Genomic DNA, 65,044 nt, shown 5'->3' with positions numbered 1-65,044 from the left:
CAACATTTTAAAAATATGAAAGGTAGCCCCAAAATTCAGGACAAATTAAACTGCTTTCCTGAAGTTATTTCTTTTTCCTTTGCATTACTTGTGTTGTTTTTATTAACACAGGACTTTTACTCTCTGAGACAATAAAGTAATGCAGGAAGACCAAGGCTGCAGGACAAGGGAAGTCACTGCACCAGGTCTCCATTTCAGGGCCTCTTCCTGAAACAAACTACGCCAATGGAATGTGTGACACAGCGTGAAGTATGTGCTCACTGTATCCAGTTGCCAGAAGTGGTATCTGTTGTAGAGAGCAGAGGACAACGTCTGAAAACTGGAGCTGCTGCTTCTGTAGCACATCTTTTTTGTTCTACATCTGTAAAACCAACCAGTCAAAGTCTGTCAGGAAAGAAAATCTACAAAAAATAAAGGAAAAGAAAGAAGACAGTCAAAAGAAAAAATAAAAAGACAAAGAGCTCAGTGGATGAAAGGTAAGTGTCAGGAAGTTATCAATATTAGAGAGTATATTAAATAGATTTAGGAAATCAACTATCATTTTAAAATGTTTGATAATGAAAGATGAAACAAAAGTACACAATGAAATTTGTCTGGGGAAAGGAAATCAAACAAGATTGTGGAAACTAGAGAAAAAAATAGTTACATGCAAAATGAATGAGAAAGAAGAATCAGACAACAGTTGCTTCAAAATGACAGTGAGCTATAAATATTTTCTAAAAAGCTGTGTCAACATACAAAGGTATGCACAAGAGTCTGAAATAACTAATTACAAATAGAGCTAAAGTGTAAGTCTCTAATATCCTTATCCTTGCATTGACTTTCCAGAGCTAAATAACAAAGTAAAGAAGAATTGTTCTTGGTAGGAACAATCCAAGCCTTAAGGAATCCTACAAAACATTATACTGTCACAACTTAATTAAAATTAGTTTTCATTACAGAACATAAAAAAATATTTTAAACAGTATCAGCTTAAGCTCCAGCAAAAATCTTACAAATTTAAACTCTATTAGATTAAAAAAATGACATGTCTAAAAATAAATGTTAAACTTTAATATTTGTTTTGTATATTTTCCGTAGCATTTAGAGTACTTTAAAATGTTTATTCAATAACAGAACATAGAGTTCAAACTGATTGAAATCAAAGTACCTTAAATGCAATGATATATAAATGGTTTCCATTATTTAGAGATGAGCAAAAAATATGAGCAGTGCAACTGATGCATTATTTGTCAGCTTTATGCCAACAGGATTGTGTTCAGGGAATGTAATTTGCACCATTCTACTTTTAAGCTATTGCCACTGTTAGGAAGGCCAGTATGTCTAAAGGACAACTATTTTCTATATAAATAAAAATTAAATATGACAAATAATACACCTACTCAGTATTTGTGACATGATCTTTATTTGAAACAGTTTTCATTATAAATTGCTGTGTATATCCAATTTTCTGTTCATTATACTAACAGTTAAGTCTAAATACTTAACCTTAATGACCCCTGGTAACAAATTTCAAATTTATCTAAAAAATGGCAGTCTTAAGTACTTCTCTATTAGATATCTGAATGTTATAACCTTCACCAGAAGCACAGAATGAAGATTCACTGGAGTCTTCCACATAGTTCAGTCTTTATCTGCATGATCATGAAAAAATAACAAAGCAGCAGGACAAAATACTGAAAAAGTAAATTATACTTCAATCTGCAGATGCAATAGAACAATACTAAGCTTGCACAAAATAATGAATTTGGGGACACTTTAGCCTAGGCCATTGTTTTATGAGGGTGAAAGGATGTTCACTGTGCTTCAGTTAAGAAGCATGTTTCGTTATTTCAATTTCATTCAGTTAAGAAGTGGGAAATTATGGTTTTGAACTTGGCAAGCTTATACAGAGCTTTGATGCGCCTGTCACATAATACTTTAGCTTTTTTTGAGACTATTAACTTAGATTCAAATGAAAACAAATTTTGCCCAAATGATGCACATCTCAAATTTAAAATAATGTGATAATAAATATCTTTCACACCGAGATGCAGAAGTTACATGCTGCATCAGAAAACACACACCTTGCTTCTTTTTTGACAATGGATGGACAGGAACTAGAAAAGATTTGGAGAACTATACATGCTTGAGTAGAATTTTCTGCTAGATCAGAATGCTGCTGCTTCTTTTCAGCTCTGAAAGAAGATGGCAGAATGGCCTTCCTAATTGTATGTCCATGTTCACTGCAAATGGAAAAAATAGTTCAAGCATGGTAATTTACAGAGGAAAAAAAGCTATCTGAAAAATTCTCTTAAAAGTGAATGAGCAAAACATGGCCATAACTTCTGTCCTGACTGAATACTCATCAAGTTCACCTTGTCTGACAGGTAATGCCTACATGCTGCTCAGGCACAAGAATATCTAGGATGTGATGGAAAGAGAAGGAAACCTTCCTACATACAACAGGCAGGAAATCATACACACTTATTACATCTAACTAAAAATTCCTAATAGAAACAAACTTATAATATTCAAAGCCAGCAAAAATTATTTATTTACTGATGCAATGATGCAAGGCATATTTCAATGTGAAAATTGAATTTATGTGTTTATTCTCCCTTTTATTTCTCATTTAAGGAGCCATCAGTTACATCACTAGTAGAGTGGCAATTTGTAGCACTATTTGAATTACTCAGTCCAATTGACAGGAGACTTATTTTCTTCTGAGCCCCGGCCTAACACAAACTCTCCCCCTTATTTTGCCAATTATCTTCACCTCAGTTGTTGCCATCTACAACCATTGTGTGCTCCAAGGTATTAATTAATCCTGCCCCCCAACAGAGTAATACTCCTGGCCTCCTACCAGCTACACTTTTATGTCCTTCAATTCTCAGGACTCTTAGAAATCCTGTTCCACCACTACTCAAACTTTGGCTAAAGCTCAAATCTTTGTGCCTATCGGCTGCATTTCACAAAGCACTCAATGCTTACAACAATCTAGATTAAATTATCCTTGTAAATGTCTACAAGTTACCTAGATTAGTTTTATTATAACACCCACTCAACTTCAGGTTTTCATATCCACTAGCCTGAAATCCTTAAATACTACACCTTTTTCCTGATTGTTTGGTGAACATGAACTTACTGTTCCTGCAGTCATCCCTTTTCTGATACTAACCTCAGGCTTTTCTCATTTCTTTCCACAACAAAAACAGATTAGCCAAATTGCTACAAGTCCTGACACCTGTGTAACTCTTTATTTTCCCAAACACCAGGCAAGCCTACTTTCTCCACTGACTCTCCAAATCCCACATCATTCCTCCTTACCAAATCAAACATGAGACAATGCCTCAGAAACATCACTTGAGACCGGGGCTCAAAAGGACCCAACAATCTTCATCACCTTGGGCTTCAAGTCTGCACTGGGCCCCAGGCTTCCCTGAGTTTCCACTTATGTCTTGTTCCTTCCACAATACTCCTTCCTTTCCCAAATTCATAGAATCATAGAATACCCCTAGTTGAAAGGGTTACACAAGGATTACCAAAGTCAAACTTCTGGCCCCCCACACCAAGAATCACACCATGGGATTGAGTGTTGTCCAAACACTTATGTCAGACTTAGTGCCCTAACCACTTCTCTATGCAGCCTGTGCCTACAATTCTCAACAATCCTCAGGGTGAAGAATCTTTTCCTAATATCCAACGAAAGCCTCCACAACATCTCCATGCCGTTCCCGCAGGCCCTTTGCTGGTCACCGGAGAGAATCCCCTCCACTTCTCATGGAAGCTGCTGCCTACTGTGAGGTCTCCCCACGCTCTCTTCTCCAGGCAAAGCAAGCCCAATGACCTCAGCTGTTTTTCTTGCAGCATCCCCTCCAGACCTTTTTACCATCTCTACAGCCCCCCTATAGACGTTTTCTGACATTTCTAATGATTTCTCTGAGCTTTCCTCGTGATCTCTTACTTCCTGTAAGAAGTAGTTTTTCAAACTATCTTTCGGACCTTCGACAACAAACCCGAGTGCCCTTCTCTCGGGGCGTGGGGGGAACCTTCCGCCCCCCCTTGCGAGAGGCCCTACAGGACGATCCCGCAGAGCCGCCGCGTCCCCTGAGGAAGATGAGAACGCAAAGCGGAGTTCTTCCCGACGGGCACCGGGGGCACCTTGCGCATGTCTTTAAACCCGGGCCTTCGGCACGGCTGTTTGACCCCCGCCGCCCACCCGCGGTGCCACCACCGCACGACAACACGGTGCTACTGTCCGTTCTCGCAGCCCACGGGAGACCAGAGGGCCGGGGAAGCACACGGGGCTGCCGGCAGCGCTGCCCGGCCGGCGAGGAGGGGACGCGGGGCTGCCGGCAGCGCTGCCCGGCCGGCGAGGAGGGCACACGGGGGATGAGAGGGGGGGAGGCAGCGCGCGGGCCCCCAGCGACCCCAGGGCGACTGGTGACGAGCGCCGCGAGCGCCGGCCGCCCATTGGCTGTGGCGCGGAGGCGAGCGGCCAATCAGGGCCGGGCTCGGAGCGGCGCAGCTCTCGCCCTCGCCTCGCCCCGCCCGGCGGCCCCGCGCGCGGGGGGCGGGGTCACGTGACGCTCTGTTTACATCCTCTCAGCTGTCGGGCCCCGCCTCCCCCATCCCGTCCCGTCCCGTCCTGTCCCTCGCACCGGCACCGGCCGCCGAACCGACCCGCGCACCCCCGACCTACGGCCGCCAGCGCCGCCCTCCTCTCGCTCGGCCGTTTGCCCGCGGCCTGCCGGAGTGCTCTTCTGCCTGCGATTCTCGCCCCCACCCCCCAGGCGGGTCTCGCCGGTGCCGCCCAGCGCAGGGTCCAGGGCCCGCTGCGGAACGGGTGAGTGTCCCGCACTGTGGGGGGTGGGCAGAACTGCGCTCCGGCCGCGCCGTGCGGCGTGGAGGCCCCGCCGGACGGCCGGGACGGTGGGTTGTGGCGGGGGAGGGGAGATTGCGGCCCTCCGGCCCTTGCCCTGCGGCCCCTGCCCTTCCCTGGCTCCCCGGGCGCTCCGGTCCCCATTGTCCGCGGGCCCCGCACGCAGGCGCGGGGGAAGGGGGATGAGGGGGAGGCGTTGTTTTCGTGCAGCCGGGACAGGGCGAGGGCTCGCCCTAGGGAGGGACAGGACCGGCTCTGTGCGTACGCCCTCAGCAGCCCCTTCTTCTCCTCCTGCTCCTTTGCCCGAGGCTTGCCACCCCTCGCAGCGTCTGCGTAATGAATAATCTCTGGCCCAGAAGGAGTTAGGGGGAGGAGAGGTGGTTGGTATAGCTGCCGTGGGCCTGGGAGCTGTGAGAGGACGAGGACAAGAGAGAAGGTTCCAGCCTCGAGATCCCGGCGGGGGGGTGGTGGTACAGGCAAGGTGAGGGCAGCGCTTGTCCCCCGCTGCGGCTCAGCGCCTTGCCTCCCCCCTGTGACGGCTGTGCGTTTGCCTTTCGCCTTTGAGGAAATGCAGTGAGAAGGGAAGCCTGCGGTTTGGGGGATTTCTTTGGGCTTGGTTTGTTTGTTTTGTTTCTTTTTTTCACTGTCGGCTCTTTACAACCTCGTGTGCTTGTGGGGACCGCGTCTTCCAGGCCGAGGCATCGTTGAGGGGTGCGTGAGACAACATTTCGTTTTGTTTCAATAAAAACCCGTGGGCTAATGCAGGGTATTTCTCTTTCTGGGAGTGGAGGAGGTGGTGCGGCTGCAGCAGGCGTAAGATACTTTGTTTACATAAATAAAGTGTGTGAAATGCGCGATAAGTTCGCTTTTCGCCCGCAATTCAGGTCGGTGAGCATTCCTGGCGGCAGCCGCCGGAGGAAAAGGAGAAGGCTGCCGCTGCCCCCCGCTTTGCCATAAACGCACATTTTGTCTCTGTTTATATTGTGGTCTCTGTTTTGGCTGGGAGAAGACTAAGGGGAGGAGCAGGAACTGGCTCCGGGGCTGCCACCTCCTCCTCCCGTCTGTTTTCTTTGTTGTTATCAGCTGGAGGAGGCGTCCTGGGGTCACGTCTGTAGCTGAGCTGCGGTCTGCGGCGGTGTTAATGGGATTCCTCTTGGGCCCGAAACCTCGGGCCGCCTCCGCAGTGCTTGTGCGGGTCTGGTCTGACCTCCGTGCGCCCTCCTCCCCCCTGCCTCGGCAGCTGTCCGCGGCTCGCTCTGAAGTTGCAGGAAGAAAAGGGGGAGCGGAGGGAGAAGGAATCTTGGCATTTATTTGATACTCGGTCAGCAGCCTGGGCCTGCTGTATGCAGCTCTGTCATATAAAAAAAAAAAAAAAAACCAACAAAACCAAAAAAAAAACCAACCCCAGACAAACCACCAAAAACCAACAAAAGCAAAAATGGAAACAAACAGCTAAGGAGGAAGGGTGAGGGGCTGTCTGTTTAAAAACAAGTCCTTTATGAAAGTGCTAAACTACTCCAGTGTGTGGAAAATGCTTGTGTCCTTGCAGTACTTGCCAGCACCAACATAGTTGGTGTTCTCCTAGGTTTGTTTTTTTTTTTTTACTCCTGTCAAGTAATAAGTCAAGCACAGTAGAACTGCAGCCTTTAGCAAGAATGTAAGGTTTCTTCTTGTAAAGAGCAGCAAATGTTGAAGCCCACGCAAAAAATACCCAGAGTAAGGCTAGTCAGCACTTCAGCAAATTAATGAAGATACCCTATTCCTCTTAACCATGTGACCTCTGTGTTACAGAGAATGCTTTTCTAGATGGAAGGCACAAAAAATCTAGTGCTTAGAGTTAGTAAATTACAATAATGTGTGGTGAGAATGTCTTTGTAACCTTAATCCATTCTGCTTGCAAATGAATTATAATGTGCTATACGCTTTTTTCCCCCAACAGGACCATTACCTAACTCTGGGCAGAAGATCTCTGGAAGGGATCAGGCTGGGATAAATGGAGCTGTCTTCTGCAGAACTCCTGCCTGATTTGTTGGGAGAGTTTGAAAAGTATTTTGGATTTGTAGGTGGAAAAATGTGTGACAGATCAATTGGTATTTTAACTGACTCTGGGTGAATAAATATAATGATAGGAATGTTAGAAGTATGTGAGTGAGTTCAGAGAGCCACAATAAGGGCTTTGGAGATGGACACTTAGCCAAATGTTCTTTACAACAGTCAGTGTCCCTCAGAAGTGCTAGAAAATACAATTGGATGTTGTTGGGAGGTCTGCAGTGAGGAGAATATAATGAAATTGCAGAAACAGAAAAAAGTATGTAATACTGGACAGTCCTCAATGGCCAAGTTTTATCACTGTGTCTGTGCAGGATTAGTTCCTTCCCTGCATCATCTCTGATCTTCACTCCAGAATTTTTGTAAAAATCGCCCTGCCTCTCTAATTGGCCTTCTTTCTCGGTTTGCTTCATCTAATCTGTGGCATTACTTGCTTTAGATATGTGACTGGCCAGTTTCAATTTTGCAGTATACTATTGATATAATCATGAAATCTTGCCATTTTTATAATCATAATTTTGACAGTTTTGTGGTTTTTATTGTTTAGTCTTCTTTTTGCCTGTCAGTGACTGCCCCAACCTGCAGCTCCTTTTGAAGAGGCTTCTGCCTAATAGGAGACTTAAAAATAGGACCTCAGTGTCAAGCATGTGTTGTAGTTTCCATGCCTGTGGTGGACTGTACCAGAGCAGTCACTTGGCTGTGTTTCTGTAAACTTGAAGCACTTTGAGATGGAAGTGTGTGTTCTGAAGCTGAAGGTAGGCTTCTTAGGCATGATACCAGTGCAGGTGTAAGTCTTAAGGCAAACTTGGAAGACATTAGCACAAGGTTCCTGCTGCAACACATTGTAGTGTGTCGTTCTTGTTTTTTCCCCCCGGAGCCAGGCAATAAAATTTCCCTATGAAGTGTCTCACAAAGGTTTATGTCAGGTGTTTCAAAAATTCCCCAGAACAAATACATTAAAAGCAATTCTGAAATACTAAGCATTATGGTAATGCTCATGCCAGTCTTAGAGGTGCATGGAGAGAAACACCTGAGAATACAGTAATTTTTTTCTGGATGAGAGGTGTCTTTACATGTACCTGTTCTTGTCATTTTCTGCTTTGTTCCCATTTTCAGTAGGAATGTCACAGAGATCTGCTATTCTACCCTGCTGAACTGAAAGTGATGTTCTGGAGCTGATGATTAATTAGCTCTCTGTGTAAGAAAAGTGCCTTGAAGTCTCCAGCACTTGGCACCCTTGAATGCAGACGTTGTTTATATAATCTCATTTGTTTTATCTACTTAGAATGTAAACTCCTCAGAGCAAAAGTAGGTAGAATGTAGATGCAATATGTTTTGCAAATGAATAATCAGGTATGTGACTGGCCTAAGGCACTCCAGGAATCCTCTGGCAGGGTCGGAAGTTGATCTGCATGCTTCATCCTCTCCAACAAGTGTGGATATTTTGGATGGAGAATTCTTTTAATGTATCTGCTTAGCAGAACTGTGTTCACACTGTTCTGCTTCATCATTTATGGAGTTATAGGGACTGAAGTGTGGTAGTTATATGAAATATTATGGGTATAATTACATGAGAGCATCAGGAAATAACTACTGTGCTCCAATTCCTTTGGGCCTTATTTGTGTGCACTGGATGTTAATGAAAGCCTTCAGGCCTCCTTCATGCAAGCTCTTAAAACAGTTTCTGCTGCTGTGTTACTTAAGAAATTTGGGCTGGACTTCTGGTCCTTGAAGAAAGGATAGAATTTATAGCAACTCAGGATGCTGAATATAATATTTGTAGGACTGAAAGATAGCTGGCTGGCATTCAGAAGAAGGTTGTTGGTTTTCTGTCCTTTTTGTTCTGGTATGTCATGCCTACTTCATGTTTCAGAGAAAGTCTTGCAAAGTCGACAGTGATGTTAACCTCAAGGAGCTTGGAATACTGATGGAATGTATGTGTGTGGATTCTTGCTGAATCTACTTCTCATCAGAAGCTTATTGCAAATGTTGAAAGTAAGAAGTAAAAGTAAACTGTAAGCAAAAATGTCTTTAAAAATGGCAGTTAGTCCAAAGAAACTCATTTTTGGAAAGAAGAAAAGGATTGGAACCTATAGGGTTGGACACAGGTCTGGAGAACTTTTGTAGCGTCTTTATCACTTACACATTGTGACTGCAATTGATATGTGACATATTTCTCAATTAATTTTATCAGTTCTTTAAATTGAAGCACAAAAATATGAGTTGTCCTTTATTGTGAGGAAAAGACAGTGGTTTAGAGGCCATTACAGAAGACTTAAAATAAGCAAAGAAAGACAAACCCCACAGCCCTAAAAGAGATTAGGTGTGACATCGGGAGTCACCATGGGAACTCACAGGCTACAGGTTCTGGTGTATTCTCATACAGTGAAGTTCTTGAGTGGGGAATTACTGTGGAACTTCTCTTCTTAGAGGGGCTGTCTTGGGGCAGAAAAATACTTGGAACTGGCTGCTTAGAAAATGCATTTTATGAAGGTTAGTTTTGGACCTCTGGTTTGGTTTTGTTTAGTGAAGGCAGGATGTAAATATCTTGCTTTTACAAGTGCAGAGTATTGAGCTCTATGAGTTGTGTGCAATTGGAGGTTTAAGATACTGTGAGTGTTGTTAAGGTTACATAACAGGTGAGGTTTGGAATGCCTCTCAAGTATAGCATTTCACTTGATTTTCTCACAGTAGTATTTGGTCAGCATACAGTTGCAAAGCAGAGTTGGATTTGCTGTGTTTCTAGGGTGTAAAAGAGTACAGTTGTAATTAATATGGAAAAACTTGTTTGAGGAAACAATTCAGAATTTGACAACAAAACATTAAAATCAGGTTTAAAACGTAACAGGCTTTCATCGAGTGGTTTGATAGTGACGTGAGATGTTTTTAATCCTGAATGAAAGACATTTATATGGAGGTGCTGCAGGGCATCAGAGTTGTCAGCATGGAGCTATTAGATATGAGAGGATTTACTGGAGACCTAGATTATTTGAAGTATTAAAAACAAACAAAAAAAAAGTTGGCAGGAAAAATCTGAATTAGAGATAGCTCAGCAGTTAGAGAAGAGAACCCTTGTCTTGGTTGATGACGTGTGCTTTACTGGAGATGGTGTGTGTTTAGAGACACACATGCACAGAGAATATGTGGACAACTAACCAATTCTGTGGCAGTGTAGAGACTGTAAACAGGATCTCTGTTCTGGATGTTTTTAGAACCTGGTGATGACAGACTGGTTACAAGTCAGTGTCTCCAGGTTTGCTCTTCTGGTCTCTTTTGGCCAATAATGTCTTTTATCTGGTTGCTTTTCCAGTTCCAGCTGTTGGGTTCCTTTCAAAGCAGTCTTACGTGACACAGAAAGAGCAGCTCCTCTGACTTAGTTTCAGAGAAGCAAGGACAGGATGTGGCCAGAAGAGTTTTCTGTTTTGTTGTTTAGCACTAATTGTTGCTGTAGCACCGGCCAAGTAGCCAAGAGTTAGCATGAGCACCTAAAATAGCACTAGAGGTCTGTGTTTGAGTACTCACGTCACATCACAAGTACCAGAAGCTTGCTGTTTTTATTACAAAACCTTTTCTTTGCATGATTTCTAAACAGATAAGTCTTATTAAAGCTGTCAGTAATCATAATTATTTCTTCCTTTTTTTTAACAACTGGCTTGTTAAAGTTTTAAGTGATAGGTGCATATTTCTAATGGCAAATTAGGCAATCTTGAAAACTATTTTCAGGATGAACAGTGACAACTTTGTAATACTGGATAATGTTCCTCCAGGAGGCATCTGTCACTGGGAAGATTTTTTTTTCCAGCTGATGTCTACAAATGTCATTTAGATTTAATGGTAAGAGTTAGTCAAATCAGAGTTGTTCTAAAATACTAGTTTAAGATGTAGTGAAAGGCAGTATGCAGTAATATTGTAGACACAAAAGGAATGTAACTATTAAAGGCATGTATTGGTACCATTCTTCAAGTAAAACAAATATAATTGGTTATTAGTTGTCTTCAGGGGTGAAAGGTAACTAGATTTCAAAGAGACCATCTCAGAGGTAACATGTCCTAATTATTTGTTCATATTTAAAAAAAGACAAATCTGGCTCTCCAAAAGGAGATTTCCGTATCAATGTGTGGTTTTTGTATGTGAAGTGATAGTAATTGGAATTGTTTATAGTAATAGCTAGTGAATCACAGTCGGCAATTGATATGCCTGTGGCATCCTCATCCCAGATGAAAGGCTTGATTCCTATAAGTTGTTGTTTTAACATTAAATGAGGAATTAGGACCATGTGGTTGGCAGAAAATGAGATGTGATTACTATTTTGAGACTTTTTTTATTTCTATAGCAAGTGTTTATAGCAGATATTTGGGAATTACCATGTGGTTTTCTTGACATATAAAAGAAAAAGCCAAGTAATGCTATTCAACCCAGTCAGGATGACTGTGCTGTTGTATCATGGTCTGTATATCAAAGTTAAAAAAAGAAATGATTGTGGGAGCCACTACCCTCTTAATCATATTTTCAGAGCTGTTGTTTTTGCTTGATAGGTATGACTGAAATGAATGCAAGTCAGCATTGCTGACAGACTGAACTCCAAAGCAGTTGCTAAAGGAGATGCTTAATTTTGATAAATGGTTAATATTTCTGTAGTATAAATAACTTCAAGTAATCAGGAATGCTGTATTTCTACTGGTACATCAGTCTGCCATTACAAGATTTGATTTTAATTTGAAAATCTTTGCCTGAGACTCATGAAATTCTTGTTTACTGTTGTAGTTCTTGTTGGATTCTGTGGGTGGGGTTTTGCTGGCTCTTCTGCTGGGCATGTGATCCTGCTCTTTATTTGCAAAACCATTTCCTCTACCCTTTTGAGAATGAGCTGTGGTTTTCCTTCCATTCCATGTAGTCCAGTTTGTTAAGCTTTGCTGTGTTCTTCCTTCAAGGAACTCTAAATTTGGCATTTATTGTAGTCAGAAGGTCAGTGAACTTGGAAGGACGCAGAAAAGTCAAGCTGCTGAGTTTCTTTGACTTCTGCTAAGCTGACATCTGCAGTATTATAAAATCCCATAGGCCTTAGTCTCTTGTTATTTGCTTCAGTTAATTATGCATTCATCATGACTAAGACTCATTACTGCCAAGTTTCCTGAGATTCTGTGATGTTTTCTGAAGTAATTCAGTTGTCAGAAAAAGTCAGTGTAAAATTTGCCTTCTCCATTCTGGCGTGCTCTGGATAAACTGGAGTTGTCCGTGATATAACTACATCAGGTTGTGTGAATGTAGCAGCCTCTTGTGTTGTATCTGTAAACTACACTTATGTAAGGTGAAAACCATGTGCTTTGCATGACTGCAAAAATCCTGATACAGTAGGATTGTGGGAATGATGATTATTGTGAGCTGTGCAAGTGCACAGCTGCTATATAGGCAATGATAAAACGTTCTCAACTTCTATTTCTTGCTGAAGAGTTTGCACGAATATCTTGGAATGGTTACTGGAGCTTTTGCAAATGCTTCAAATCCTTCCCAGATGACATCTGCCATTGTTGGTACTGTAGGTAAATTATAATTTTGGAGCCACATTTACAGTAGTACTTGATTCATACCTGAAGAAAAAGAAAACCAGTAAGTAATTCAGAAACATTTTCAAAATTATAATGTGTTTATATTTTGGTTTGTGCTTTTGAAGAAGGGCTCTAAGGAGTTTTGTTTAAGTATTTCTAGTTTTTAGTTTAGGTGTCCATGGCCTCAGGTCCAGTGAGTTGTGAGGCTAAGCAGGTATTCTCAGTAGCAAACAAACAGATGTATTCAGCATCTATGTCTATAATTTGCCACCACACCAACATGGGAGATGGCACTAAGGCAAGCACAAACAGCACCAGTGGCCTCATCCTGTTACTCTTTCTGGATGGTCAGGCTGAATGTGTGCAAACATATATGTGTGTATGTATTACAAATCTTTCCAGTTGCTGGGTTTAGGCACTCATTCTACCCTGGAACTCTTTGGTCTGTTTGTGCCCCATTGCCTCTTACGCACATGCACATGCTCAGCTGCCAGTCCCAAACACCACAGATTCTCCAGCAGCTCACCTTGGACCCCTCTTTGTTACTCCAGCTGCCTCACTCAGCTGGTGTGTCCCATCCCAGTCCCAAGGCCACTTTGCTGGCCAGTCCAGCTTGGTACTCTGTATGATTGCACCTGGACCTGCAGAAGCTCACACCCTGCTTTGCTGGCACCACAGACTCACCAGCCCTTGTGATCTGTGGTCTGACTCCATGTCTTGTAGGTACACATGGGCACCAAGCAGAGGCCCAAGATAGAATTGCAGAAGGAGATTGACAGTCTGACAGGAGAGGCAGGGCATAGCTGGACGCACATACTGACCTGCAGCCTGCTGACACATGATCCATCCCTCTTGTCACTACAGCTGTGGCTTTCCCATGCTTGTTTCTCCCCTAGTCACTGTGATTTTTTCCTTTCCCCACCTCTGGTTCCTCCCCCAAGCATGCACTCACAGGACTTGTGCCATCCCCAAGTCCATTTCCCCTGCACTCCATGGAAGCTTTTACAGAGCTACTTTTGTAGCTCTGTGAAAATCACACCTTTGGATCTGGGAAATGCCTTGGAGAGGCATGGTGGTAGTGGGAATGTGGAAAGGGCTGATGGTAGGCTGGGTCAGTGTATTCATGTTTCCCCCACTTGTAAATCCACCCCTGCTCCTTTGTATGCAGAACAGGTTTCTGTCACATTACCCAACAAAGTTAACTTTGATATGTGCAGGCAGATAATCTGTTTAATCATTTGCAAGCCCTGTGGAAAATTTAAGGTAGAAGGTACTGACTAGCCAAAGAGGTGTAAATTAAAATGATACTGTTACAAAAGCAATACTTTGAAACATTACCTCAAAGTAGGGAGAATAATAAAATATTTGCATGAACCTTTGTGAAACAGATTTTGATAACAGTATTAATGCTGTAACCTTTTACATTGTAAAGAAAAGTGTTGATTTTTTTTTCCTGGATGACTAAAGACTTCAGTAGATTTTTTAATATAGATTTAGTTTGTACTTGATGAGTGTGTTTTGGAAGTTTGGATAAATCATCACTTTCTTTTGGTTAGAACCATGAAAGGGAAGTTGAACTCCATTTTATATAAAGTAAGCATTGAAAGTCCTAAGTGGTAGAGATTTTTTGACAAAGTCGCATCATTATAGGTTGTGCTGTGTATGGATTTATGGTATATGTGGAGACTTAGACAAATTATGGTATGGATCCTTAAAGTCTAAAGCTTTTGGATATGCAGGATTTGGGAATTAAAAAGAAGAAAGTGGGGTAGATATCCGTTGCTTTCTTTGACAAGATAAAGCACTAATTCAGTGTGCAAGTGTTAGTAAACAAGTTACATTTGAAAAAAATGGTTATTCCAGTGTGATGCTTCTGGAAGATTGCAGGGAAAGAATTTTGTTTTGTGGTTCTGAGGAAGAGAAGCAGGAAACAGGAGTAGGCTTTACTCATTCTTCCCTCTTGAGAATTACAGGATTAAGGAATAAAACAACTTCTCAAAAGATACTGTTGTATTGCACTGTGCTGTTTTAAGAATTAAGCACAGAAGAATTGGGATATATTTTTTCCTTAAATTGTATTTGTTTAGCATCTCATAAGAAGAGGATGCATAATAAATAAAAGTTGAGATTCTCAGGCTGTGAAAGTAAACTTCATGGTAATACAGTATTTAAGTTGTTTATGCTGTGATTATTGTGTGCTATTTTGAAGCTTTTAGATACATTTCTGAAGACTAGAAACCAAAAAATTTTAGTCTCCTTGGAGGTTGGTAAAGTTGATTGATATTTCTGTTTTTAATTGGGCCTATTTTTTTTTCTTTGTGGAGACTGAAGTAAATGCATAGCTCCAAGATGAGGTTTCAAGTGTCAGGAATGCAACTATCTTCTATTTTTACACTTGACCTCATTTCTGTTTTCTTTTGCTAAAGGCAACAGGCGTATGTTGTTCTGTTGCTGCTAGAAGTGAGTTATTTAAATAACTTGAAATGTTTATGTGCAGTAAGTTTTTTGAACTTTAGTACTGGCTGAAATAGTGAAAATTTTGTCATGGGCCACATTTTGCCTAGTCAAAGTTATATGAAGTGTGACTTGATCTGCTTAAGAACTATAACTTTTATGGTAAAAGGTTAGGAAAATGTTTCCTTTCTTGTACAAAATCTGCTTTGTATTTCATTATAAAAGAGGATTCTCCTTCCCCATCCCCCGGTTGTTACTAGGGACTCTCTGATGATTACTCCAAGGAGCATAATTTTTATGTTCTGGTAAACTGAACTAAATTATTGACCATCTTTTATGAAAAGAAACAAGTTTTGTCTTAAAAATGTTGATTCTCTCACTGTTCTTCTTTTTATATATATATCAAGGTATCTTAGATGGAAAGCAATCACAATATTAAAATTTGCAGAAATGTTGTGCCACTTCTATGCCTTTGCCTTTTCAGGCCAAACAGAATTAGATGTACCAGAACCAGTTCTTTTTACACATCACTCTACAACTCTTCTGATTCTTAGCATTTGCCTAATATAGCTTATATGAACCTGCTTGAAATGAATAGTCTGTTAAATATCCTTCTGCAAAGCTGTGTATTGTGGCAATGAGTTTTGCAGGCTGGTCACTCTGTAGCTCACTAATTTGTGAAATATGTGCACAGACAGCAGTTTCTGAAATGCAAAACAGGTGCATGAGACAGGCTCAGTGAATATCAGACATCTGTATGTATTAAGCATCATCAATTCATCTCTCTAGTGATGTCCTGATATTTTAGGCAGTGAACAAACTGCTATTACCTGGTACCTCCTGTTTCTGTGGGTCTGTTAGGCCCTCAAGAGAAGCTTTTCATCTTTCCCCTTTCTCCCAGCCAGCCTGTGATAAAGCTCTTTGGCTCATTTATACTGGACAAACTAAAAATAGTTGTGGCCTGGGAATAGACAGAGCTGTAGGCACACCTCTCAGGAGCTGAGACCTTTACACATTGTGCTAGAAGAGGACTGCCAGGTTCTGTCACGGACACTGGGATCAGAGGAAGCGTAGGGGATCTTTCTGCATAATTAGACATTGGGTTAAACTGCTATCTTTTGCTTAGATCTTCAGTGGAACTTTAAAAGGTTATTAAGTCATCTTAGGCTCCCCAGAGACAAGAGCATTTTGGTGCATTGTCTTACAGCTAAGCAACAGGAATTGTTTTGGACTGTTGTGGGTAGAGAAGCAATATTATTTTGAAGTCTGCAATTGATGGTACACTGTACAGTACTCAGGGCAGAGCTAGTGTTCAGTCATAAAGGTATATGCACAACCTGTTGTCTATATTTGAATAAGAATTTGAAGTCCGTGTTTGAAGAAGAAACTGCTCCTGAAGCCTGAGAGGCTTAGCTTTGCAAAGAGTTTTTGGTTGCCCAGATTTTAAGCAATAAGGAGAGCTTAGTCAGGATGTGGGGTTAAGCTGAACATTAAAATTTTAGTCCAGCAAGTATGTAGGATTGTTTGCTTTGCTTTGTGATAAAAGGTACTGAATTTTCAAGCCTTTATCAGCATACCTGAGAACAGGTCTGGCATGTATAGAGAAATGTTCCTTTCAGCATTCATATTATTGGAATGGTGTGAAGAGGGTAGATAGAATTTCAGATGAGAAGAACAAACTAAGTACAAGAGACAGTATAGACCAGGAAAGGAATGTCTCCTAGTTCAAAGAGGAGCAAAAAACAAACACAGAGGCAACTAACAAAATTCTGTTATTATTTTTTACTCAAGTTTCTGTGAACTGTCTTAGTATTTAAAAAAAAGTTCAGTAGCTACTCAGCAAGTTACTCCAAAATTATGCCCTTGTGTAGCTGCCAAGGTTAAATTCATTTGATCATGTGCTTATATGCTTGTCACTGCTCATACATTTGAGGAGTTCCATAAGTTTCAGTACCTGTTTTGAGAGAAATGCAGTACCATGTCTGCTGTTCAGTGTGTTCAGGTGACTGTGGGTGGAGGAAGAGTGAAAGCAGGCACATACCTGGAATCTTGTATAAACAGCTGTTGAAAGCTCAAACAGGAAGATCAGGGCTTAAGCTTACATCAGACTTGACAAACATTTTCTGCCCAAGTAGGTCAATGCAATTCAGGTTAAGTCAGTAGTTGTAGCTGTTTACATTCATTTGACTTAACACTAATCCTGTGGTCTATTTTTTGTTCCATTGCTATATTGCAAAGAACCTCGAAGTATGTGTGCTCTGTGGAGTGCACTGCACTGTAGAGCTGACTCTAGTCGGTTTTGTACTTTTTTCTGTTTAACTTGAAGAGCTTCTTGAAGTGACCCACTGAACAGCAGTTTAGGAGTGTATGTTTTTAAGTAAGATTAGTCTAGAGTATAGACTTCAAAAATGTGCAGTGTTCTCTAGAGAGTTTTCCTTAATACACCAAGTAGTGTCATATATCCTAAAAACAATAGCTTTTCTTTCATAAGTGCTTAGAGTGACAAAACAAATAGCTGTGGAAGAGAAGGTAGTTCTAATAGTTGGATTTCCAAACCACTTAAACCTTTTGCTGCCTTTAGTATCAGTTTAGTAGCAAGTATAGGTGTAAAAGTTTTTAAAAAATGTTTATGAAGACTTTACTGTAAAATACCTCTGTGTCCCACATTTTATTCTTAATTTTTGTAGTCACCTACTACAGTTACTGCCAGCACATACTTGATATTTTGGTTTTCTTCAGTCTTCGCTGGGTGAAAGTAAGATTAGAATTATTCTTTTCCTTTCAGATCATAATCAATCATACTGTTTGTTTGAAAACGCCTGCTGAAATCCTAAGCTCAGCTCTGCAGTTTGAGGTTGAATTTCCTTGTGTGAGTCACTATTATACTTGGGAGAAAAAGGGAAGCTAAACTTCAGGTGGAGTCCTGTGGTTGTAGGAGTCATTGGATGGAATGAGGACAGGCAAAACATGATCTTGAGTTCATAACTGCTGCAAGGGTATAATGTATTGAGTCTGGACAGAAAGGAGTAGGTCTGATACTTGATTAGTAGCCTGGGGAACTTTAAATCTCTGCTGATTAGAGCAATGTTGCTGATTTTTTCTATGAGTAAGCTAAAACTATTAACTTGGAGCATTTCAGGCCTGTGTGTACATTCATGGTTAATTCCCTTCTATTGCCAGTCACAGAATATTCCTTTTTGGGAAACTGAACAGCTGAATTCTAATATTAATGTGCAGCTCAGTGACTTACGGCTGTCTTCTCCCTCTTAAAGGAAAGAGGGAGGATTCACAAAGCAAGGTTGTATTCTGTGTATGAGCTTAAAGTAATGTATCACATTCCTGATTATCATCTTTCTCCAAGCTGATGTGTTAGTGAAAATGGTATTAGTTGTGAGGAGGAGACTTCAAATATGGCTGATTCCATTTATTATTTTGTTTTCTTTGAAACAAAGTAAGGATCAAGTAAGTCAGCTCAAGTAGCATTTATTGTAGTTGTCTATATGGAGCCCATCTGTATCACTATTACAAGATAGTTAATTTTAAGATATTTGGAATTGTATGGCTTTGGCAATGTCAATGAGGTTTTGTCTGGCAAATTAACTGGATACCTTGCTAGCATGGTATTTAAGCTATCTTTAAGAGAGTGTGCAAGTCCTTAGAAGCCCAGGAAATTAATTTGAAGTGCAAATACATTTGAAGAAATTCTGAAACATGCAAAACTTGTTTCCCTTTAAAAGCTGGCAAAAACACTTGGCTAACCTTGTAGCTAACTTTTCAGCTAAGAGTTTAGCATACCTCTAAAATAATGAAGAATTAAAATGCACTCAGATTGTCATCTCTTCTTAGCCACATAGCCAAAAAATGCATGTTCAATTAATGTGACAGTATTAAAAAAAAAAGGAAAGCCATCAAAAAACCACCCAGAAATTATTTAATGTTTTTCACGGAAATTGGTTACAAGTTAGGCCAGAAACAGGTCAGAGGTGGTGGTGTTACACAATTGAGTAGATTGTTAGAGAAATTGGAAAGTGTTTTTCCATTTCATTTTTATTGTGAATATAAGAAACTTCAAGGTAGGGTTTCAGCTTCTGAAAATAAATTCATGAGTGGTATGGAATGGAAAATGAAGATTGTTTTAATTGCAGTTGGTTTTACTAAGTTAATTTTTTTTATCAAGACTATATTGAAATTTTAACTCCTACCCTGTAATTTTTGTTGGCTTGTGTATTTCAGAGATTCCTAAGGCTAAAAGCAATAGCTGCATTTTGTTAACTTGACAAACCTTCATATTTCTTGTGAAGTTGCCATACCTCTTGGTGTAATAGGCATCAGAACATTGCTTGTGCTCTTTGTGAACTTCATGTGTTTCAGTTTTAATATCAGGGAGCTTCAGAGAATGTTTTTGGTGAGCACTCAGCTGTGTAGAAAGCTGTATGTTTAAAAACATTGGGGGGAAGTAAACTATCAAAAAGTATTTCTCTGCAGCACAAGAGTCCACTTCTCATGAAAATATCTATTTCTTTCACTTCCTAGGACATTTTTGGTTTTTGAACAAAAGTACTTTCCATTGAGCAGCTTTTTTGCCTACTTGTAGCTGTAGAGTGCAGAGGAGAGCACTGCAGATGAATAATGAATGCAAACCAAACCAAGATACCTAGGCTAGGTATCTAGCCTAAACACCATCACTGTCATCTGCTTAATGTCACCTTCTTCAGATGGGGCAGTGTGTCCAGAATGATATGTAGCCTTCAACTGCACTGCCAAATAGCCACACTTAGGCTGTGTCTCATTCTTGAGAGGAGACTCCATTTCTCTTCTCCCCTACTTCCCTCAATGTCACGCTGTCAATCACACTTTTTCTGTTCTTGGCTTTGAGATTTTGTGTGAGAACCATTATTGAAGCTGAGGCACTTGGTGGGTGTCATCAGTAGAAAGTCTTATGATACTGCAATAACTTGAGCCATCATATAAAGCCAAGAATACAAAATTACCAAATACCTAAAAAAAGTCTGATGGTGTGTCATGTGTATTGAAAATTAGAAAAATGTTATTTACAGGATCCAAATGGTATGTGACAGCAGTGAAGACACTTGTTGATGGAAATGCTAAAGCATTAGGTTTTCCCATCGGCGGGCTCTGCACGTTTGCTGGCGCAGTGCTGATGGATAGCCGAGTTCTCCATCTGCTGGTGCGAGGTGGTGGATGCACCCCGCAGGAAGAGCTGAAAGCAGCATTCCTATTTCTCAAACGTAGCAGCTGAATTTAGTCTTTACGAAACTCAGTTCTTCGTGGTTTTAGTTAAATTTATTTCCAAACATATCTCAAGATACTAATGAACTTTTTAGTGTGAAAGATGGCAAAAACGATTGCTTTAGTCTCTGTAGATTATTAAACTGAAGTATCATAATTAGGTTAATTGAACCTTCAGGTGTGGTGCAAGTGCAGACAAACAAATAGGGCTGGAGTATTTTTATCAGTTGCAGTTAAAATAATCTCTCAGGTTTCACATTTTCTTTCTAAGTTTTCCTGTAGTTTTTCACAAGCAGAAAGAAACATTTCTGTGCAGTTGAACATACACAGGCCTGCTTATTCTGCTGTGGAGCACTAGTCTGTTTTTTCTACTTTAATCAAAGGGGTTTTTTTGCTGGATAATTGCACGTGGTGTCTTTTTACCTCTTTCCATTCCAGAATGTCAGTAGGAATTTGTTTTGCTTTGGAGGGAAGCACACAGATGAATGGTGAAGAGTCCTCATTTCACCTCTGATTGACCAGAGCTTTAATAGCCCTCAATATTCCACTTCCCCCAGTTTATATACTGGTCATGACACCCTATGGTATAGCATATCCCTTTGGCCAGTTCAGGTCAGCTGTCCTGGCCATGCTCTCTCCTGGCTTTTTGTGTGCCTGTGCACTGCAGAGTGTAGGAAATGAAAAAGTACTTCCTTGGCTTTTGGTAAACACTGCTGAAGTGTTTACCACTGCTGAAGTTTTAGCAACAGCTAAAACTTCAGTGTTTTAGCAACATTATTCACTGTGTACTCTATTCACCCAGAAGTGAGGCATTAAACTTCCTATTCTCCTGTCTCCTAGTCTTCTGTTTCTATTTTACTGGTAATTCATGCAACATTAAAAATGTTAATATCTGGATTTTGAGTTTAGTAATTCATAATGAAATAACTGCAGATAAAATACAGATCTGAAGGAATTATTTTGAAGTGAATATGACTTATTGCAGTGTGCTGTGTAGAATTACACTTATGAGCTGGCAAGCTGTTAAAAATTTCCAGGTACTTAAGGAGTTTTTATTCCTCTAGTGAATATGGCAGGTGTTAGGAGGGACTCAGATACTTGGAGGACTTTTTTTTTCCGTTTTTATTCCAGAAGAGAGCAATGTGCCATTGTATCTGCCCTAGTATTCTGTTTCAGCTCCAAAGTGAACATCTGAAAAGCATCTCTGGGACATCATCCCTTCCTGGGCTTTGTTTCCCCCATGGGGTGATCTTAGCACATGGAAAACAAGTTCCTTTCAAAATTAGCTAAGTTGGTACATGCTCCAGCTGCTATTGGACACTTAGCTCTCAGGATGGGACTGGAACTCACCCAAAGGCAGTTCTGTCCTCTAGGTGCCCCCTCAAATGTGTAATATGGGTGAAGGGTTCTTAGCACTAGGGTTTGCAGTGTCTAGCAAGCAATGCAGCGTAAGGGTTTGCATAATGTAGACAGCCCGTGCTGATGTATAAAGCCCATGTTTCTAAGCTCTGAATTAAAAATCTGAGGGGCAGAATTTTGATTACTAGCTGTCCTGCATCTTAGTTCTGCTTTGTAAAGTTATCCACTACTAACAATATTGCATTACTTGCTAATAGTTGTTAATTTCTTTGTTTTGCAGGATTCACTTGTGATGTCCTTCTGAAAAACAGCTGAGACTCCATTACAAACATATACTTTTGGGAAAACTGCTCCTAATGTATTTTGCAAACTAATTGAATTACTACGGAAGTTCAGCATGGGAGGAGCTGTGAGTGCTGGAGAAGACAATGATGACTTAATTGATAACTTGAAAGAAGCTCAGTACATTCGTACAGAGAGTGTGGAGCAAGCCTTCAGAGCAATTGATCGTGGTGATTATTACCTGGAAGGGTACAGGGACAATGCTTACAAAGACTTGGCCTGGAAGCATGGAAATATACACTTGTCAGCACCTTGCATTTATTCTGAAGTCATGGAAGCACTGAAACTTCAGCCTGGATTGTCTTTTCTAAATCTGGGTAGTGGAACCGGATACTTGAGTACAATGGTGGGATTAATATTAGGTAATTATTAATAATAAGTAACCTGAACGGTTTTATTTAAATATAGTGGGTTTGAATATTTTAGAAGATTATGCAAGCCCTGTAAAACCTTACCTTTACTTCTTTAACAATGACAGTAACATACATAAGGCTGGCTCTTTGAGATGTGTTGTTAAAATACTGTTTGTTATCTACAAGCATTTCACTGGTGCTCTAATTTGGTGACATTTCTTGGATGTTTTGGAAGAGGCAATTCTTCCTGCATTCTGTAGTTTAAAATTCTCATTTGAAAGGAGCAGTCCTTATTTTTGTTTAAAAGGGAAAGGAAGAGTGGAACAATTTTTGAAGACTAAAATTTTCATCTGCATTTGCACTCTATTTGTGCCTTTACTGTAGGTTACTGTTCTGATCTTCAGTTTATGGAAGGGAAAATCTAAATTGTAAAGGCTAATTTATTTCTCTTTAAGAAACTTAACTGAAAAATAAATCTGTGTCAGTATGGAAAGAGTTATTTTAAAATAATACATTTAATCAGCTGATTAGTGAGAAAATTTTGGGATGAAGACTGATGAGACTGTTTAATCAGGTGTGTAGGTTTTCAATAGAATTTTAACATACTAGCGCTGTGTTTTTTCTTGTTTTCAAATACATTTCCTATATGAAAAAAAGATGGAACTAAATATTGTTGCCTAAATTAAATTTCAAAACCCAGAGAGAAAAATGCATTAAATGTCTTCATCCCCAACATTTAGATTACAGATCACATGCACCAACAACTAATTTTTTTTACAAATTATTTTATTACATAAAACAGTAGTTATTTTGCTGTGTATTTTTTGTAGATACCGTTTTCTTGACCGTACTGCATGCAGCTTTTCCTTGGTTGTAGAAATCTTGCTGACAGCTAATATACAGATTTTGCTTACATTAATTTAGATATAAAACTAAGGTGTCAAGAGTCAGTTTGTTCATTTTCAGTTAATTAGTTACTTTCTGTCATAATTTATTTATTGGAAGGAAGAAATTATGGCTAATAGTGCATAACAAACATAAATTTGTTGGTATCTGCAGTATCTTTTGTTCTAATTAATACTATATAATATAAGAGTTATTAATACTAATAAATAATAACTGTTTTGTGGAAACAGGAGTTATGGTCATTCACAGGTAAAAATAAGGTAAAGCTATCTACTCTCATAGAGTGTTGCTTTTCTCTGTTTGGAAATGTTTCTAATTGAGAGTAGATATTTTTAATTGGATTGTAATATTTTAAGTGCAGTATTTAAACAATTAGTAAATATTGAGCATTTTTTTCTCGAAAATGTTTCTTCAGGGTTATGACTAAATGGTGCATGTTTATTACTGTCTTGTAGAAAGCTTTGTTACTTCATTATTCTTTCTTAACTAATACGTTTAAAAAAAAAAGACATTTGTTTATTGCACTTGATTCTGTGTACTGCCTTTGTATCTCTGTACTTAAACCAGTTTTAAATGGCTGGTGAACACTCCTGGGTTTGGCCTCTCTGTATTAAGCAGAATTGCTATCCTTCAGAATAGTATATGCAGAGTTGAGGGAATTAAACAGGAAAAGACTTGTCTTGTACAGCGGGTGAGGTTGGCTGACAGCCCCTGAGGAGCACACTTACCCTGCAGATGTTCCCGAAAAGGCAGCTCAGGTGCTGATGGTCCCTAGCAGGGCTGGAGCAGCCTGGAGCAGCAACTGCCTAGCTGCTTAGAGAAGCAGACTTTCCATGTTTTGGAATGCTGTATCCTGTCACCAAAGTCTAAGTGTTGTAATGTGTTTTGACTTCTAGGCTGAGGCATCGAAGATATAAATGCAGTTTATGTCTTTATTTTCTTACTGTATTCCTTCTGATAAAACTAGTTATGTATAATAATTATACTTAAGTGTTTGTTTTAGACCAAGGAACAGTTGCTTTAACAAAGAAAAATAAACAGATGTCGTTTCCTGACAACTAAACCATATTCATTTTTAAAAGCTCACTTTTTTTTTTCAAACCAATTTCAGTGAACACTGCAGTGAGGAACAGAACCATGTGGGTTTTGACAGTAGTTGAGTGTCTTTCCATTTGACAATGTAGTGAGTAATGTTTCTGCCACATTGGCAGTGTCAAAATGACTAGGTTAAATTATCAAATAATCTGAAACTGGTGATCACTTCCAAGTATAGCAGCGTACTAAGAAGACTGCACACCAATCCACAGAGATTAAATTAACTGTTGCTGAAACTGTTAAAATATAAACGAAGTTCAGACTAGGTGGTGGAATTGCTATCTCATTATGCTGAAAGAGGCCAGTTGATTTCAGAGAGTAGTGGAGATGTTGGTTTCACATTTTTAGAATAGCTGACTCTGCTTATATGTCCAGCTGTGACTTTCAGTGAGAGAAGAGAGCACATTTCTCATCTTTCCATTTAGATTATGAATGCTGTGGTGTATGATGATGTGGTAGTGTTCTGCATTCATAGTTTTAATTTCAGGTTGTTAGAGCAAATGATGCTTGTAGGATTTTTTTAGTTGCTTTCAAAGTTAGGTACTTGAAGGAATGTACATAAGAATTTTTGACCAGATGATGTTTATGCATTTTTAATTTACTTTAAATTACAAGGTTAAAGGAATTGTTATTAATTTGTAGGTAAAGAAAACTTACCTTGAATGCTGCTGTATACTGTAGAGCTGTTAGAAACATCATAGCCTATTATGGTACAACAGAATATTAAACAGCTAGAAAGGGGATTGCCTATGCCAATGCTTTTTTTAAAGTGACCAATAATAACATGAATTTACAGTAAAAATGAATGTCAGCAGAAGGTAAATGTTTTCACGAGTTCTAAGAACATCCCTTGTATGATAGCTAACTCTTGCCTGCAATCAGTGGGATCTTAAAAGCACTCCTAGTGGTTACCTGGTGGATTAGTGGATTGCTTTTATTTCACCCAGCAGAAAATATTCTAAACTATGTTGAGTTGCAATTATTGATCAGGTTAATGGTATATAGCTGTATGCTGTATTTTTGTTGCAGTAAAACAAAGCCTCTCTTACTAACCCTAGGTCTGTTTTGTTAATCTGTGTCCTAGAAAAGACAAATTGAATTCTGTTTCACTGGAGTAACATCATGGAGCTAAATATTTAGGAAAGATTTAGAATGCTGTAGAGGATATAAATATAAGTTTTGTCTAATCTTATTGATGTTTACTTTCCCTCTTTCCCTTCCCTCTCCCTTTTCCAATTCTATGCTCCAATGACTAAAGACCCTGGGCTATGAGTGCATGTTAAATTTAGAATCCTTAGAGCAAATGTGTCTGTCTGATTCAGATTCCTTCCTGATGTGGATAATCCTCATAATACTGTCTCATGATTTCTACTTGTTCCTGAAATAATAACATTAACTTTTGGCACACAGTTTGACTTGGAATTATACTTGGATTTGATCACAGGAAGGCAATGCAGTTGTGATGGGATTGTGATGAGGGAACATAATGTGTGGGCAATTCTACTGTTCTTGGTGGAAGTTAATTATTGTATTAAATTAAGAACAAATTTCTGATTTTGCAGTCTGCAAAATGGAAGAATGTATGTGGCTAAGGGATATAATTCCCAATCTCTAAATTGTCAGAGAGAAACTATGAAAAGTTTGCCATAAGAAGGCTTTAAAATCTAAATACCAAAATACAGACTGAAATTTTTTATTTGTTGTGTTCCAAGTAAGTAATGTTCTGTAAAAGAATTTGCTCAGACTGACTTCAGTGTAGCCAGGTTATTTTCTGCATGCTTACAAAGAAAATTTGTTCTGTAATTGTTGTAGTTCAGTCCCTGTTGTTTTATCAAACCTTTGGCCTTTGACCTTCCTCTTTAAGCACCAGTAATGCAGATGCAAAAAATAAGTTTGTCTAGCAGTGTTTGGAGACGTCTGTTTTATGTGGTTTTGATGTTTTTACACTATAGTGCTGTTCCATGTAGTTTTGCTGTGCTTAGAAAGGAAACACCACAAAAACACACCATGCTGTTTTTATTTACAGGGCCTTTCGGGATAAATCATGGAATAGAGCTTCATTCAGATGTGGTAGAATACGCCAAGGAAAAGTTGGAGAGCTTCATAAAATACAGTGATAGCTTTGATAAGTAAGTATCTAATTTGTCTAGCTTGCTTTGCAATAACATTTTTGGTTTTAAACTCAGCGTGTCATTGCTTATGAACTTAGAGGGGGGAGAAGAATGGCATCACACAATCAAAACCTAAAACTTCCAGTTTGTGTCTCTACTTCATGAGGTAAGTTGAGGCTTAAGAAGGCACTCTTTGGAAGTATGGGAGTATTTCTGCTGTATAGTGCTTAGCAAAGTGGATTTCCCTGCATTTTGGTGATGTGTATACATACATTGGTACGTGTGTGTATGCACATACATGCATATATGCATTTAGGAGAGTTACATGGTATGTGGGTGTCTTTGCATGTATAGAGCAATTTTTATCCATTAAAGCAGTTTTTATGTAGTTTTACATAATCTCTCTGTACAGTATTAACTTTCTTTCTAATCTACCCCTATTGATCTGGACATGAGTAATTTTTTCTGATTGCCTTCATGTTTACTTCCTGAAGAGATGGACTTCAGAGTATTCATCTATGCTCGTAGCACTACTCATTTTTACTTCAGGGTATAACTCTGGATTCCAGGGCTTTGAACCTTGTTGCTTCTACCTAACCAGCAATTTTTTATTATTTTAAGTTGGCCTTAAGAGTATTGGGAGTCTCTGCCTCTGTTAAAGGGAAAGCAAGGTTCTAGCTAGGGCTGTTCTTCGTAAAGACTTCTTTGCTTGCAGGCAATAAATTCTCCAACAGAGATTATAAGGTAACTTCTGGAAATGCAGAAAATCTTTAGAATTTTAGGAGTCACCTAAAAATTGCACATTCTACACCTCTTTCTTCCCCTGTAGGCAGCAAAGAAAATTTTTGCTGTCCTTTTACCTGTCTAATGGGCTTTATGATTGCCATGTTCTTGATTATGTTGGCTGGAGCTCAATCCACTTTTTCCCATATCCCAAACTTCAGGAGCTCTTGTCTGACCACAAGACTTTCTCTTCATGCTCCTAAGAGAAGAGTATCATCCTAGTGTTAACTGTATCTGAAGTAAATTTTGTAATTCTGATACTGGCTACATTATTTTAGTACTGTGTTAGCCCAGTGAAATAAATAAAATCACATAGGAGAACACGTATATCTTTCATTACTATTGTCTTAGTTTTAATACAAGCATTTATGTTGGCTGAGGTTAATCTATAACACAAGCTAGAACAAATAAAAATTGATTCAGTGAGAAGCTTTATGATGCAGTTTGTGTCTTAAAAAAATGTGCGTGAAATACGATAATTTGTGATCACTGCTAATACTGCATTAATGGCTCTGTTAAGTTAGATGTACCTGCTAGCTAGTGAATCCTGGCACATACCTTGTGCATTACTGTAGGTGTCTGTACAAGACATGCAAAAACTGGTTTTGATTGGAATGTCTTACCAATCAGGTGATAGGTTTATGTACAGAAATTAAAGGAAATTGGAGTAGCAAGGAAGTTTTGTCATAATTGAAACAAGATTTGATTAGGATAGTTTAGTAAATGAATAGCAGAACACTGGGGGGATTGGTTACACTTCAAAACATGCAAGAACTTGAGACAAACAAAACAAAACTGTTAAACATGATGTAAGTAAATGTCAGTGTTGTATGTGTTCCAAAAAAATAGGACTCTCTTCACCAACATAAGAAAAATTCCACTTCTGTGAAAGTGCTTTTTTTATAGAAATCTACCTGTAATAGCTGCAGTTCAGCTGGTACAATAATGGTTGCCTGGTTGGAGTTTGTGTTTTGGGGGGAATTCCCAAGTTGTCTGCATAACTGATTCTGGCTGATTGCTTTCTTTGTAAATATTCTGTATTTTAATGTAGTTAATGAAGATGATGTATGGGTTGGTTTTTTTTTGTTTTTTTGGTTTTTTTTCCTGTGGTAGGGTTCTTTTGTATTTGTTTTTACTGTAAATATCACATCTTGAATTTTAAGCTGATTCTCGAAGTAATGTTTTCTGACTCAGTAAGTCTGGTTTTGCTTCTTGTTTCAGTAACTTTTTCCTGCATCTTCGTTTATAAGTGAAAGATTTTTACCCAAAGTTATGGGACTGCACCATCTGAACTTAACTACTGCTTTGGTCAGCTTAGTATTTGGCTGAAAGAACACCCAGGGAAGAGATGTGTGGTATCTGTCTGCTGCTCAACACTGGTGTATTCCAAGCAGGAGTCCTCACTCTTTGAAAATAGATTACATGGCAGACTGGTATGAATGAAGTTAGTTGTCTCAGTGAATGTGTGTGTGAAAAATAGCTTTCACTTGACCAGCAGCCTCCAACAAGGTACCCAGGGGACATAAAGAGCACAGAGACTATGATGTGTGTTCCTGGCAATTATGGAGTTACACAAATGGGAACTTCAGTGAAGCTTTGCTTTGCCACTTCCCTGCATTCTTTCTTTAGTGTATTGAGTTCTGCAGTCTGATTTGAATGTTCTAAGCATTCTGCTTTTGAAACACAAACCACAACTTTAAACTTATGGGTAGGTACATGGAGAGATTCAGCTTGGATCATAAATAAACACTTTGTAACTTTGTTCCTTTGAGTAACAGGCAATTGGTTTTGCATCTGACTTCTGTGTGGAGGTGGATCATGATGATTTAGGTGGGTTCTTGCCTAATAAAACAAGATGGAATATTTCTTTTATGCCATTTGTATGGGGGAATGTTCCAGTGCTATGTGATACAGTTTAACTTGCTTTTTTGATTCCTGATAATAATGTTATTGAAGTAAAATTACAAGTTTGCTTTTCTACGATTCAGGTAAGGTACTTCACCAGAAACCTGACAGTATATAAAATTAGCATGTCCAGAAGGATTTGAGACTCAGCCTAAAGGGAGGGCTGTCTCTGATAGCTTGTCTTATCTCACTTTTGGCCTCTGGAATTATTCATCAGAAGAAGAGTTCTCAAATACCTGTTTCAAATAATTTCAGTAATTACTTGTATCTGTATCCATATCCCACCAATCTATAAAAACAGTTTTGATCTAAATGGAGGTGGAGTTGTGCATTCTGAAAGATAAAATGCAGCCTTGATGGACTTGATGATGTATGTTTGCCAGTAAAAGCAAAGGAGCAGTTCTTTCTTGAAAACATCTGAAAGTGTCATGATGGTTGAGGTACAAAGATTTTAGGTATAGACTAAAGAAAATTCTTTGTGTGTGAAATACATGTAAAGCTCTCTTTCATTCTTGAAGCCTTCAGAGAATGCATGCCAATTAAGGGGAAAAGAATCATTCCTTAAGAAGGCTCTATCTAAAACACATATGTTCAAGTACCAGGCCCCGCTTCACCTGTTTATTGAAGGGGAATGTGTTGTCTTTTCTGCTCCCATTCAACTTCTAGACCTAGAATATCCAGCTTGGAGAGAGAGCCACAGGGCAAGGCTAGGTTGCCCATCTTCTAGCACCCTATCAAAACCCAAACGTGGGTAAGCTGGTGAAGTCCCTGCTGTGAAAGAAAATCACCAACCCTTCTCAGGATCAAAAGAATCCACTTCAATGGTAAGTGTCAAGAACCCTAGTACTAATTCTGGGATAACTGTTATGGGTGAAACTCCTTCCTGAAGTCCTGTAGGAGATTGTGTTGGCATTAAAGAACATCTTCCAGTAGAATGTTTTTCTTCATTGAAATGTAAGGCTACTGGTAGGATTCTAAAGGCTCACTTTTTAAATCAAATTAGATTTGAAAGGTGATTCCCTGGTGTACACACAAAGAAAAATAGAGCTCCTTCTTGCCGGTCAGCTGGCTGGCTAGTGATTGCTGTAAAAATCTAAGCAGGAAAAAGCAGACTGTCTCCAAAACTTACTGATTATTTTCTCAGTTTAAATATTACTGATAACTTAATTTCAAATAGGGTAAATAATGCTTTTTTAGTAGTGAGTGAATTCTTGTTGAGATTTAATCTAATCAGAGCAACACAGGCAGTGGGATTCTTTGATGCAGAGGTTATGTTAAACAAAAAGGGAAGGAAAATAGGGGCTTGAAACACAGTCATTTTATTTATTTTAGAGGTATGAGGGAAATAGTACTTCTTGTTCTTTACCTTGTAAACCAGAAGGCTCCAAAGACAATTGAATCTGCTCTTACCTGGGAAGGACCTAAACCTACATTTTCCAAGTATTTGATAGTAACAAAAATAAATATTCTTGCCCTGACAACAAGAAATAAAATACCTTTAAAAAATAAATCCTGTAGTGGACACTGTCCTTGGAAATCTCTTATGTCTACAAGTTTTGATAGTACTTAAAAGTTTTCTTACATTAAAACAAGTGATGACAATACTTGGTATATTGCTCCTATAAAAGCTGTTGTTTCACAAAAATCCACAGTAGAAAATAAGACTTTTTCAACATATAAAATAATTTTCTGCTTCAGTAAAAATAGAAAGAAAATACTTTTCTCGTTTTTGTTAGAGACAAATCTTTCTCTAGACTTTTTCCATGGGTATCATAGGGCCTTTACAATAAACTGAACTGACAAATTTTTTCTTGCTTCGCTATGCCCGTTCACTTTTCCTAATATTCTCTGTGGAATTGCTGAAAAGTATTCCTTCAGTATTACTTTTCATTTTACTACCAAAATTTAGATATAATATGATGAAGTTATATTATTAAGGTTAAATTTTGTAAATCTGTGTTTCAAGAAGAGTGTCATGAGTCATAAGTATTTTTAAGCACTTTGACATGAGGATGGTTGACTTTTTCTTCAGAAGTAATTGAATAATGTGCTTTGGTCCACTCAATGAAACTGATGATAATATCAGAAATAATGAACAAGATAGCTAAGAAGCAAGACAGTTTTATTCAGAGATGGAAAAATGACGAGTATAAGGGAGGTAGAGATACAGATTTCTCACTATCCCTATAGCATTGCCTAGAAGCTGAAATAAGCTGAATTAATGTCTAGGACAAAAGTATTTAATAGAAATTTTGCCAGCATCACTATTGGCTATTACTGTAATGCTAATTAAAATTACTGTTGTAATTGGATGTAAGGGACTTAAAATGAAGTCTATGGTGAGAAGTTTTCAAAGATTTAATATTTTAATTTGTTTGTTTTCTAGTCTTTCTAGTATACCTGTAAAAGATATCAACAATACTAGTGCGTGAAAGGTGTGTAACTTCTCAGCAAAACATGCTAGAAATACCTGAATATGAATTTATAAAGGAACCAAAACTAGTTCAGAGAGCTTGGAAAAATGCTTAAATAAGATAGACTAAACAATGGAGAAGAAGCTTGAGAAAGGGTGGAAAGAGCTTGCTATCTTGGCCTGATACTGCCCCACTTCATAGGAAAAGAATAAACACTCTCTAAAAATTGTTTACCTTTATATCTAAAGCACTTTCACAGTCAAGTGAAGTGAGAGAGACTTAATGGAAATCTAAAAGTATTTCATTAATCTGTTTCACGTTCTTGTGGCATGTTATATCACATAACGCCATATGAATATTCATCTATTGTTTTCAAAAAAGGAAAGTTTTGAAACCTGAAAAATTTACTAAATTATCTGAAAACTTCTTTAAGGTTTCTTTCAGCGAATACATCAGTCTTTAAACATTAGGTTTTAGGAATGCTTGGAGTAAGATTACTGATTTAGGAAATTGTTGTTTGATATAAAGGAGCCTCTGAGATTGTATTCTTAATGCAACTGCACAAAGAAGCCACACCTTTCTAGGTTAAATGATGTGTAGCTTTTCAGTCTTTGTCTTTAAGACAGCATGGCAACTCATTATACAACTGCCATAGCTTTATACACCAGTTTTTGGGTTTGTTTCTCTTCACAAACAAATGTGCCAGAACTGGTGGAAATTTTGTTTCCTTCTTTCTACGCTTCCCATTTTTGTAAAGTGTAGTCAGCAGTATATTGGAACTAGAGTGAAAGTGCATTAGTATATGGGACAAAAGTAAGTGTTACTTCCTCATCACAGTAAGGAAAATTGTTTAATGTTTTATCACATATTTTCAGACTCTACGCATTTTGCAGATTCATTTTAATGTCTGGTTATTAATGTGCTTGGTGGTTTAAGGGTAGTTTGATGTAAAGCTAATTCCATGAGTTCTTAATGCTGGATTTTCTATTCTGTTTTGAAATATTTATTAAGATATGTTGTTTTGGGTTTTTTTTTCCCCACAAAGACTTGTGTGAAATTCTTTCTTCTAAAGTAGTGTCAGGGTAGTTCACATGACAAATGTTAACAATTTGCCAACCTTTTCTTATACATTATTAAAGTTGAATGGTAGTCCTTTGTGCCCTAAATTTAAATAAATTTAAATAAATTTCTCATTGGAAGGGAATTACTTAAAGCAGATTGATGGTACTGAATATGAATTCAGGCTTTTAGAGCTTTGAGTTGACCAACTAAAGGAAATGTGTATGGATGGGAAAAAAGCATACTAAATTCATGCTGACATGGATTTACTTTCTGTAAGGGCTGTAAACAGTAAGCTGAGAGATGTGAATGTGGTTAGTAATTATGGGGATAGGCAGAAGTGTACTGTCAGATGATATTTTGATGTGAATGTAGTAGTTGAGAGGTGTAAAATGTAGCTGGAGTGGTGCTAGTTTTAAGAACTAAATAATTCTTCTTGTAGACAAAATAGTTTTAAGTGGTTCCCCCATATTGCTTTTTAAAATCTCATAATATATTTTACTGTTTCCTTCAGATACAAATCTGTGGATGCTGACAGGTTTGGTTTTTTTTCCTTCAAATTACTTGATATTTTTCTCCAATGTTATTGACCTTGTTATTTTTTCTAAAAAAATATGTTTACCACTTAAAACAACAAAAAAGGAGACAATCTGTATCTCCTTGCACCTAGTTTCATCTTCACAAGACATCAGCATAACATCCTGCATTCATGGAGGTTGTATAGGTGGAAGAGCTTGGCCCAAGAAGTGTCCTGTACATATTCAGAGCTGGAAGTAATTAAAGGTAGGGTTCATGGGTGGGTGTCATATTAGGACCAACCCTAAGTGAATCCCCATGTAAAAAATCCCTGCTACCATGGTAGGTTAGTGTTACACTCTCCAGCTTCATTATTTAGTATTTTGCTATTACACATATACTAGATTGGTGGATATGGATACAAGAGCAACAAACTTAACCTTAGATCTTTGCTGTAAATGTTTTAAATGGTTGTTTATTTTATTACTGTAGTAATACTTTGCTGTGTTGCTAACTGTAGGGAATCTAACTTAAAAACATGGGCAGTTACAATCTATTACTTGATAATTTTCTTAAGTTTCTACAGCAAAGGCAAAAACTCACTTTAAATTCAACAGATTTGCCTTTTTTTTTTAATTTAGCTGGAAGAAAAGTACCTTTGCCTTGAACTTGAAATGCCCATTCCATGCAAAAGTCTTACATGCTTGGAACTGCTTGGTTATCTTGGGCCATTGCTACATGTGATGTGTGTGCTTAAATTTATTCTGTGGCACGTGTTTGTTTAAACAGAGATTTTCTGTTGCCATGTTATCTGTAATGGGAACTCTTAATTTCTGTTTTCTTTGCTGTTGGTTCTCTTGCAATCAAGATAGCAGATTCGACTGAAGAACCTGAAGTGACTAAACTTTTCCAGATAGTTCCAACACTTTTTTCCCTTCTTTTTGTTGTCTGGTGTGTGAAATAGTTTTTTTCATGTTACCAATATAATCTCTGTAAAGCCACCCTGGTCATGTGGTAGAGGTGAACAAACATTAAAGAACATATGGCAATTTTTAGTTACATTTCAGCTTGGAAATACACAAAATGTTTAAGTGAAATACTAGCTCTTCTTGATAGTTATAGTATATGTTTGTCAATACTGTGTGTTGAAGCAATAAACAATTTTATTTTCATCAATATTAATAAAAGATAGCTCCATGTAACGCAGAATGAAGTGTAATATCTGGTCTGTTTTGATACCCCAGATGCAATAGGAATAAAAGAAACTTTCTGGCTGTAGCAACACTTAGTGCTAAAAGAATTGGGGTTTGATTGTTAAAAAATGAAACTTGACCTAATATGATTGATACTACTTTCCTGCTTTAAGACTAACATGCTTTTGATGTGCCTGGTAGGTATTCTAAATAACCAAATACTTCCTTGTATTTGTAGAACCTTTGTATTTAAGTTTTAAATAATTTTCCTGATCAATTGATGGGGTCTTATGTACCTGAGTAAAACCAATTTAAATTTTACTTTTTTTAAAAATTGCATAGGCAAGTTAGCAGAATTTTCAGAATTATACTTCAGTCTGTGTTCGAAGGTCATCTCTTATTACTGAATTGGAAGTACAAGAAAATGGTACATATCTTTATCAGCTCTTTCTGATTCAGAGGTGTGTGTATAATCAAAATCATCTTAAGATTTAGGGATCTGGGAAAGAGTATTGCTGCATCTCTAGAGAGTTCTGTGTTTCATGGGAGTGTGGAGGGGCAAGATTCACTGTTCTGTAACTCAACTGTATGAGTCTATGTCCATGAAAAGTCCGTGATGCTCTACCAAGCAGGAAAGCAGTATGCTTTTCTTGTATTTCTGGTGTATCTGGTATGAGTCACTGTTCATACCCTAACACATGAAACAGTTATTTCTGAATAATTTTGTGAGAAGCACAAATGAAGAGGAATTGGCTTTTAAACAGGCAGGTTGCTGTTACCAGAGACAGTTTATCACCTTTTCCTCCCATTTCTTCTACCACCTACTTTTACCTTTCTGGACACCAGAGAATTACATGTGGCAGTTTGTGAAGTAGCAGCAGACCAGCAGCTAGCATACCGATTCAGGCCAGCTGGGGGTGAGCATTGCACAGCCAGGTGAGCTGATTAGATCTCATTTTTCATCTGACATGGACTAAAGAGGTGTCTTCAGAAATTACATGTAACCTAGTCCATAAAGTGTTTAGTTTTGCTGCAAGAAATGAGTCTGTCAGGAAGACCACCTGTTGACAGACTGGGTTGAAACTAACTGAAAAACTATGTGGAGGAAGAAGGTATTTTTTGAAATAAATTGAATAACAAATGAGCACCTGTTGTGGTCATGAGATTTGTGTCTTCTCAAAACTCTGCTAATAGTGTGGAGGGAGCACAGTCCAGACAATCCAAAGTGCCTATAGACAGAGTTAGTCTCTAATGCTTAACCCATCTTACTCTTACAAGTGTATTAAGTTTGCTTCTGTGTCTTTATTTGGAATTTGTGCCTTCTGATAGCAAGCTGCAGAGCTAAATGACAAATTATTTTCAGCTTTTACTATATTAGTAAAGACTACTGTGGATTTTTGTCCTCAGCTCATGTATATTTTGTGTTTGGGGAATGTTTCATGGGGTTTTGTTGTGTCTTGTATTCCTTGGATAGTTTGGTGGTCCTCTTTGTTTTAACAGGGTTTGACCAGTGAATCATGAGCTTTTAGGGTGGTTTCTAGTAGACGAAACAGGATTATCTGGTAATAAATTTGGTAGGTTTTATAGGAGCATTCTGAGAAGGTAAGAAGTTGAAGGTTGTGGGGGTGGGCTGGCAGGGAGGCCATCTTCATTTTTCTAAAACTAACCAAGGACTGTGTCAAGATTTAAAAATGCCTTTTGGAAAAATACCATCTTCATTCTCTCTCTGCCCCCTCCCCCTTCCTCCTTTACTTTTTAAGCCCACAAAAGTACTTTGCTCAGTCTTTCAAATTAAATTGATATGTTAATGCTTGATTTAAAATGTAGGTAATCTGAAATGAAAACTATAGCAAAAAGTGCCTGTTTGACCTGTGTGTGGAATGTAGAAAATGTAGGAAGGAGTATGATAGCCCAAGTGCATTTGGAATGAGATTTGCTTCTTCAGCAGATTGATCAGTGTCTTGGATTTCATTTTCTGCCTTGTCTAATGTATTTCTAGATCTTTCTGTGTTAATCTGGAATTATTTCAGCTTCGGTTCTGGCTCGTCTAGCTTTACCTTCTCAGTTTGTGCAACAAGGCAATTTATCCCTACTCCACTTCCATCTCCCTTTTTTATCTTCAATTGGCCAGTGTTGTTTGTAGCTTTCTTTTTTTTTCCCTCTCCCTTTGGATTTGGAAGAGAAAACGTGGACTGTTGACTTCAAGAAGTGCATGAGAGAGAACCATGCAATTGTTATAAAAAGATTCTGGGTTCGGTCTGGACTAATCAAAGAAAGAAGCATTGGAGTATTTTCAAGATCAAGCATCCCATCTTGGAGAGAAAAATACACTTCCAGCAAAAATTTCAATTTCCTGATTTGTTAATGGCAGCACTCTAGATGAGAAAGTCAGCCAAGCCTTACAGGCTTCATCCCTAAGCAGTGAAAGTTGCCAACTTTACTGTAACCGAAAAAATATTGATTTGAATGTTGTCAGGTATTGTACTGGGGTTTGCTAATGCTAGCCAAGCAAAAAGAAAAATTATTTTCCATTGATGGTCAGCCATAAAGTTCATAAAATGGCTACATGTATTTGTAGTTGCTAGAAAAATTCATTCCTTCTGGATGCTGTTTGAGATGCATTGGACTTTAATACTGCCAGATGAAGTTTATGAACTTTTTCATGCAACAGCAAGGGTGTTAGGTTTTATGTAATATTTTTTTCAAAGAAAATAATAAATCCTTTCAATGAGCTACTTTGTAACCTCTCCTTTTATATATAAAGTGCTTGGGGAAGAGGTACAGTTACTCGCTCAATGAATTTTTTTACAAAATGGTAGATTTTATTATGGTGTTAAAAGCTAAAGCAGTAACATGCTTCAGAGCTTTAAAAAATGTCAGCAAATAACAGTGTTGTGGCGAATTCATGCAGCTTTAGCAATAAAGTACTGCCCTGTACATTTTTCCTTTGGTGTTCTATGCAGTGACAGAGAACACCTACAGTCCTTTCAACTTGTGTTGTATACTTTGGTCCACTAAAATGCAGTTGTATTACTTCCATTTACTGAAGAAAATGAGATGTTTCCAAGATAAAGAATCTTCTGTTTTTTGCTTTGCATGTGGTCAAAAAAATGTCAGACTTTTGCACTGAATTACTTTTTGGGGAAAAGTGGATTGGGCTCAAGGTGGAAAATTGGGAGGTAGAGAAAAAAAAGAGCTTTTAAATAGACCCTAACTGAAAGAAAATTGAGGGGAGCTGCTAGGAAATTAAATTTTTCAATGTTTATTCAACAGCTTATTGTTGATAAGCATACTGTTTTAGTAGCCGTTGTACCATATAGCTTAAGATTTCTTAGATTAATCTACTTGCTTGTAGTTAGGAAGGTGGTGTTTTGAAGGTTTCTCTGTTTTGCATAATACATAATTGTAACTGCAAGAGTTTTTCTTCAGTGGTCCTTGATGTGGCAGAAAAAAAACAGATTATTTTCCAAGTAATGTCTTAATACAAACTTCTAAATTATGTATGCTAATCATTCTTCGTGATATAAGGGAAGATATGAAATATCTTTTTCTGTCTTTATCTGGACTGGCTTTTCTTAAAAATCCTAATTTGAAATGTGTCCCCTCTTTCTTTTTTTCTTCTCCTTAGATTTGAGTTCTGTGAACCTGCCTTTGTGGTTGGTAATTGTTTGGAAATAGCCTCAGACAGTCATCAGTATGACCGGATTTACTGTGGAGCTGGAGTCCAGAAAGACCATGAAAACTACATGAAAATTTTATTGAAAGTTGGAGGCATTTTAGTAATGCCTATAGAAGATCAGGTGACTTTAGTGACAATTTCCCCTTTTTATCTTCTAGTATGAGAAATATGTAATTTAAACAATGCTTTTGAATATATATTTGACTAAGTTAACATTCAACTAACGATACCTTGATTTGATGTATTGTTGCAGTTTAGCAGATACTAATCTTTTTAATGAAGTATTGAATATTTTCCCCTTAAATTTGTAGGAAAGCATCAATATCCTGCTTTTAACAGCCTGTTTCATGCTATTTCCTGTGTGTTATACCAGAACTGCTTTGAAATCTCCCTACCACACAGACATTTTCAGTCAGTACTTCAAAACAAAGAAACCACCTCTAAACCAGGAGAATGGATTTCAAAGAATACAAAATAACTATGACTAGTGGGACATTGCAAAGGGAGGAAGAAAACAAAGGAAAAATATGTCTGTATTCATAGCAGTTTTCAGTGTTGCTTTTCCATATTAGATGTAATCCTTTTCAGACAGGGGCATATTATTTTAATAATACTTCACACTTTTATCACTTTTCATTCTTAGACCTCAAAAGGCTTCTCAATGGTAAGTATTACTCTCCCTGTTTTACTAATAAGGAGATTGAAGAAGGCACATCATGTGACTTAAGTTGATGTCCTCCTAAATACAGATAATTACTAAAATTCTTGTTGATAAGCATGTTAGTTACTTTACTTTCAAAACAGAATTCTCACTTTATTGATCTGCTTTCTTAAAATACCAAAGGAATTTAAGCATAGCTTGCATGATTCTGTTCTATAAATAATTCCATCATTTATTCAGCTAGGATACTGTCAGTTGAAATTGATAGAATTCAAGTTAAAAGTAGTCACAAATTTGGAGAGAAATTTAAAGCGTGACTATTTTTACCTTATATACAAATGGATAGGGGCTTAGAGCATATAAAGTATGAGAAGCAGCTACAAGATCTGAGATAATCTAGCTTGCAGAAAGACGCTAAGGAAATGTTTAATTCCTGTTGCCTTCCTGAAAGGGTGGAGAATTTATCTGGTAGACAGGAGTCCAGTTCTCCTCACAGTGATACTGAAAGATACTGAAAGAACATTACAGACTGGCAGCAAGGGAGCTCTCTGCCTGCAAATAAGGAAGACAGTTTTTCATAGTAAGAATGGTTGAACACTACAGCGGGTTACCTAGACAGGTGGGGAATCAGAAAAGATTCTAATTTAACTTTGAAATTGACCCTGTTCAAGGAGGAGGGTAGGACTCCAGAGGTTGCTTCCAATCTAAAGTATTCTTTGATCTTCTGGAAAAATGAGAAAAAACAAAACTTACCTTATTTTTTACCTTAGGGCCTTAGTTTTCCAGCTGCATCTCTTCCCATTACAAAAGACCCTTATTTAGTACTCTAGTGACCAAGTGACATTTCAAGGTTTATCAAAGTGCTTTTTGTTCATAAAACAGCCTTAATTCTTTAATTTTGAAAAAAAAAAAAGGAAAAAAAGCAGTGTGTTTGAAACCAATCTGAATAGTATTGACTATGACAAAATTGTAACCAGTGATCTATTTTGGTTTTGTTTTGCAGCTAACACAGATCTTGAGAACAGGACAGAACACATGGGAAAGTAAGAATATCCTTGCTGTTTCATTTGCTCCACTAGTGCAACCAAACAGAAATGACAACGGCAAACATGACACTGTCGGACTGCGTAAGTTTGTGATCCCTCCCTTTGGCTTAGCAGGCATGTTACTGTGCCTGATGTTGGAAACTGAGAGGCTGTGCTGTAGAAACATTCCATTTAGCAAGCAATAGCTCACTGATAACGTTTTTGTGCTCCTGGTGTGTGGTCTGTGTTGTTTCACAATTAATATTCTGAATTGAAGTTAATAATTTAAGTAAGTCATAGAATGCTTCCAGCTTCTTTTCCAGCCACCTTTTCCTTTTAAGTTCAGCTTCTCTATTACAGTGGTATAAATAAACTAGAAGGATGCTAATATTAACATCCTTCACAGTGCTAACTTACTTGTGGTCTACAAGAGAAATTCTTTTTTTTCCTCTTCCCCCTGAAATGGAAGGAAGAGGTCTAAACTGGGGCTGTGGTATGATAGGATATTAATAAGCCCAAGTTTGCTTTATGTCTTTGTGCAGTGGATATAGACATACCTAGCTGTTTGTTACTAGTCACTGGGATTGGCTTTCTAGCTGCAATGTTTTGAGCAGGGGTAGTAAAGGTATTTAGAGAGTCTTTGGAAGTACACCTCTTCCCAAATGGTGAGATAGGATGATAACAGGAAAGGAGAAAAAGCTGACAAAGAAAAGTGTAGAGTTGAAGTTTTCTGTCAGAGTTGTCAGGGCTAGGAGTAGGACACAGAGCTATGGTAGCATGTGGAAAATTAAATAAACCAAACAAAGAGCCCAAAAGTTAACATGTTTTAACTGTGAAACTGATATAAGCCCTTCAGGAGTCCAGGATGTCCTTTCAGCTTGAATTGCCTGTAACTGCTGATCTATTAATTTTGAGTGTGAGCTTGCTTACATACATTAGGTACTTTTAATATTTTTATGCAAAGTATGAAGATAATTTCCTTTATATAATCTATTCCTATGCATAAACAATTAATTTTTCTTGTTTTAATTCTTGGTTTGAGCCCTCAGAAGTCATTTCCTGAAACTAATTTACTAATTCAAGATTATTTTTTCCTCTGTTTCATCCATAATGCATAGGTTGTGGTATATCTAATGATGAAATACAGAGGTGGCTAGTCAAACTTTGCAATGATTTTATACAGTCTAATTCCCTGGAACAAAAGAGGATTTTCTATCAATATTCCTAAATTTTCTAATGAGGAGTGCAGACCATGGACAGTCAGAGCTGAATGGTAGTACAAGAAAGGTGTTTCCTGTGTTATAATTTCAAAATGAAGTTTTATTGAGAAGAGGAAAAAATAACCAAATGTGGTATTGTTCACATTTAAAAGAAAAAAGAGTTAGAGGCTTGAAGTTGCACTATAAAATGAGATTAGTGAGATAGGCTTCTTTCCACTGCTCAGGTGGATCTGGTTTTATTAAAAAAGTTAAAAATAAAGCAAAAGTGTTCTTGTGGGTGTGTTGGGTGTACATGGAAGGGGCGGGAGGTATAAAAAGGAGTGTGCTGAACCTCAACAAAAAAAATTTAGCCAATTTCTCTTTTTTAGTTACGTCGTCTATTTGTTTCAAGTCCATAGGCCTATAATTTATCTTAAAAGTTCAAAATAGTCAACATGCTTCTTCTGTAAACTTTAGACAGAGTTTGTAGATGTCATTACTAAGTAAATGTACAGTCTGTGCCATACTTTGGACAACCCTTGGATGCTCTCTGACACATGTGTATTGTTACATAAATAGACTAAAATAACTCTCATATGTAAAATATCTGTCAGCCATTCTCAAAGTAGTCTTTTTTTGTATAAAACTACAGAGGCAGTGTTAAAAGGTTCATTTTATCAATGTAGTTACAGGTTAGGATGCAGTTCACTGGTAGCAGACAAATGGAAATACATGGACAGTAAATATCTAAAATTTTGCATCCTGTTCTTCTCATTAAAAATGCTAGCATTTGTTATAATTAGCATACAATCTGCAATCATAGTTTGTTTCACCTGAACTTACAAATGTGTTCTGGATGGTTAGATAGGGTTCTGTTCTTGAATTTTGAGCTGATGTTATACCAAAGAAATGGGACTTTTTTTCTCCTCCCCCCTCTCTTTGGCATGACCTGAAATCAGTATTGTCAGTGTTAATATCCTTTCTGTGTCAGATAAATTAATTAGTCTGCAACTGAAGTCATTGCATGTAACAATAAAGCTATATCAGTAGCTTTTATAGCTGAATGCATTTTCTGGAAGTGTAATTTTTGAAATTACTTCTTCAGTGACTTCTTCTTTGCTGAGGTCCCTGTTAATTTTATGGTATTCTGTACAGGAAGGAAGTGACAAGTTGAACAAGCTTCAGCTTTGGCTGGTGTGCTTTTTTGGTTTAGTTTTCCTTGGAATTAGCCATCCATAGCTCATCTACAGCAGGTGTCCAGCAGCCAAGCAGTATTTTGTCATCACCTGGCTGTCATTGGAAAACAAAGTTTTGGCTTTTTTTTTTACTTGTCGGTTTGGGTTTTTCTGCCTTTAGGACTTTAGTAATTTTAATTCTTCTTCTGCTGCAAAAATACAGGTGGCTTATCTGGTTTGTCACCTCTGAATTACACGTCGCTCCCTCATCAGTTAGATTCACTAGGAAGGGATCAAAAGGAGGAGGCAGAAGAAAGGCACTGCTTTAAACAAATATGGCACAGGGGTACAAATTGTTTTCCCACAACAGGATCTTGACTGTGGTAGCAGTAGGTGCCAAGACATGCCAGTTGCTAAAAAGTGAGGATACTTGTTCTATAATGTTTTAAATTTATTTTGGTGATCTGTTCATGCTTACTACTTCTCTTGCACATCTGTTAAAAGACCTCTTTGTTTCCTGGACTGTGCCACAGGGTCAAGGTGATGCTATCTAACCTTGTAACATCATTTACTAAAATTTCAATTGAATTGTTTTTGAACATCAGTCTCATTGCCTTGCAGCTAGTTTGGGGTTTCTTTGCTAAAGGGAAATTTCACTTAGTACAACTTACTTTTCTTTCATTTTAGCTCCATGTGCTGTTAGGAACCTCCAGGACCTAGCTCGGATATATATCAGACGCACTCTTAGAAACTTCATAAACGAGGAGATGAAAGCCAAGGGTATTGCTCAGAAGGCTCCTCCGAAACGCAAACGCAGGAGATGTCGTAGACGCAGGATTAACACCTATGTGTTTGTTGGTAATCAGCTCATTCCTCAGCCTCCAGATAGTGAAGAAGATGAAAGAATGGAAGATGATAACAAAGAGGAGGAGGAAAAAGATCACAGTGAGGCCTTGAAGCCAGAAGAGCCTCCTCGAAATCTGTTGAGAGAGAAAATTATGAGTCTACCATTACCCGAATCTTTAAAAGCATACTTGACCTATTACAGAGAAAAATAACTTGTTTTAAGTAGAAATAATGCCTACTGATAGTTCCTTTATTCTTGAAAATGTAGCATTTATTAAGAAGTAGGTGGACAGTTATTATTAGTCTTTCATCAAGACTGAAGTACAGCGATAAATGGTAACTTGTCTCTATCTTGTCTTTGCTACAAGGAAGACTTGCATTCGACAGTAGAATCCCTTTTTAAAAGTCTATTTTTCTTTAAATTTTGAAAATGCTGTTTTAACTCTGATAGAAATATATATTCCATTATGCAGCACTAATCAATATTTTGCATGGTAAGTCTTTTTTTGATCCCTAACAGATTTGTATTGATAAAAGGATGAGTGAAATTTTATATATGCTAAATAATTGGTTAAACATGTGCATCTGACTTGATGAGCAATTTGTCTGTATTTATTACTATTAGGGAAACATTTTAAACATGCAGACACTTACCTTCTAATGTCCAAATCAGACCCTTTAAAAGTTTATTTTACTATGGCTTTGTTGCAATCATTATTACTATGTTGGTATAGAATATTCCAACAACACAAGTGCAATAAATGTATACAGACACTGAATGAGCTGGCTTTAGTGAAATATGAAAATACAAGTTCTGAAATGGCAGATGACCCTGCTACTTCTGCATTTATCTTTTGCCAAAAGATCTTGTGACAACTAACAGCTTCTCTCAGAGCCTTAAAGAAACGCCGTGTTGAATAAGAAGCGAAGCAATGCTTACTTCAGCTCTGCTTATACTTAACTCCATTCTACACTGTCAGTATTTCTAACTAGAGGCAATTCCTCATTTGTGGGAAGTATAGGACACTACATTTATTTCTAGAGCTCACAGCATTGAGTCAAAAAGTTTGGTAATTCAAGATTGTAATTTAGATTTCAGTCATCTATATTTACTGCTTTTAAGTAGAGGTAGAATTTCAACAAAGTTTAGTTTGTATTGCTTATTGGGATAGCTATAATAGTAGAACTTAGAATTTGTTCAGCAAATGCACTTTAGTAAGTGAATTTTATACTTAACATGCATCTCCAAGAAGGTAGACTTGTGCCAGCCTATATTTTGTTTCTGAGCATGGCTCTTAGCACAAAAATATTTATAAAATCATATGCATCTTTTGGAAACCTAAGAGTAGCAGTGCAACTGTGGGGACCCACAATAGTGCTGATTTAAATCCTTCAGTGATTTTTTCCTCTTCTAGTTGTGAAGTTATTTGCAGTTCTCATTTTTAACTTTGCTTTTACCATCTTAATTTCTTCATTCTGTTGTAACATAACCATGAGGGTAAAAAGTTTATTAAGAACTTGGCATGTGATACATATTAAAAACCACAATCATAGGAAATGTATGCTTGTTAGACCCAATGAAAAACATTCCCATTGAAATATCCCCCAGGATACATTTTATAGTACTGGTGACACTTATTTTTGTGTAAAACAATGAACAAAATAATCGCATATTTCTAAAGCAGTAAATGTTCCTATTCCAAATATTTATAACCAACTAGTATCCGTATGGTCTAACAGTCCAATATTTACTTCAAAATACATTAGCATTTTGTTGCATCTGAGAAGGAAGGTCAGACACAGTCCCATGACACTGACTCTTTTTGGTGCATTTCATGCTGTAGTCCCTGTTTTTAAGGTACATCATAGTAATGTTTAAATGGAATTTCATGAAGGCCTGTTGTACCAGCATGTGGAGTTACTTTCCGCAATATATTTACTGCATAAGTAAGCAAAAGTATTTGAAATAAATATTCTGACTTTATTTTAAAAGCAGGAAAACCGTATAAGAAATAGTTTTCCAAAATAATGATACTAATAAAGTAATTGTGTTGCTTCAGCTATAAGAATTGAACATAATCTTGTTTTAAATGGGTTATTTTAGATGGAGGTTAAATAATCTGAAGTTTGAGATGTTTGTCTCCTTTCTTGGAATCTACATCCATCAGCTCAAGAATGAAATTACTAAATATTACTTAAGTACTTCAAGGACTTCATACAGGATGCTTTTTGAGAATAAATTTCTGCATTCTTTCATGCCTGTATACTTGGAAAAATGGACAGTGGATGACTTGTCATGAATCTTCAGTATGTAAGTTTTTTTTTGGAGTCACTGAAAGAGAATGTTTCCTCTGTGTTTTATATGTGGATTTATTTTACACTCTTGAATTTATATTTACATAAATAAAAGGGTAGAAACGCAAAATTAATTAAAATTTAATTTCTGCCATCTCACTTGATGATGGGGACATTGTTGCAATAAAATGGTTTTTTGTGGTTTCTGCTTGCTTGAATTTCTGTGTTTCTGTGGAAGTACATTCAGTTATTTGCAAATTCAGGTACAAATTGTTTCATAATTAGGTCAGTAATCTCTTAATAAAGGCTATTCTTGAATTTCAGAAGTATATATTCTCGCTAAATTGTGAATTTTTGCAAAGGTTGAAAGATAAGATGTTATTAATGAAATGGGGAAAGCTGTTTTGGTCCCAGAACTACTTTTGAAGTACTCGTGGAGAGTTTCCTCAGGAGAGCCCAGAAGCTAAACTTGAGCTATATACTGAAGAACATTTCCATGTTTTGTGTTTTTTTCCTAAATACTGAATTTTTTTTAATCCTCAACTGAGCAGCTATCTGGGTCAAAACAAATAAGGAAAACTTGAAGATAAGAGCTGCAAGGGTGGTGAGCAACCACACTTCATACTGCACACTTCTTGATGCAGCTTTATTTTATTGCCAGTTAGAGGAAAGATTCAAGGTAAGTCAGGTAGGCTGATGAGCAGCCTATAATTGTGATGACTGTAAGGAAGGATGTGATGAATTGGAACTTCAGGGGGGTTTGTCTTCCTTGGTCTGGACAAGGACCCAAGACCAGTGCAGTCTTTTCAAAAGATGTGAATTTTTAATCCCATATCATTCAGGAAAAACTGAGCAGCTGCCTCCCTCCAAAAAACTTGAAATGAGTGGTTTTCATTGCAGTGAGCCTAAACAGCGGTGCTTGGCTGAGTACTGTTGCTTGTTCAAGTGCAGGCAACTTAAGTCTGGAGGTTTTTTTGTTTTGTTTTTTTTCTTTTTAATCCTGTACTCTTTTTCTCTGAAGTACTTTTTAAAATGCATCTTTGCCTGCCAGTTTGAAAACAAATAGGGAATGTAATCAAATGTGCTGTGTTCTGATTAAAGCTCTTTTAGCTCATTAAATATTTATCCATATGTCCTCAAGAGTGTTGCCTTCCATCATTCATGTAATTGAGTAAAACTGAAGGCTTTGTGATTTACTAATCAATTATAAAAGATAAAGGAGTGGTGTTCTATGTTCTTCCTAAAGGTGTATATACTAAACTTCACTTTAATGAGCTGCTACTTATTTTGACAACACTTGAATCATGTATGAGGTGTTTTCCATAAACTTGTTCTGAGAAGGTCATTGGAGTGTAACTGGAACAGTGAGGCTTTAAAGGTGTATGGTTTTTGTGATGTTTTAGTAAAACAACTTCAGTAAAATTTAGATGACTGGCTTGATCAGTGCCTGTTTTTCTTCTGTGGCTTCACAGTGTACTTGTCAACTTGTTGAATTACTCTGTTCAAGTAAAGCTGGCTTGTTTAGCTTCAAGGCTTGTACCACATTTTTGGCCAGTATGGAAGCAAGAATCTAACTGATTTATCAGTGCTCATCAGCATTTTCTTTCTAGAGTTTTCTGTTATCCTTCGCATTCTGTGATGCTTTAAAGAGCATTGTCAGGGAAGCAGAGGAAGCTTTTTAAAGCTCTGTCTTCTGCTGCAAGCAAGGAATCTATGTAATACCTTGCTAGGATATTTTGCAGAATACTTGCATGCTAGAAAGGAGCAAAGGCACTAAATTTTTTTCTGTCACTACTTCTTGCATTCATGACTAACTATGATTTTAGAATAAAGAGAAGGTAGCAGAACTATAGGTATCAGTACACACTAAATGCTGGTTTTTGTTTTATAAGCATTTCCTTTCCATTTTGGTAGCCTTTTTATCCTGGCTGAAAAATAACTCATTAGGGTTTCCTGCTGTTCTGCTGCTTCCATGGATGTGTTCCATGGATGATCTCTACGAACAAATATCACCATCATATTTTCTGAAAAATCTCTTAGCTCAGGATTCTTCTCCTGGGAAGTTGAGAAGTCTCAGAGAAAAATGAAAACAATCATTATCTGATTTGCTTCTCCTGTGTTTTGCTGCTTTGGAATGAACTTGGACATTGTTCACCAACAGGTGATTGTTTCACTCGTTTCTGCTGTGAATTGTTTTGACTTAATGGCCAACTGGGGCCAAGCTGTGTTGGACTCTGAAGAGTCATGAGTTTTCATTAGTATCTTTTAGCCTTCTGTCTGTATCCTTTCTCTATTCTTTAGTATAGTTTAGTGTAGTATTCTTTTATATAATATAGATCCTAAAATACTAAATTAGCTTTCTAATAACATGGAGTCAGATTCATCAATCCTCCCCTTCGTTGGGGGTCTCAGAAAATACAACAAAAAAAAATGTTCCTTGCAGGCAAAGAGATAATGAAAGTTAAATTGCAGTTCTTGATATTACAGTAATGCAATGAAACCTGTAGCACATGCTCTTCATTTTTATTCCTCCTCTTGGAATTATGCTCAATCTCCCTTTGTTTCCCTTGAGTTTTAGATCCACAGCTAGAGAGGTAACACAGCATTTTGCACCTCTGCCATCTTTTGTGGGCAGAATATTTTGTTCACATTGATGGTTCCTTCTTACCCTCCTGGGATCACCTTGGGAGTCATTTGTATGTTGGATAAATGTGTTTTTTGCATCTTCATTCGTTGTTCTGCATCTCCAACTTACATTCGAGTTGTCTGTGATAATCTGCGTATGTTAGATACTGCATTTTGTTTTGAGTTTTGGGTCTGCATATTTTTAAAACTATTCTAGAGCTGTGCATAGCTCTAGAATCTCCAGTACCAAGGGTGGCCCCCACCATGATCCCCTTGCTGTGTCCTGTGTCTCCATCTTCTCCATCTTCTCCATTTTTTTGCTCTTAGACTGTGTGAGAATGATAAATAGCTTTTGCTTTTTTTTTTTACACAGTAGTGGTGTTTTACTATACCTATATAAAACTAGGCTTTGGCCACACAAGCATGAATGAGTGCATGCTTGCCTATGGACAACAGGTCAACCAGAAAGACTGATGTGTTTGTCCTGCCATGAGTGAAGTCAGTACTATACGTACGGGACAGAGCTACACAGGCATGAAAACAAGCTTTCATATCTCAACTCAGTGATCAAAAAGCATTTTTTTCAGGGCTGGAACAGGAGCGGGAATAATTTGTATGGGGAAGTTATTGGTAAATAAACAGTAACAGTAATAAAAACAGAGCAGTTTATACAATAAAATTAGCTGCAAATTTTGATTCCTCTTTAAAAATCTTTCATTTCTGCCATTTACCATTATTTTTTTCGGTACAATCCATCGGCTTTGTATATGTTAGATTGTAAGGAGATTCTGCTCTGTGTTTTAACCACTTTAAATACCTGGTTTAAATCTTTCTAACCTTATTGTCTCAGCCTTCAGTTTTTCCCTTTACTAAGTGTCACAGTACGATGTTGTGCTGTAGTCAATAAAAGCAACACTGTAAAGCACTACTTTTGTACTCTTTGCTTCACATCTAACAATTTCTCTGATTGACTTTCAATAATTTCATAACAGTAGAGCCCTTTTTAGATCAACAGCCTGAAAAACAAAGTTTTTTATTTGTGGAACTTTGCTTGTTTTAGTTTGCTTTTCTCAAAACCTGACGTGTCTATTTTCCACTCAGTCAAAAGTAGTACATCCTTAAAAAATGCTTTTTTACCTTGCTGAAGAACTTTATCTAGAACGTTGTGTGTAATCAAGGATACCAGAAGAGGGCAGCATTGCCTTTCGGGAACAAAGGCTAGGTGCTGGCAACTGTTAGGGAAGACAAAAAATCTACATTGATTTTTTTATAGGCAAATATTTCTTACCTTTGTAAAATGTGGAGTCAGTCTCAGAAGAGTCTTTATGTTTTTTCTAAATAATTTTCTGAAATTCCTGTGTAGGTGTATAGTATAAGAGGTTTTCTTCTGAGTTGTGCTTTAATGCAATCTGAGACCTTTCCAGAACTGATGGTGTGGATAAAGCTTTTCATTCATAACGGTTCAAGGTGCCACACTGTAAAAGGGTCAGTAGGGGTTTGACTAGCTGTGTAATTGGCTATTTGATGTCTTCAGCTGCCAAAGTTACTTTGGACTTCATCCTAATCCTTACTTGAGTCTTTATGTTGAGAACTGGGCATCTGGGCACATGAGGAAAGCACAGCTGTGCAAAAGGCTGCTGTGGCTGGCACACCCCATGCCTGTGCATGACTTACAGATGTGTAATGCAGTAGCTGCTGTTCCTGCTGCACAGTGCTGCTGCTCCTTTCCTGCCTGGAGCAGAGGCATAGCCTGGGAGGCCTGAGTTGTGAAACAAATCCACATTCTGTGTCTGAAGCCTGTGGCACTGTAGCCTGGCCCCTGCAGAACATTCCCAGAGAAAGAGGTGTAACCTGAAGGAAAGTGCCTCAGAGCTGTGCTTGCTGCTCTACTGCCCAGGGCCCCAGCAAGGCTTTTTTGTGTCCATTCCAGATACTCAAGCTGTGCCACAAAACAGATCCCATCCCTACCTTCAGCTTTTGCAGCAACAACCAGCCTCACTATCTAGCAAAATGACATCTTTTCAGTCCTGAGGGTTTATAGTCTCTGGCAGTTGTTGATTTACTTTCAGAAAATTGGGTGAAATATGAAATGGTGGCCAAAAAAGCAAGTGTCATATTTAGGGCATAAACTATATCTATCATAATGTTTCCACAGCTTGACCTCAGCTTTGCCAATGATGCCAGTACTGAGATGAGCATTGGCAACAATTTTCCTCAGATGCAGTTTCAACACTTTCTTGAAAAAAATAAAAAAGCCAGCCCATTTCTAAACAATTGTAATAGCAGAAGAAGGACACACTGAATACTGGTTGTTCAAAGGCCAGAGTGGCAATTTGCATGGGCACAAATGTCAGGCTTGTTAGCTCAAATAACACAAAATGCCAGTAAACAACGTGTGAGATGTGGAAAATGGGTAATGAGTGATCTCCTTATGAAAACCTCTAGTGCTTCATTCCACAGCTTTTCTTTTCTACTCCCCAAAATACAGATTGTGTTAATGTGCTGTAGAAAGGTGTTACAGGATCATCATTTTAAGTACCTGCGCTAAGTGACTTCTCCACATTGAAAAAAACAGGATTTTAGGTTTGTTTTAATTCTGACTAAATCTTGTTAATTATGACATGCAACTCCAGGACCTTATCTCACTTCAAGAAATTTGGTTTAAAAATAAAGCAGGCTATTTTCCCTTTGATCACAAAATTATATCCTGTTTCTTAAAATATTTTTCTGGTTTTGTGGATAAGGTAGTGATAATGATGTGATACTAACTTGAGATTTTAAAATAAATAAATCATATAGGAAAAGGTCCACAGTGGTGTTCAAGTGTCCAGTTGCCTCTTGAGGTACCTGCAGTAAAATACTGTATGTCCTTATCTTCTCCTATCTCCATCTTCCTGCTTTGGGGTTTAATGTAACTTAATTGTCACCCAAGTCCCAGCAAGGGATCATGGAGCAGCTGTCAGCTGTTTTGCTTTGTCCTGAAAGCACAAAACACTCCTCCTGGGGTAGGCCTTGGAGAAGGTGAATGAAGCTGTTGCAAACAACACAAGTATTGTTGCAAGTGCTCTCACAAAACCAGGAAGAAAAAGGTTTTCAATGGAAGTTCCCTTGTGACTGGTAGGAAATTTAAATTCCATGCTGGGAGAATTTATGGAAGTGAATCTTTTACATCTTCCAAGAATCTTTTTCTCTCTTAGTCTTCAATATATGGGGCTAGTTTTATTAGTTCCCATGCTGTCGTGCTGACTGTTGTGAATCCCATGCTGTCCCCACAGATTGTTTTGGATGTGTGGTGGATGGGTAGCAGGTAGCAGGTCTCAGTTCATCTATTTAACTCTTCTGGGGAAAAGAAGCCCCACTATGCACTTGGCACCACAGAGAAAAACTTACATTTGCTTCCATGTGCTGTGTTAGGTTCAAATATTATCTTTTTTTTTTCCCTCTCCAGAGATTAGAGTGTTTGTAAGTCAATTGCCTTTAATGATGCAGCCTTGCTTTGCTGCTAAGCTCTTTGGAGATTTCAGGATCAATATTTAAAAGAGATTGAAAAAGCTATTGAAAGTATTTAGTCACAAACAAGAATGGCAAAACCACCAACTCTGCTGCTTTGACAATTTTTAAAGCTCTGTGTCAAAGCCATTTCCTCATTAGAACTTGGGGATATGGCTAAGAACAGATGATAAAATCTTTAATGAAAATAGCTGAATACTAAGCTTCTCGCTATATTGTTCTCTAACATCATAGAAGTAAATATTTTAGAAACTTTCCGTCAGAGTAGACGAGAATAGAAATTTCTGACTTGGATTTTACCTATAACATCAATGATACTAGAACAAAAAGCAGCAGTCTACTTAAGAGTACCTGAAAAAGATGAATTCCTGATTCCCTTCAAGTCAGTAAGGACTCTGCTGTTATGTCCTGACTGCAAACGGGTAAGAGGTAGCAGATGGGGGAAGAGAGGGGTAAAAGATGCAGAGATGAGGGGGAAGGAAGGGCTGTGGATGCCCCCAAAAGAGGATTGGGATGAACTCACAGTCACCAAGTGTTGATTTGGCCACCAGCTTGTTATTATGGGGTCTGGCCAGCCCTTCTCTAGCCAGGGTCTCACAGTGACCACACCATCTCACACCAGTACAGCATATTTCCCTCAAGAGAGCAGAGAAAATGTTAGAAAATTGTTCCTGCAGTAATTCAACTACTGAGAAAAGAAAGTGCTGACATTTGCACTTTTTTCATGAGAAAGGAGCAGTACAAGCCTCTAGCAGGTGAATGCTCAGCCCTTTCAGTTTCAATGAAGATAAATGGTCAGACACAATGAAATACCCTGTTCCTAGAACTATAATATTTCAGACTTGCCTTCCAGTCCCATCTTTTCTTCAGCATTTCTTTTTAGCTGAATAATCTCCCTAGCCTTTGCAGTTCCCCTGTCCCTTGGCCCTAGCCTCAATTTGGGGGCCTTACAGAGGGAGGGGGGCTTGCTTTTAGGGTATGCATTTTCCATGCATCCCCTAAAATCTGCTGTTAAAAGTGCTGACTGGAGGTGGCAGAAGTGCTGCACTGGATCAGCTCTTTGGTATGGGGCACAACAGGAGTCTGTGAATAAATATAGATGCTCTACGCTGTAATCCAAGGGAACAATGCTAATTTCCTCTGAAGATGCCAGTCTATTTCCATGAAAATGCAAAGCTGTAAACAAAGAGCTCGTCTCCAACATTTCCTTTAAATGCTGCCTGGCAATGGGAGCATTTATTATCTATAGGCAAGATGTCCAAAAGTTAGGGAGTGCTATGCAATGCTTGTGCTAAAAAGTGTGAGATCTAAGTTGTTTAGAGGATCTAACCATGCATTTCAAATTCTGACAGCAGATCTGAGAAAACAGCCTATCTTTGTAAGGGAGAGGCAAAAAATCTGAGGGGAATTGAAGATTCCTTTCCTGGTCTGTAGATTACCATACATGTCATTAGCCCATGCCTCAGTTTACCCATTGGGACGACATGTTTTATGTCACTTAACTCCTTTGGCAAATATAGAACTTCTCTATAAGAAGCATTTTGTTATTTAAATGAGACCTTACCCATCTGGCCCTAGATCCTGGTGCAGGACAAACCAAGTCAGTGATCTGCTTTCCTTCTGATTTCTCATTGAGGAGGAATAAGGAAAGGCAGCAGTGAAAGCCAGAAGAAGGAGCAAGAACAAAAGAGAGGGGGGTTACCTGCCCATTCTACAGAGAACATGATGTAGCTTTTAGGCTCTGAATCAAGATAGTTTCTTGCTTATCACAGTCTGAGACTGACACTAGCTCTGAGGAATTTTGGAAGCAGACAGTATTTGGCAGATTTCCTCTTACAAGACAGTTTGGCATCAGTAATATTTGCCCCCTTTTCCTGTAGGCATGTGCAAAGCTGAGTCGTCCAGCCTGGCTTTCATTACTTCTCAGGGAAGGAGAAGCTTTACCTCTGTTTTTTCTTTCCCTTTAAAAAGTCACAGCAGAATCTTGAGATGCTTGAATTTCAGGAAACATCAGAGGTTAAAGTGCAGCAGCTCCAAAGATCCTAGTGCTGGCAGGACTTCTGAGCAGCACAAAAAGCAGCAGCAAGAGGACAAAAAAATCATCTGCTTAACTGAGAAGTGCCTATTTCCTGCTCCACGTGGCTGAATAAAAAAGCTGCTGGATACTGTGCTAATATAAATAGTAGGTAATGTCTTCATGTCTGAGGAAGCTGAAGCATAGGGGATGGCAGGCTCTAGGCCACACAGTGCAGTTGCTGGTGGAGGAGGCTGATGTGCATTTGAGGGTTTGGGATTCGCTGGCTCTCCCTGCCAGGATACCTTTTTCTCTGCTCACAAGATGAGCCTCCCACACTGTAGTATTCAGAGCAAACTTCACTGCACAGCCAGTAATGGCAGATGGTTTTCAGCTTGATTACTTCTACTGTCATTTAGTTAAGGTTCCCACATGTAATTTTTGTTCTCCTTATGTTTGTACATTAGAAGGGGATGCTTCGAAATGCTTGTTTTGTGGGAGTGTAAAATGAACAAGGAACACTGGATAATGATTACAGCAGCATGGGATTATCAAATTACTATTATTTTAGACTGTGTATTTGTAATTAATTAGACTTTTGAAACTGCCACCTCCTTGTGAACTGTTTATAATCAAAATTAGTTTGATTGTAACTGATTAAAATTATTGGGGTCAAATATGCCTTGTTTTCCTGTTTGTGTGGATAGGATGATCCAAGTCAGGTGTTTGTTTTCAGGAAAGAGCTACAGCATCTCTGAGAACTTTGTAATCATTGTTCTTGTCTTTATAGCCTTGATAGGGATCTGTCTGATGCATTTTTTTTTTTAAGCCTGGGAAGCAAGCAGTAGTTTATTAGAAGGGTGAAAAATGGAGGGCAGGAAATGATGGGAGAATGAAAGCATTTTGGGTTGGATTTGATCACAATTGAATTAATCTTCTCAGAGTATATTACCTGAAGCTGTTAAGCATTAAGTTTTATAACCACAACATTGTGGGATGTTCCTTCAAATTCTCTGTCCTGAAGCTCCGATCAATGAAAATTTCACTCTCTCACACCCACTTACTTCTCCTAAAAAGAAAAGAGCAATTCACAGTCACAACAGCTGAGTGCTGGAGGCCTTGGTTAAAAAGTTGAGCCATCTGTGGTTTATATTGGCATTAAGTGATGAATTACAATAGGATTATCAAACCCATTGTTACTGTGGGTACTGTTTGAGTCACTGATCATTCATGAAGGGCCCACATGTCAAGCACATGGCACAGTCCCTGCACTGACTGACAGCTTAAAGTCAGAGCCTGCCCATCACTCCTGCTTGAGGGAGCCTCTTCTGTGGAAATCTCCCTTGGAAATTCTGCCTGTGTCCTGAGCAGTGCAATTTGCCCTGCCAGAGCCAGGGACCTGGCAGGGTGCTGTCCACAACTGAAAGAAATGTGGAAAGGTGTAGTACAGAGAGGGGAATAGCACTAGGAAGACACTACATATGATGCAGTATGGAAGAAAACTGGGGGGAAGTCTATTGAGAAAATCACTGAAATGTTTTTTCAGTGGATGCCTGTGCTTTCTTATGGTCAAGAATTGTCATTTGGGAGGGCACCAGCCCCCTCCAGGCTGCTACACATGAGGGATTTACCACCTACCATAGAAATCATCATTGGTTCACACCTTCCATAAGGAGGAATATGGTTTTACCTTGGCATTTCTCTTTATTGTTGGTGCTGTGCAGTTAATCACTGCTTTGCATGGTACTAATGTGGGATCTTGAAAGATAATTAAGGCTGTGTTCTCCATAGAAGGTGGAATACATACAGAAAATGGAAACCTCTGGGAACAGAGAAATTTATTTTAAAATATTTAAATTAACAGCAACAAAGGTTTGTGATGTATGATAAGAAATGTGTTGAACTCCCACAGTGTGCCATTTTAGGCCTGTGACCTGAGAAAAAGAAGAAACAAGTGGTAAAACCTCTGCTCTGGAACAGATCTGCTTACCATAAATAGAAAAACCACCACCAAGCCCTGCAAATATATCCACCAGCCCACTAGCTAAGGGTTTGTATGCATGTAATTGACCCTGTTTACTTTATTTATATAAGCTGTAACCTTATTCTGTTCAAGTGTACAAAATTGGGGCTGTTTAAATATAAGCCAAATAAACTAAAATTAAATGCAAAACTACAATTACTTGAAATTTTGTCCTTTATTTTCAGTATTAACTTGGTTACACATACATTGCATGCAGCAAAGTCCCTCAAAGACCATGAACTCCAATAGGAACTTAAAAGATGCCTAAATCTTCTGCTTTTTGCAATGGATCAGAGCACTGGAAGATCTAAAAAAAATCTTAGTAATAAACAGGGTTTTTAGATGCAAAATAGCTGCTTGCTAACAGAGAGTCTAACATTGTCTCAGCTGTTTCAGCTGAGTGCTCTGCATTGTTGCAATATGTTGTTCAATTCTCTAGTGAACTGTATGGGAATCTGTACAGAAGATAAACAACAACAAAGGAAAAAGCAAAAAAAAAATCAATACTTGGTTGTCATTTGAATGCAGGCAGTGCTTTATCAGATATAAATTTTAAATACATTTTTTAAAAGTTTGGGGTTTCTTTTCTATTGAAGGATTCTATTCATATATTGAAGGAAATATTCCTCTCACTTGGATTGTGTCAAAGCCACATTTGATCTATTCATGCCATGTTTTTCTTGCTGTAGAAATGAAGAGTTTACCTATTCCTGTGAGGCAATGATGCAAATTGTAAAAAGAGTAAAGATAGTCAAAAAGATGCTTTCCATAATGTCTTTTGTCAAGGACAAAATAGATTTTGCTTAAGATTTGACAGTTCTCAGTCCAGCTAGAAGTTAATTTTTCCTTAGCAGGAATGAGCATCCAATGCAAATTTGTTTTTCATGTTTCAGATGATATGCCTAAAGTTGTGATCAGCTATGGAGGGAGGTTCTTTCTTTTACTGTGTGCTGTTATTCTTTGAGCTGGAAACCCTTTCAGTGTGGACAAACATATTTTTGTGTGTGAGATGAAAGCACCCAGTAGTAGAAATGTTGTGGGCTTGGACCCGATTTGATCCCTGGTTTCCTGCACAGTCTGCATTCTTCATCCATCCCTCTTTACTTGATGTCTTGTCTAATGTGTCACTCTCTGATAGCCATTCAAGAATGTCTTGGACATTTTTTAGTGTAATAATTATATCTAATTACAAGTCTTCCTACAGCTGAGCAATCTCTTGTCACAAGGTTATCTGAACTGACTTTAGAAACAAAGGCAATGTGGACAGTGTCTATCCAGCCTGAAGGTTTTTTCTTTGCAGTTTATAGATTGTTATGAACACTCCTGATGTCTTACCTCTCTAAATTGAAAGGAAGGAGCAAAGAAAATGTGAGAATTTTATAGTAGAGTGCCAGATGCTCAGGTTTGAGGTACATCAGAAAGATAAAGGGATGTTTGGATTCCAATTGTTTTTTCAATGGATCATGCTACCAGAAGTAGCATGCTCCTGTTCTTTCAATGTCTATTTAGCTTTATGCTATCATGTGGCTGCACAAATTTGCTTTGGTACTGCCAGTGTCCTGAACTGTCGGACAGCTTGTCAGACCTCTCTCAGGAGATGTGGGATGCTATGGCAGTGCATGCAGAAACCAGTCATGTTTATGCTTATATCTTCTGTAGGTACCTGTTCCCATCTCATTCTGTAGTTCTTAGCAGTGAGATTTGGCAGAGGAGCAGTTTTCTCTCCTCTCCAACATTCTATGCCAGTTCTAAGGCTTTCTGAAAGTATTTGTAATGTCAGGTTTAAAATTGGCAATTTTTTTTTTTTAGATAACAAATTGAGCATTTTGTTAAACATTCCCCTGTACCTTTTAAAAATGTCTTTTTCTGGGGTTTTTGGCTGGTTTGTTTGGTTGGTTTTCGTAAGGAATATCCTATTCTTTCGTGTAAGGATAACTAATATTCAGAATGGTTCTAAGTGAACAAGACCTAAAAGGCTCCTGCTCCTACCTTTCTCAATCCATACCTGAAAATACTGTGGTGCATGCAAGACTTTAATCTACTGTTTCAATTTCTGTTGATGAAAATCTAGTCAAGCAGGAAACCATTAGAGGAAATTGAGCTTCTAGTAATAACGAACCCACTCATACCAGTCAAATATAAAGTGCATAACATGAATACCTGTGAGGAAGCCTGAAGTATACTTCCTGCAAGCAAAGAGCCTCCATCCAGGTATTGTGTGCTCCTGAGCCCATGTTAGATTTCCCTAAAAACCTCCACTGATTATAAACCAAAGCATCAAGGAAAAATACAGATTATTTTCCAGAGCAATTTTCAGCTAAAATTTCCCCACTCTTCACTTTAGAGAAGCTTCTTGTAAGTGCTTCCATGTTTCTTAGAAATCTATTTTTCACTCTACTTTTCCTGGGCTGACAAGTCGTTTTCCTGAAAAAAAAGCTGAAGGAATAATCTTTTCCTTCGTCAGTGAGAGCAGGCTGATTATCTCTGCCTTTGAAGAGCCCTGTGGAACAGTCATCTGGTTTGCTGCCGTTGGAGCACTAATGAACTGCAGCTGATGCCTGCAATGTGCAGCCTGTCATTCACGAAGAGCACAGAAAATACTTCCAACACACTCAGCAATGGCACTTTGAAAAGCATTTAATGACACATTTCCTTTTGCAATATATAGCCAGAAAAGTTTCATGTAAATATGAAGGGAGAGAGGGATAGCAGAGGAATCTCGGAACTTCACAACAAAATAATTTCAGTGAATAAAGAAAAATATTTTAGCAAAACTTTCCAATTAACATATACTTGTAGGGCAATATATTGCATTTTTACACTCCATTTGTTTTATTTGTACTAAACTGAGATTTTACTGTATAGAATAGGGAGAAGAGAAGTTTATTTTAGTTTTTATGCAGTTCACTGAAATTATTTAAAGAACGTTGTTTCAGAGCACCATTCAAAGAATGTCAGTTACAATGTGAGTTGGCAATGATCTATAAAATGATAAACTTCTCAGTTTCTGGGTACCAATGTTATGTTGTTATGAGCTAACTGTTTAGTAAGTTCCTCTTTGTCAGGACTTTTGTTTATGCTTAGTTTGTTCCTGGGTAGTTTGTTCCTGGGTAGCAGTGAAACAGGTCCATGGAATATATAAATGAAATAAATGCTCTTGGAATGCTTTTGGGCTGGCTGCTCTTTGGTATAAGAAGAGTGAAAACACTTTACATCAGGCTGTTACCCAGTTTCTAAAAATTGACAGATGGGTTATCACAATGATCTTTCATTAGATTTTTTTTTCTCTTTTTTTATAGCGCAATTGTAGATAAATCCTATATTGATTCCATGGTCAGCCTGGTCCTACAGGGCTTCCCACTTCCTGTTTCTAAGCCACCTGCAGGCCTTGGCTGATGACTGGGTACTCATCACCCAGTACAGCTGACAGTGAATGATTATTTGCAAACCCCTTTGTGTGCAAAACTAAGATAAACTTTTTTAGTTCAAAGCTTTTTTTATGGAAATTCACTGAATGGGAGGAACAATAGGAGGTTTTGGCACTGTCTTGGTGGCTGCAGATGAGTTGGGGTCAATGGTGCTGCATCGGGCGCTGGGGTGGCTGATGGGAACATTCACCAGGGAGTTGCCAGCAGCTTCATGGGCCATGTCCTCCTCTGAGGCTCAACAGAAGACTGAAAAAGTTATCTTGAGAATTGGCTCATTACAAAAGCATGGAGTTCGATAGGAGTTGTGAAGGATGAAGAAGGATGTTGAAGGTTTTCTAATATAATACAAGCTTTTCAATTTTTTTCGTTTAAAGGCAAGATTTCTGAGCATGTGTAACAGGAATCAGTAGTTTTTTTGATCAGAACTTATTCCTAGTATTAATAAGTCCACTGTCATTTAGGAAAAAATAAAAAGAATGCACCATAAAACTACAAAAAGAGTGTGCTTTCAAATTTCTAATTGGTTTCACTAGCTTGTAAAATATTTCCAGCATTTTTCTCTTATTGAATAATAATGAAAAAAAAATCTAGAAATTTTCCTAGGTTTTCACTTAATGGGAGATGATCAAAACAGATTTAGTATCAATCTCATAAATGTATGCTGCTGTAATGGTGTCAATGCCTGGTAATTAATTCTAGCTTTGAGTAACAGTGCAGCTTACAGCCTGAGTTAATTACTAGCATATTCAGACATCGCAGGAAGGTTTGAGTAGGGTTTGTGGTTTGGCATTTGACTACAAATTAATTTTTTTTTTTTTTTTTTTAGAAAATGTGAGTATTTTAAGGCAGTTTATCCTGATAGGCTGGAATTTTTAATGGCTGCCATGCTTACTACTTTATATTTGTTTATGTTTAAAAATTTCTGTGTTTTTCCAGAGTCGCTTAACCCATATAGGTAAGTCAGTCTGCAAGGAAATCTGGTTTTGAATGAAGTTCACATGGTAAAAAGTGCAACATCGAGAAAAAGCAAAGAAGGAAATGCAAAGGATACTGATGGTTCTGTTTCCTTTGGTTTCGGTAAAGGGTTGAGTCCCAAGGCCTACCACATTGATGCTGATCTGTGCAAACTGGCCCTGTACCTCAGAGCTTTTGATTTTTTCAATACATGTCCTTATTTCATTGAAAGTGAGGAATCTTTTTTTACTGACTGTGCCTCCATTGGTTTTCAGCAAGGCCAAATGCATCATGCCTTTGTTGTTCTTCCTTTTTATTTGTTCCTGGCAATGTTTTTAATGATCTTTTAGAGTCCAATTCAGATTTTGGGACAGTAAATATGACGTCAGACTCCTAAAACCTTCCTACCAAAGAGCAAATTACTGCTCTGCAAAAGCCCACAACACAGAGGGCAACATCTCTGCAACTGCAACTGAAGTTAACTTTATCAGGCTTTGCAGGTTCACCTTCTGAAAACTAACTCCACCAACAGTTTTGTAGGAGAGAAATAGAGCAGAAAAATTAGTTAGACACTGAAGTTTACTATGGAGAATTTTACTTGAAGATCTCTGGGGCTGAAGCCTGTATTTTCAGTAGTCATGAGTGTAGACTGTCATTTGTGGTTGGACTAACAATGGGAAATACCTAATGATAATTGTGTATAAAAATAGAAGGTTCAGTTTTCTTGAATGCTCTTAGGAAAACTGTGTCTTAAGCAATACTAAAAGAATTTGTTTCCCTAAGTTTCAGAAAGAAATATTTGGATATATACAAAAGTAAAGGAGAAGAAAATGTATCAGTCCTATCAATTTGAAGAGTTAAAAAGTAAAAGGCTTCATGCAAGTAGCACTGCTCCAATATTTGCTGTCTTTTTTAACAGCAGTCCAACAGGGAGAAGGTGAATTACTGGTCTGAGCTGAGAAATATGGGCAGTGAATTAAAAAGTAGATTTGTAAGGTTTCAGCATGAACTGTTTTCTTGAATTACTTAGGAACACCTTGTACACAGCACGAGCCTAGCAACAAATATCTCCCTTATACATTTGGCAAGAGAGATATTTCAGACCTATGATAGAAAATCTGGTTTCTGTGATACAAGAAATTGTTACATTTCACTTCCATTTTCTTAACAGAAAATTCTAATTTAGTGTAGGATGAGGAATTCCTTTTCTTTCCAACTCAATTTTTTTCTTTTAAAAAAGGTGAAGAACTCTGACTTATTAGCTACTTTGATAAATCAGTTTTCTTGCATAAGCCTATGAAAAAAAGATACAGTCTCCAAAAGCATTTAAAAGTATTTCCTCTTATTATTATACCAAACAGAAAAAAGTAAAGGAAAAAAAAGCCACTAATAAGACACAAGTCTCCTCTGTTTTGTCAAATGGAACTGTCAGAGGCTAGAAATCATGCTGGATCCCAAACAGAAATAAATCTGAATGCTTTTATCTGTTCTACATAAACATAGTCCCACTAGTAAACATGATGTAAAAAATAAAATATTCACAATCGCTGGGGAGTTCTTACATCTTTCCTATATTTCCTCTGTTGAAAGCAGCCATGACTAACATGTCAAGTACTACTGAAAGGTCAGATTCAGAGGAGAGCAGTGCTTGTGTGCCACTGCAGCAAACACCATCTTCAGTGTCATCCCAGCAAGGACCAGGTCCCTCACAGACAACGCTGGACCAATTGTGTGATGGCAGCTCAAACTGAACAAAGGGACATCTCTACACCTCTCCTGCTGATGGGTCAGCAAAGCCCCTCTTTGACTGTTTGCCCTAAATTCTGGGCAAGGAATTGGAGTTGCTGAAGTGTAGCTGGTCACCTTTGCACAAACCACATCTGCCAATTGTGGGGGTACCAGTTATTGGTTTCCTTGGGTCTGGATTGAAGGCACTTGAGATGGTAGTTCATGTTTGGACTCAGGTGTTTATTATTTCTTATCAGTAGAACACTCTCACTACTGTGTGTTTGGCAGCTTTTCATTAGAAGGCACAAAATGGCTCACAATCTCTTGTTACAAGGTCTTTTAAGACTAAACTATCCAATTAAGAACTGACACCTAGATTTTTTTCCCCTTTTAACCCAGTAACTGATCCCAAAGAGCCCTCAATGTGGACTTTTCTGTCCAATTACAAAATGCCACCCAAACTCATGAAGAAGAAGGAAGAAGAAGCATGAAGAAGAAACCCAGAACAACACCCTGTGCTCTCCATCTTGCTTCAGTCCACAAAATACTAAAAATCTCAAAACTTGAATTTATCACCAAGTGATATACCTACACTACTCTCTATAATCTATTTCACATTTTTGTGGATTCTAGTCTATCTTGAAGTCTAGGAAACTTTCTCCATGAATGAGGGTCAAAGGCAGTGCTCCCATGGGGGTCAGGGCACCCCAGGCCGACAGAGAAATATTCCCAGTGCCCTGGTTTCCACAGCCAATGGTTCTATACTTGGATTTTATACTTATACTTTATACTGAGATTTTATAAAATCTCAGATCACCAGAGGAACTACCAGAGCCTGAGTAACTCTCAGCAAAAGAACTTTATGTCAACAAGGAGCACCACCCAGGAATTAAGTGTTTCACTTGCTGGTTCCTACATGGTATTTGAGTGCTAGCTGCTGGTACCAGCATAATTCCTATAGAACTACATCTGTCCAACTTTTCTGGTAATTACGTGGAGGCAGCATGATATCAAAGTAAATAGAAAGAATAATTGGATTATTTCAACAAAATTTGCTCTGCATGTAGTCACTGATATGGAAACAAACTCCATTATTTTTCCTATTTGAAATTATCTGACTGATTAGGAACTGAATTGAAATTTAAACTGCAAAAGAGCAAGGTATGCTGAATTTATCCAATTTAAATACAATTTTTGGTTGTTCCCAAGCATACTTTATTCTACTTCATGAAATGCACTTTGTGCAATTTCAATTATTTCTGCTTTCTTATGAGTATTTCTGCTACTTTTACAAAGGCTGCTAATGATAATTCTTCCTTGTTATTAATGAAATTCAACACCAAACAGAAAAGTACAGCTTATCTCCTGACTTAAATTGTCTCATTAAGTTTGTGGTCTCAAGCAGGATTAGCAGCATTAGTCCATATTGTAGTTCTTTGCAATGTTGCAGAGACCTAAAAATGCATTTTATGCAAATTACTTAATTGATAAGAATTTGGTTTTAAAAATTCTTTTTCTTTTTTGTTCATTAGGTTTTTAAATGGGAAATTTAGATCAGTATCCATGCAGAACCCATTTCCACACAGCAATTAAACTTTTGTTAATCTTTTTCTGTCTCTGCTTTGCTATTACTGCAAATGTGAGAAATCCAGCCATTTCTTACACCACTCAAAAAGCTCACACTTATATAACCTGCCAGTTCTCTTAATCAATCAAATGTTAGACAAAGAAAATAGAAATGATAGTCTAGAAATCATACCTAAATACAATAATTCTTCTATCAGAGTATTATTATATGAGAATAGGACACCATAGTCTTCATTCCTATATTTTAAAGGTCTTAATGAAGTGACTAGATTGGTTTATACTTTTAAAAGGAGCTTCCAAGCATAGGCTAAAAAAGGGAATTTACTACATTTTAAAATTTTGTGTTACAGATCACCTTGCACATGAAGGAAGAAGAATCTGGAGCTTTTCCTTCATTGTTGCAGATTCTCCCTGGATGTATTTAGAGCAGTGGCTAAATCAGCATGCATCATGCTCTAGGATGCCAGGAAGAAACAACCTGAATGAAAGAATAAGGTGCTCAACAACAGTAAGTTATATTATTTTCTTTTTTTTTTAGCTGGGCAAGAGAGACTTTAATAAACTGAATAAGAATTAAAAGCAACAACAATGAAAATAGACCAGTCAATGACATTCTCCTCATCCCCTAGCCTCAAAGTACAAGAAAGTAAGATTTATAAAGGATTTTGAAAGGAGGTAGCAAGTAGAAGATTTTGAAAGTGAGCTGAAGTTGTTGAGAGATAATTTTATGGTACTGGAAGAAAACAAAGTATATAGAAGTGCAGCTGATCTATTCTTATTCCTCCTCAGAGTTAGGGTTTGACAAAGAAGGTTAAATTTTTGTAAAAAAGCACATTAGGCTAAACTGAAGCATTTTCATACCAGACACATAGTAATGAATTGAAAGTACTATAGTCTAGAGGCAGAAAGGCATGAGGTGATTACAATTAGAGGCCACAAAAGTAGTGTTTGTGGTTGCACTTGGCAAAGTTGCTTCAGAAATCATAGAATCACAGGATGGGTCAGGTTGGAAAGGACCACAGTGGTTCATCTGGTCCAACATCTTTGCTCAGGTGGGGCCATCCTCAAACACACAGCACAGGACTGTGTCCAGATGCTTCTTGATTATCTCCAGGGAAGGAGACTCCACAGCCTCTGTGGGCAATCTCTTCCAGTGACTGGTTACTGCACAGTAGAGAAGTTCCTCCTCATGCACAGGAGGAACTTCCTGAGCATCAGTTTCTGCCCCATTGCTTCTTGTCCTATGGCTTAGCACTACCAAGGAAAGTCTGGATCCATGCTCCTCTCATCCTCCTTTCAGATGCTTATAGACATTGATGAAGTCCTCTCTCAGTTGTCTCTTCTGGAGGCTGAACAGGTCAACTCTCTCAGTCTACCCTTGTAAGAGAGAAGCTCCAGAAATTAATAGAGTAAAAGAGAAAAATACAGTTCCAAGCAGCTTTTTCTGCACTTGTCTTGGTTTCTGATAATATAACTGTATTTGCCACGACTGATGCCACTGGACCATTGGTGCTAGATCTCTATCCCAAGTTACTTGTACTTTGTTGTATCCTTTTATACACAGGAAAGGAAAACAACTTTTATAGAGATACAGAAAAGATGCTTTTGTGTACTCAATCACTGTTTAGAATTGGTGAATATAAAACAAATAGATGCATATATGAGAAAAAAAATTATTCCCCTGTTATGCTTTCAAAGTTTTAAGCAATGCAGAGGAAGCAGAGTGTTGTTTTTTTTCCAAAAGACAGCATCATCTTAAATATTGTAATTATCACCAACTATTTGTTTGGGTATGACTGAATCCAGAAACCTTTCCAATCCACTTCATTTGTAATTCTATCCCTTACTTTCTTTCCTGTCACAAGTTTCAAATCATGTCCTTTGTTTGAAAGCAGCAATACTGTTGCCACGGTTTAATTCCATGGAGTATCACTGTAATTAGTGGAAATGCTGTAGCCCTTTTGCCTACATCCTAGTGGTGTTAGTAATTCAAACATCTCTCATTTGCACTTTCTTAAGTTTTAGATTAGATTTGATTTTTTTCAGTTATTTGTCCTGTTATTTTCTGAGCACTTCTGATATTTCAAGTGCAGCCT

General features: G+C 38.0%; 1 protein-coding gene across 3 annotated transcripts; it reads left to right on the top strand.

Moving 5' to 3' along the window:
• Positions 1-4,559: 4,559 nt before the first annotated feature.
• PCMTD1 (protein-L-isoaspartate (D-aspartate) O-methyltransferase domain containing 1) lies at positions 4,560-45,297 on the top strand. Of its 3 annotated transcripts, none has more exons than XM_054655031.2 (6): positions 4,560-4,828; positions 21,803-22,226; positions 26,245-26,347; positions 37,828-37,999; positions 39,543-39,666; positions 42,626-45,297. In XM_054655031.2, exons 2-6 carry the CDS (start codon positions 21,920-21,922, stop codon positions 42,994-42,996), a joined length of 1,077 nt encoding a protein of 358 aa, XP_054511006.1. In that variant the 5' UTR covers positions 4,560-4,828; positions 21,803-21,919; the 3' UTR covers positions 42,997-45,297. The 3 variants fall into 3 exon arrangements, with proteins under 3 accessions (XP_054511006.1, XP_054511023.1, XP_054511040.1); XM_054655048.2 differs by lacking the exon at positions 4,560-4,828 and adding an exon at positions 5,176-5,345; XM_054655065.2 differs by lacking the exons at positions 4,560-4,828; positions 21,803-22,226 and adding an exon at positions 29,684-29,841.
• Positions 45,298-65,044: the final 19,747 nt, after the last annotated feature.

The sequence above is a fragment of the Agelaius phoeniceus genome, chromosome 1 (assembly GCF_051311805.1).
Source record: "Agelaius phoeniceus isolate bAgePho1 chromosome 1, bAgePho1.hap1, whole genome shotgun sequence".
NCBI classification, from domain to species: Eukaryota; Metazoa; Chordata; class Aves; order Passeriformes; family Icteridae; genus Agelaius; species Agelaius phoeniceus.
The sequence above is the reverse complement of the archived record's forward strand: the minus strand, read 5'-3'. Positions and strand labels throughout refer to the sequence as shown.

What these genes read in the sequence shown, in the direction of transcription:
- PCMTD1 (XM_054655031.2), top strand. Translation starts at nt 21,920, where the DNA reads ATGGGAGGAGCTGTGAGTGCTGGAGAAGACAATGATGACTTAATTGAT. An exon ending in AATGGTGGGATTAATATTAG is followed by an intron (nt 22,227 to 26,244) that starts GTAATTATTAAT and finishes TTTTATTTACAG; the next exon opens with GGCCTTTCGGGATAAATCAT. An exon ending in ACATGACACTGTCGGACTGC is followed by an intron (nt 39,667 to 42,625) that starts GTAAGTTTGTGA and finishes CTTTCATTTTAG; the next exon opens with CTCCATGTGCTGTTAGGAAC.